Genomic DNA, 72,089 nt, shown 5'->3' with positions numbered 1-72,089 from the left:
TTCCTACTTGAATTAGCTCCTAATGGTAAACCAAGATATTTGAGATGGTGGCCATCATTTTTGCAATTGAGTTTAGATGCAGATTCAACCAGAGTATCCTCAGGCACACCCACCCCACATACTACACTCTTGTGATAACTAGTCTTGAGGCCAGCCAAAACTTCAAAACATCTTAAGATCCTTTTCAATTTCACCACTTCATCATGCTTTGCTTCACAAAACAATATAGAATAATCAACAAATTGCAAGTGTGTTATTCTAGTTCCATTCACCCTAATCTTCACTCCCTAGATAAGCCCCAACTCAAATGCTCTGGACAATAAGATATTGAGTCCTTCAGCAACTATATTGAACAAAAATGGTGATAAGGGATCACCTTGCCTAAGGCCTCTTTGTGGGTTGAACTCCTCAGTTGGGGATCCATTAACTAAGATAGACAATTTAGTTGTTGTAATATATTCTTCAATCCATGCACTCCACTTAGCACCAAAGCCAAAATTTGACATCATTGATAAAAGAAAATCCCAGTTAATGGAATCATAGACCTTTTCAAAAACCAGTTTAGTGATCACACCTTTCTTTTTGGCTTTCTTCCACCCATTAACAACCTCATTAGCTATTAGCACTCCATCAAGTATGTTCCTTCCTTCCAAAAATGCTGATTGGGCCTTACCAATAACTTCTGGTAACACACCTTTTAATCTTCCAGCCAAAACCTTAGTAACTATTTTATACAGTGATCCAACCAGACTAATTGGCCTATAATCAAACAATCCAAGTGGATTCAGCTTCTTTGGGATCAATGTATTGAAAGCACTATTAATCCCAATGACCAACCTGCAATTTCTATAGAACTCATTCATAAACTGAATCACCCCATATTTCATAATCTTCCAAAACTTCTGAAAATAGCCCATATTGAAGCCATCAGGTCCAGGAGCTTTGTTTCTATCACAATCAAACACTGCAACCCTAATCTCCTCTTCTGAGAATGCATTTTTAAGTTGGTTGAACACTAAACTACTCCTCACTAATTTGAAACTCCCACCCAACTTAGGTTTTAACTTCCATGATTTTGAGAAGTAATTTTTGAAATGATTATACACCCTAATCTTAACATCACTAGGCACCTCATGCACTATATCACCAATCTTAATTGAGTTAATCTCATTTATGCTTTGTCTACTTTGAACCATAACATGGAAGAACCTAGTATTCTTGTCCCCATTTAAAGACCAGTTTAGCCTGGATTTTTGCAACCAAACCCACTTAGTCATCCTATTTAGCCTCCACGCATCTCCCCTGACCTCTTTTCTTCTTTCTTTCTCAACATCATCAAGATCCCTTTCCTTAGCCAATAGATCAAAATTATGTACCTCCAGTTCAGCTTGTTTCAATTTATGAGTAATATTGCCAAAACCTCTCTATTCCACTTTTTTAGAGTAACTTTCAGAGCCTTCAATTTACTAAACCGCACAAATCCAACCCAAGCCTCCACTACTGACTTATTCCAGACTTTTTCTATGAAAGATAGGAACTTTGGGTGAAACATCCAAGCATTAAGAAACTTGAATAGTCTAGGACCCCAGTCTCTTTCATCCTCCATAAGTAATAAGGGGCAATAATCTGATATCATTCTAGGCAGACCCCACAACTTCAAATTAAACTTCTCCACCCATTCTGAATTCACCAAGAACCTATCAATTCTACTCCATTTCTCCTACTCCCTTGCATTGCACCAAGTAAATTTCTTGCCTAATAGTGGTACATCAATTATATCACACTTGTCAATAAACTTATTAAACTCCTTCATCCTTCTATCCCTTCTAAAACACCCTCTCATTTCCCTTATGTTCCTTATTTCATTAAAATCACCACCCAAACACCAACGTTTGGGAAACTCCTTCTTAAGATTAAATAAATAGTTCCAGAACTCACCACTTCTACCCACCTCATTAGGAGCATACACATTTAAAATCACACAATCAAATGAGTTAAAAATAGTACCTAATATCAATATGAACCTTTTATTGCAACAGCACTCTGATAATTATAGTACCACTGGATCCCAAATACACAATAGCCCACCAGCTGAGCCTTCAGCATCTACTGCTAGGAACTCCATTTTGCTCCTTGACCACATTGATCTTACTTCCTTTTCAAAAATAGAGGCTTTCTTAGTTTCCTGAAGCATAGCAATATCAAAATTTCTTTCCTTTAATACCTTTCTCACTTTACCTCTTTTTTCAAACCTCCCTAGTCCTCTAATATTCCACGATATCATCTTCATAAGAAACATTTTGACACCCTTAACCACCCAGCAATACCCTTCTATGCTGTTGCTCCAGACTCCCTCATAATTCTTTCCATGTCCTTCACCTCCATATCCATAATTTTATTAACAATCTCATCGTCCTTCCCATTAAACTTTATACCCAACATTTGCCCCACTTGCACTAATGCTTGTGCTTCATTAAGAATATATCTATCTCTACTGTGTCCACTTCATGTTTATATAGACAAAGAAATTGCTGCCACTGCTGCCCTAAAGATTGCACCTGTTGGACCTGGTTTGAGCATTGAAACTCCCTTATGACCATATCTTCTTGCTAACTTGGCATAACCTGTATCCAGTCCCTCTTGCTTCTTTCTCCTTTTCTTGCTCGACTTCATCTTTTCATTAATTTTCATTTTAGTAGAATCACTCAGTATCTTTTTTTTCTTTTTTTTTTACCTTATATTGGATGAACCTGGGGCTCCCTTTACTAGCCCAGACCCTTCAATCCCTTCAATCTCAAAAACATGTTGTGACAATCATTTTTGGTGGACCGCTCGAGTAGAAATTCGGTCACTCGAATGAAGATTCATAGCTCCCAGTAGTTTGCCATTTTGCAGGCGAGACCGCTCGAGCGATAAGGTGGTCACTCGAGCGCAGATTTCATGCTCCTTATATTTGTACTGTAGCTCTGCAAAACTGCTGGGACTTTACAATTACCACTCGAGCGGTGGAAGTATCGGTCTCAAGCGATCTCTTCAAAATTTGTTGGTCGCTCGAGCGAAGAAAAGTTCACTCACACGGTCTGTTGAGGCAACAGATTTAAAGGATCGATCAAACACATTTCTTTCTCACTTTTTACAAACACACACTCTGTCTGTCTGTCTGTCTCTCTCTCTCTCTCTCTCTCTCTCTCTCTCTCTCTCTCTCACATTCTGAAACCCTAAACCCCCAAAAACACTTGATTTCTCAACATTTTGCTGTAGATTCACCCAAGATCCATCAAGATAATTGACAAGCAAGTCAAGTTCAAGCTATTTACCGATTGTTTCATGATTTTGTTAAAGTTTCACATGGATCCTCAACTCTAGCTTCTATTTTTGAGGTAGGGGTGTCTTTAACTTGTTATAGCTTTAATTTGAAACTCACATGTGGTAATTTCATTAGATACTCCTTATATATATAACTATAGGTGAATATATGTAGAGAATGTTTTGTGTTAGTGAAAGGATTGGACAAAAGTAAACAAATGTTTCATGACTATGGAAGGATTGTGTTGAGTATTGATGAGTATTGTTGTTTGTAATGACCATTAGCTTGAATTTCATGAAAGGGAGGAAATCCCCAAATTTTATATAAAACCCTAGTTTTGGAAATTGTTCAATCAAAAGGGGTTTTGCTAATTGGTTTCAAAAACATGAAATTGAAGGCATTTGTTTAACTTTGAGGCTAAAATGTATCAATTGAAACATTTATATATATATATATATATATATACCTTGTGTTGGTGATTTTTGTTGAATGAGAAATCATTATGACTGAAGAGTGAAATATTGAATTGTTGTGAATTGGAATCATTTTAGGGAAAATTGAGAATTTACAAATTCATGCATCATATGCATTATTAAATTTCTTTTATGATACAATGATGGTGTGAGTAGTGAATAGTTGAAAGGGGGTAAATAGTCTATGAGTCCGGGCAGTGAGTCGGGTGATTTTGAGTTGTGTATTGTAATTGGTACTCGTGCAGAGAGTGAAGGTGCCCAATTGTCCTATCTGCGTATACCGCCGGAGAAATGTGGGAAAATGTTTTTAAGATGTCCACGAGCTCGCCGTTTCTGGATTTAGTAAATGTGAAAAAACATGATTTTTGGGTGTCCACATCCCCGCTGTTTTTGGAATCGACAAATGTGGAAAGGAAAAATATTTTTGGGTGCCCATCATCCCAGCGTTTCTAGATTCAGCAAATGTGGGACTATTTGAAGTATACAAAATCTATATCTATGTATGTATTTTGAATTTTAGCTCTTACTTGGAATGTCATAGTATATTTACCGCCCTGTCTGAACTCAGCGAATGCCAACTTAACATTTACATTACTTTTTTTATGCTCATGCATAAAGGTATTTATAAGCATACATGATACAATTTATCAAATGTTGCATTGCATGATCATATGTTTTTCAATTGATATTATAACCTGTTAAATGCCTTACCTGCTGAACTTTTGCTCACCCCAAATCTAACCATTTTCAAGAACTAAAGAAGAAGCACCTACTAAGTGATGTTTTGGGAAGGAGAAACCCTTTTGGAGCATGAATGCTTTTCTTTGAAACCATGTTGTGTCAAGCCTAAAGCAGTTTTGTAATTGTTTGTTGGATTACGTTAATGTAGCTGGGAACACCTTTCTAAGGACAGTTGACTGACAATTTGCCTTGTGGTATATTTTCATACTTTTTGAACTGTTTTGTTTCACACCTGGACGTAATGAGACGATATTCTAAGTTTTGGGTATAGTTCAAAAGGAAAGAAAAGTGTTTATGTTACCTCATTATTGTTGTCTCTACTCTTCATGTTTGTTGTATATTGGGAATGCCCGGATGACTGGGATTAGGGAGGTTCTTTGCATGGGCATTACAAATTTCTATCAGAGCAGACTGGGTTGAATACCTGGAGCTCGTGGAAAGCGGCTTTACCGCATAGGGCTATTATGTTAGCAAGGGGCGTTAGCTTGCCTTGTGTGCCTTACCTATTTGTGTGATTATGTGAGTATGGAGTTAACGTCTTAGGATGTGACTTGCATCCATTGCAGTCATCGAAATCCTTTTAGAAAGGCATCTAATCAATGCTTTTTCCACTAAGAGGTCCTTGAGTGCCATGGGACGAGTCGGAATCTTGAGGGAGTGACTCGTGTGTGCTCTATGTGTTTATTTGACACTGTGGCGTGCTTTATGTGATATAGGCATCTGTCTAACTCGTGTGTGACATGTGAGTTGACATATAGTGTATGGATTATGAGTAAAATCTTTCCTTTTTAGCTCTATATAGGATGTCTGGACGCGGTAGAGGTTGTGGCAGGCCATGCAGAGGTAGCCGAGATATGCCGGCTCGGCAAGATCTACCTTCCTAAGAAGAAAGAGTAGGGCAAAATGATGCGGTCGTTTCCCAACCCAGGATGCAATGGGGGCATTAGCCCGAGAAATGGCAAGGGCTCTTTGAGAGTGCATGGATATACTCTAAACCGAACAAGCACTGAGGACAATAGAGGGGAAAACTCGAACCGTCTTCTTGAAGAAAGAATTCTTTCGTTCTAACCCTACCGAGTTTAATGGCAGGCCTGATCCAATGAAGGTGGATGAATGGTTGGAGCAGATCCTTCTATCATTTAAGATTCTGAACATTCGTGATGGAGAGCTTCGGGTGGCATTAGCAACTTATCAATTAAAAAGGGAGGCTGGCCAATGGCGGAAGTCCATCAAACATAGAGTAAAGCATACTTAGGAGGCCTTCACCCTTGCCTTCCAAGAGAAGTTCTTACCTCCTACGATTAAGGAGAAGTTGAGAAAGCAATTTTGAGGAACCAAGGTAGTTAGACACTCCAGTGGTGGAATTCAAGGCCACATTTACTAGTCTAGCATGTTTCATGCCCGAGCTTGTAGCAATTGAGGAGTGTCGGTGTCTAGAATTTGAGAAGAGATTAAGACCTAAAATTTTAATGAAGGTGATAGGTAACATGTATTGGGAGTATGATAGACTGGTGGAGGCTGCAGCTCATGTAGAGAATATGTTAGAGGCTGAGGAAGCTTGGCAGAGGCATAAGAAGCCGAGTTATGCTGAATCTAGGGGTGATATCAGATCTTCTAAGAGGTCCAGGGGTTCTTCTTCTTTCTTCCAGTCTATGCACCAACAAGCTAAGTCATCGAGGTCCATTTCTGTGAAAAGTTCTGGAAGCATAGATCCTATCCATGTTACTTGTTTTAGATGTGGCCAGCAAGGTCACAAAGCAGTTGAGTGCAAACAAAATTCTAGTCATCAACAACAAACTAAGTCTCAAAGCTAAGCCTAGGGAAGGGGCCAATTGCCGGCATGTTACCATTGTGGGCAATCGAGGTATATAAAAAGGTCTAGTCCATAGCTGGTCAGAACAAGAAGTTATTTGAGATTCAAAAATTCTGGGAATCATCAGGCAGGCCATGTCAGAGACAAAATTACCAATCAGTTCAGTCGGGGCAGACATCAAGGGCAATATCAGGGGCTACATCAGCACAATCAACCAAACAGGCCAATGTTTTGAGAGGTGATCAGGGTGAACATAGGCCCCAAGGGCAAGTTTATGTGGTCACTACTTCTGAACAATCATCTAGACCATTAGTGATGAGAGGTACCTATCTTATCTACAATACTGGGGCCAACGTATTGATAGACACGGGGGCATCTCATTCATTTATCTCATTTGCATTTGCATCCACGTTGGGCTTAAAAGTAGAACAACTAGAGTCTTCACTCATGGTTACGTCACCAATCAAGGGTCAGGCTGTCTTAAATCTGGGGTGTCGCGAGTGTGTAATCGAGGTAGCAGAACGTCAACTCCCTTTTAATTTGGTGCTATTAGAGATGTCAGGTTTTGATGCCATTCTTGGAATAGAGTGGTTGTCCTCTCATCGTGCCATTATTGATTGCTACCGTGGACGGGTTATAGTGTGTATTGCAGGTGGGGATTATTTTTATTTTCTAGGGGATAGAGCTGATGAAAGGTTGTCACCCTTGTATGATCCACGAAGTCGAGGCAAACTTAGTTTTCTTCTTGCAACTATTGTCGATGACGAGGGTAGTACAGTTCGAGAGATATTTCCTAAGGTAGTTTGTGAGTATCTAGATGTTTTTCCTAAGGATCTCACTGAGTTACCGCCTCATCGTGAGGTAGAATTCTCTACAGATCTGGTGTCTGGTACGACACCCATCTCCACGTCACCATATAGATTTGCCCCAACAGAGCTACTTGTTCTAAAAGAGCAGTTACAAGAATTGTTAGACAAGTGTTTTATACGCCCTAGTACCTCGCCATGGGAAGCACATGCTCTTTTTGCCAAGAAGAAAGATGGTTCATTGTGACTATGCATCAACTATTGTTAGTTAAATAGAGCCACAATCAAAAACAAATATCCCTTGCCCCGGATAGATGATCTTTTTGACCAACTTAAGGGTTCTCACTGTTTCTCAAAAATAGATTTAAGACCAAGTTACTATCGGTTGCGAGTGAAGGATGAGGACATCCCTAAGACAGCCTTCCGTACGCGATATGGTCACTACAAATTCCTGGTGATGCCATTTGGTCCAACTAATGCTCCCGCCACCTTCATGGATCTCATGAATAGAGGTTTCCAAGATTATCTTAATAAGTTATGGTAGTCTTTGTAAATGATATCCTCATCTATTCACCTCTAAAGAGGAGCACGAAAAGCATCTTCACGTTGTTTTACAATTGCTTCGGGAACACTAACTGTATGCTAAACTTGAGAAGTGTGAGCTTTGGCTTTCGAAAATGAAGTTTTTGGGCCACGTTGTCTCAAGTGAGGGAGTCATAATAGAATCTTCAAAAATTGAAACAGTGTTGAAGTGGGAACAACCTAAGAACGTTTTCGAGATTTGTAGCTTTTTGGGTCTTGCCGGATATTATAGGCGGTTTGTGAAAGATTTTTTCTATCTTAGTGGCACCATTAACCAAGTTGACTAGAAAAGGGATGAAATTCATTTGGAATGAAGCATGTGAAAAGTCTTTCTTAGAATTGAAGCCTAGATTAACCTTAACACCCATCCTAATTATCCCGGAGAGAGGGTTAGGTTATACAGTTTACTGTGATGCTTCTAGAGAGAGTTTAGGGTGTGTTTTGATGCAAGAAGTTAAAGTTGTGGCATACCATTTCCCGCCAACTAAAAACTCATGAGAGAAACTACCCCACTCACGACCTTGAATTAGCTGCAATCATTTTTGCCTTGAAACTTTGGAGACACTACCTCTATGGAGAGAAATTTGATGTATTCTTAGACCATAAGAGCCTCAAGTATTTATTCTCTAAGAAATATTTGAATTTGCGCCAAAGAAGATGGATGAAATACCTGGAAGATTATGACTTCAAATTGCATTATCATCCTAGGAAGGCCAATGTAGTGGCTGATGCTTTGAGTAGAAAGTTGATAAGTTTGGTTGCTAGCCTTGCCATGAGGGAGTGGAAGATGTTTGGTGAACTAAGTGAGTTTGATGTGTAACTCGGAGAATCACCTAGTCAAGCCACCTTGTTTTCAATTCTAGCTCAGCCAGCGCTAGTTATGTGAGTTTTAGAAGCACATCAAAATGATCCATAGGTGTAGGCAATTAAAGAGAAAATCCTACAAGGGAAAGAAGAGAAAGGGTTGAGGGTGCATTCCGACTCAAGTATCCAATATGTAGATCGCCCTTTTGTACCAAAATCTTACAAAAATGATGTACTTCGAGAGTTTCATCACTCCTGTCTTGCGATCCATCTTGGAGGCACAAAAATGTATCGTGATTTGAATTGTCAATGTTGGTGGAGGAGCATAAAGAAGGATGTAGCCTTATTTGTGTCTAAATGCCTAACTTGTCAACAAGTGAAGACGGAGCATCAAAAGGCTAGTCGGGCTGTTACAACCCTTACCTGTAGCAGAATGGAAGTGGGAACACATCACAATGGATTTCGTTTCGGGCATTCCTATAACTCATAAGGGTAATGGCGTTGTTTGGGTCATAGTAGACCAACTAACTAAGTCGACACATTTCTTTGCGGCGTGCATGGGCAATTCAGTGGATTACCAAGCAGAACTCTATGTTAGGGAAATTTTTTGGCTTCATGGGGTTCCAGTGAGCATTGTGTCAGATAAAGATCCTCGCTTCACCACACGGTTATGGTTGATCTTACAAATCATTATGGCAACTCAATTAACCTTTAGTATTGCTTACCACCCTCAAACTGATGATCAGTGTGAACGTATTATTCAAATTTTAGAAGACATGTTGAGAGCCTGTGTACTAGACTTCAGAGTGTCATGGGAGAAATATTTGTTGTTAGCCCAGTTTGCCTACAACAATAGCTTTCAGGCGAGTATTAGGATGGCACCTTTTGAAGCCTTGTATGGGCGTCCCTATAGGTCACCAGTATGTTGGGCTGAGGTAGGAGATTCACCCATGCTTGGACCAGATTTGGTTCGTGACACCACAGAAAAAGTATCTCTCATCTAGAAAAGGTTAGTTACGGCACAAAGCCAACAAAAGAGCTATGCAAATAGGAGAAGACAACCATTGTCTTTCGAAGTGGGTGACCATGTGTTTTTGAAAATATTGCCTAGAAAAGGTTTGATGAGATTTGGCTAGAGGGGAAAGCTATCACCCAAGTTCATCGATCCCTTTGACATCATTGAGCGAGTTGGAGAAGTTGTCTATCACCTTGCCTTGCCCCCACAATTATCCAAGATATATGACGTGTTTCACATCTTAACGCTTCACAAGTATGAACCCAACCCATCTCATATCTTATACTGGACGAACCTTGAAACAGATGAAAATTTTTCCTACGAAGAAAAACCTATAAAGATTCTAGACTCCCAAGAACAAGTACTGAGAGGCAAAATTATACCTCTAGTCAAAGTGCTATGGCATCATAATGGGGTAGGAGAACCCACTTGGGAGAGGGAAGCTGAAATTTGTGAAATATACCCTGACTTGTTTGACGGTGTGTAATTTTGTTACCCTTTTTTATTGTAATAATGCTTTGTGATTTGATTAGTGAAGCAATGAATTTGCATTGATTGTCGAAAAAATTGAAATTATACGTGGTAATGTGAATTTTGGATTGATTCTATTTCCATTGGATGACAATTTACTGATTGGGATTTTTGTAAGAGTAGCATTCCTCTTTCTTGAGAGTTATTGGGATTTTTTTGCAGGGATTATAGAAATTTTGGGGATGAAATTCTTTAAGGAGGGTAGGTTGTAACAGTTATTTTTGGTGGACCGCTCGAATGGTCATTTGGTTGCTCAAGCGAAGATTCGTGGCTCTCGGTAGTTTGCCATTTTGCAGGCGAGACCACTCGAGCAATGAAATGGTCGCTCAAGCACAGATTTCATGCTCCCAATATTTCCACTGTAGCACTACAAAACTTCTGGGAACTCGCATTTACCACTCAAGCAATGAAAGTATCGCTCAAGCGGTCTCTTTGAAATTTGTTGGTCACTTGAGCGAAGAAAAGTTTGCTCGAGCAGTCTGTCGAGGCAGCAAATTTAAAGGGTCGATCTAACTCATTTCTTTCTCACTTTTTACAAACTCTCTCTCTCTCTATCACCCATTTCGAAACCCTAACCCCCCTCCCCAAAAAAAAAACACTTGGGTAGCATTTGGTAAAGTTTTTGTAATGCCCCAACCCTTTACACGTCATTGATATTGTCCACTTTGGGCCACGCCTGCATGGATTTGTTCTTCCTAGTGGGTCACCCATTGCAGAACTACTCCAGCCTAAGCACGCTTAACTGGGAGTTCAACTAGAAATCTCACCACTCGGAAAAGGTCTCGATGCTATATAAGGGTCTAGGTTTTACTTTTATAGCCCATGAACTTCCCATCCATTCCCGATGTGGGACACCGAGACCTTACAATCCACCCTCCTTAAGGCTGCACGTCCTCATGCAGTAGCCTACTAGCTCACAAGCCGCCCACATGCACCGAAAGACGCCAGGGGCCCACACTCGGTAGTCTGGAGAGTTGGCTCTGATACCATTTGTAATGCCCCAACCCTTCAAATGTCATCGATATTGTCCACTTTAGGCCACGCCAGCACGGATTTGTTATTCCCAGTAGGTCACCTATCCCTGAACTACTCCAGCCTAAGCATGCTTAACTGGGGAGTTCTACTAGGGATCTCACCACCCGAGAAATTGTCTCGATGCTATATAAAGATGTAAGTTTTTACTTTTATAGCTTAGGAACTCCCCCTCCATTCCTGATGTGGGATACCGGAACCTTACAATTTTAGAATTAGGATTTGAGAATAGAGTTATATTTTGAGTTTGTGAGTTTTGGAATTATAATTTGGAAAGAGAAAATTTGTTTGGTTATGAGTTTTGAAAAGAGTTTTGAATTAAGTTTGAATTTTTAATGTGACATGAAATGAGAAAAATTGTTTAGTTATGAGTTTTGGAAAGAGTTTTCAAAGCTTAATTCAAAACCTTCTAACTCATAACCAAACACGCAGCTCAAATCTCTATTGAAAATTCTATTCAATACACATAACCAAACTCTTTTTAACATTCAATTCAATAAAAAATAAAATAACAATTCGTCATTTTAGTCTTAAAAAATAATTTTTATATTTAAAAAATACCAAAAACAAATATAAAATTTTTTTTTTCCAAATAGCAGGTGGCGATTGGCAATTAGCAATTGCAAAAAAATAAAAATAAAAATAAAAATAAAAATAATTAATAAATAAAAGATTTACACTATTCCGATCAACTGGTCAGACGTTTGGAGGGACGTCCGAGAGGATGATCAGGTAGACCCAAAATTCAAAAATCCTTTGCTTTTCAGAATGGAGAAGATGAAAGAGAGAGAGTAGCCAAACGTGAAAAATAAGTATGTTTTGAAATGTGTGGTGGAATCATATTTCCAAAACTCCATCCAAGCAATGCATGCAAACAGAAAGATAGAATTATGATTACAAAGTTGTACCAAACACAGCCTTGATTTCTCAGCATTTTGCCCTAAATTCACTCAAGATCCATCAAGATAATTGAAGAGCAAGTCAAGTTCAAGCTATTTACCGATTGTTTCGCAATTTTGTTGAAGTTTCATGTAGACCCTCAACTCTAGCTTCTATTTTTAAGGTAGGGGTGCCTTTAACTTGTTATAGCTTTAATTTGAAACTCACATGTGGTAATTTTATTAGATACTCATTATATATAACTATAGGTGAATATATGTAGAGATTGTTTTGTGTTAGCAAAAGGACTGGACAAAAATGTTTCATGATTATGAAAGGATTGTGTTGAGTATTGATGACTATTATTGTTGTAATGAACATTAGCTTGAATTTCATGAAAGGGAGGAAATCCCCAAATTTTATATGAAACCCTAGTTTTGCAAATTGTTCAATAAAAAGGGGTTTTGCTAATTGGTTTCAAAAACATGAATTTGAAGGCATTTGTTTAACTTTGAGGCTGAAATGTATGAATTGAAACATTTATATATATACCTTGTGTTGGTATTTTTGTTGAATAAGAAATCCTTATGATTAAAGAGTGAAATAGTGAATTGTTGTGAATGAAAATCATTTTAGCCAAAATTGAGAATTTACAAATTCATGCATTATATGCATTATTCAATTTTTTTTATGACACAATGATGGTGTGAGTAGTGAATAATTGAAAGGGGGTAAATAGTCTATGAGTCCGGGTAATGAGTCGGGTGGTTTTGAGTTGTGTATTGTAATTGGTACCCACACGGGGAGTCAAGGTGCCCAATTGCCCTATCTGCGCATACCGCCTGACAAATGTAGGAAAATGTTTTTGGGTGTCCACGAACCCGCCATTTCTAGAGTCAGCAAATGTCGAAAAACATGGTTTTTGGGTGTCCACGTCCCCGCCGTTCCTGGAGTCAACAAATGTGGAAAGCAAAAATGTTTTTGGGTGCCCATTGCTCTGCCGTTTCTAGATTCGGCAAATGTGGGACTATGTTAAGTATACAAAATCAATATCTGTGTGTGTATTTTGAATGTCGGCTCTTACTTGGAATGTCATAGTATATTTACTGCCCCATATGAACTCAGGGAATGCTAACTTAACCTTTACATTAGTCTTTTCATGCTCATGTGTAGACACCCCATTTTTGACCGTCCTTAAGACTTGGACGTCATCGTTTGAACACTCGATGATCATCCATGCTCGTGTTCGTTTTGAGTTCTCGGGGGTCTCGGCTACACGCCTTGCCTCAAGATCTCTTAACTTATCTGTTTTGTGCTTGGTTGTGGACCAGGCACTTGGGTTTTTGCCTCTGAGGGCAGGGAATGGCTTGTTGGCCATCCCCACACCTCACCGGCCATGGCTTGAGGCCACCGGCCCTATTTTCTTTCTACTGGCCAAAGGTGTTGGCCGGTCGGCAATGTTTTTGGTCGGCCAGCCATTGTTTTGATCAATCAGCCACTTTTTCTGGCCGAGACCTTTTCTTGAGGAGGTTTCAACCTTTTGAACCCTTGTTTTAGCTTCTTGAGAAAGTTTGAACCTTTTGAACCCTTGGTTTTAGCTTCTTGAGAAAGCTTGAACCTTTTAAACCTTCTCAGCTTCTCCAAGAAGCATTGACCCTTTTGCTCTAGCTTCTCCAAGAAGCTTGACCCTTTTGTTTTGGCTTCTTAGAGAAGCTTGAACCCTTTGCTTAGCTTCTTGAGGAAGCTTGACCCCTTTGCTCTAGCTTCCTCAAGAAGCTTGGCCCTTTTGCTACAAGCTTCTAAGAGAAGCTTGGCCCCTTTGCTCCAAGCTTCTCCAAGAAGCTTGGACCTTTGTTCCTCTATAAAAGAAGAGCTCCTCTTCCATTGCAAGGGTTCCAAAAAAATGGTCTAAGGCACAAGAGTTGTATCTCTCTCTATCTCTATATTTTGAGCTCCAAAAGTGTTGGTTCTTGACCCCTTTGCACCACACCTCATAGCCACACACCTCCACCACTCATCTAAGGTCCTTGGAGGCCATTTTCAGAGGTTAAAGGTCAAATTTTTTGGTCTCAAAGCTGCTGGTTTTGCTGGAACTACAAAGGTAACACACTTTACCCTCTTTTGGTCTTTATTTTGCTTCCTCTTTTAGCCATACTTAGAAGCATTTTTTATCTTTTTCATAAACTGAAAAAGTCTTATTTTGAGCTCCTTTTGAATTTTGTTTAAGATCACTTTTGTGTTTGGGGTTGTTTACCCCCTCTTAGGCCTTGTTTGGCCTCTTTTTTGTGCCTTTTTTGTGAGCTTCGGGACCACCTTGTATTGGCCCTCTCACCACTAAAATCTAGAGGGATTTCAGTGGTGGGGATGGTGTTTTGAGGTCCTAAGAAGGAGAGGGCCATCCCCTCTCCTTTTTGTCTTGTTTACTTGCATTTTTGGCCTTACAAAGGAGCTCATATTTGCACACTTCTTGAGCTTGGTTTAGGCCTTTTTTAGTGAGTTTTAGGGCCTTCTTAAACCCTTTCCAAAGTTGTTTTTGTCATTTAAGGCTTGCCTCTTGCATGTGTAGAGCAACCCCCTTCATAGCTTTTCAAAGTAGCACCTCATTCTTGCATGTATTGGATACATTTCAGTGGGTATTTGGTCATATTTTGACATGTCATGAATCTATTTTGAGCTGGTTTAGTGACCCCTTGAATGGTTCATACACTTGTAGTGTAAATCCCCCAAACTAGCTTCACATGCTTCATGCTTTGTCATGTCTTGTTAGCTTGTTTGGTTTACATTTCAGCATGTTTTTGGTAATGTTTTGCCATATCATGACCCTATCCATAGTTGGTTTGGTCATCCTTTGCATGCTCCATATAGGTGTAGAACAAATCTTGTTTACTAGCCTCTTGTGCATGGTGTTTTGACTCATCATCCTAGCATATTTTGGCTTTACTCTAACATGATTTTATGCTTATTTTGGGCTATCCTAGGAATGTTTTGGGCTTCCATGGCCATATCACTCATGCTTTGTATAGTTATAGTATAAATGCTTAGGCTAGTCTTGGGTTTTGAGGCCCCTACCATGCATATCATGAGTGTTTGCATGCTTCGGAGTCATTTTGGAATCATTTAGTATGCCATTTCAGAGCTGGAATGTATGTCATTGTATGCCATGTTTCATCCTTGCATTGCTCTTGGAGAGTTGCATTTTGTGCCCTAGCCTTGGAGCCCTTGCATTGCGCATGTTTGCATGAATCTTGGTCCTTGTTCTCATCTCATATGGCCACTATTTTGGACCTATTAGAGAGATGTCCATCTTGGTGTAAGTCCATCCTTTGCATGTTCTTGCATGCTCGCCTTGCATGTTGTTACATACTTGGCTTATTAATATGTTGTTGCATGTTTAAGTGATATCGCATTTGGCATGCATCTTTGATTAAGTTGCTTAACATGTTGTTACATGTCTTGCATACTTGCATGTTTAAGGTGCACTTTGCATGCTTGTTACTGTAAACACCCCATTTTTGACCGCCCTTAAGACTTGGGCGTTACTGATGGTTTACTTGGTGGAGAAAGGTGTGCAGGGCAAAGGTTCAGTTTCTTCGGCAAGAAGAGAGACAAATCTCAACTTCACACCCCATTTTGGACCAAAGTTATTTTGGATGGTTTTTAGACCTTAAAACCCTCTCTTTCAAAACATTTTTGAAATAAAGTTTCTACAATGTTCTGAGACTCACATTTTGTCAAATGATGCGCTTTTCGATAAACCGAGTGAGGACAAAGTGGAAATGAATGAAAGAGAGATGAAATCTTTGAAAAATCTTTCAAAACACCTTGTTTAGGGGTTTAGATTTGAAGAAGAGAGGAAAGGAGAGGAGAAAATTAGTTTGGGAGAAGTTCGGCATGAATCCGGGTAGAAGCGAGTCGAGCAGCCCTCGCTGAATCGGGCTTATCTGTCTGTACACTTGGATTTTAGCTATGGTACCACCACCGTTGGAAATCTTACTTCTGGGGCTTCATTTTGCACTCAAGAATCTCTTAAAGCCAAGTCCGGGTGGGGGAGATATGCGCAGCTGAAGTTGGGCATCATCCTGGTTGGATCGAATCTGCGCGGCTTCACCAAAATGGGCATAACTTTTTCCACAGGAGGAATTTTAATGCAAGGTTTGCGCCATTGGAAAGCTAACTTCCGGGGCTTCAATCTGGACATCCACCGGCACTTTTTGACCTCATCGGCCACCCATCGGCACTCTATTTATCCGACCGGCCAGTATAAATTGCAGGTCGGCAATATATTGTGCCGACCGGCCATTTATTTTGCCGATGACCTCCTTTCATGGCTGATATGACCCTTTTGCACCCCTCAAGCATGGTGCATGCCAGCTGTGCCAGCTATTCTCCATTCGAACCCTCTGTCCGAGATTTTGCCTTTTGGGGGGAAACTTGATTTGTTTTCCCCCCCTTTTTTTCCCCCTCTTTCCCACCCCTTTTGCTTATATATACAGCCCCTCCCCTTCAGATTTTTGGGTTACAAAAATTTGTTTTGAGAGCCTTGCATCAATTCTCCCTCTCTCTCTACTCTAAGCCTCAAAACACCAAGTCCTACACCCTTTTCTTCATCACCACCTAGCACCACACTACCACTTCCATTCCAGCAGCTTGGAGGTCTTCTCAGAGGCTAGGAGGCAGCTTTTCTTGGTCCAAGAGGCAGCAAAGGATTGGTCTTCAAGGGTGAGTTGATTTCTCCCTCTTTCTAGCACATTTTTGCAAGTTTTCTTAGCCCCTTTTGCTTGCTGTTTTGAGCTCCGACCAAAACTGAAAGTGGAATCTTTTTGAGCTCTATTTCATCTTTCATTAAGGGTCTTACCCTGTTTGGGACCCCCATTTTGCACTTGCTTCATTACCCCTTTGTATGCCATAATCTTGCATAGTATTTTTGGCCTATGTGTAATCTGTTTCGGAGCATGATGTAAACTATAGATAGGCTTATTTTGAGCCCTTCTTCAACATTTAAGAATGGCTCATCACTGTTTGGGACCTCCATGTGCCACTTGTCATTATCCCCTTCTTTGGTCCTCATTTTTGCATGATTTATTAGCCTATTGAGCTTCTATTTTTGTACCTTGGTCCGAACTGAAAATGGCCCTATTTTGACCCTCTCTTCATGTTTCATTGAGGGTCTATGGCTGTTTTGGACATTCTTTTTATACTTCATGTTATAGCTCTCTTGGTGCCATTATTTTGCATAGCATTTTGAGCATACTTGTATCTGTTTTTGGGGTTTGTCATAAACTGTAATATATCATATTTTGGGTCCCTCTTAAACATTGTTGAAGGACCCTCAGCTGTTTGAGGTCTTCAGCTGTGACTTGCTTCATTAGCTTGCTTTCAGGGCCATTTTTGCATGCTAGTTTAGCCCCATTTTCATTTGCTGTTTGACCTTGCTTAGAACTGTAAACATGCTTTTTTTGGGGCTTCCTTGAATCTGTCTTCACATGTCATGATCAAATAATGCATGCTTTGTATAGCTATAGGTCATTGCGTATGCCTAATTTTGCATTTCGAGATCATTTCATGCATCGGGTGCTATATTGTCATGATTCGGGGCTGTTTCGGGTCATATTTTAGTGCTGAAATTTGCATGCTAGCATATCATCTTGCCATGTTTTGTTAAGAGTGGCATTCGGTGCCTTAAGATCGGTCCTCGGTTTACGTGCATGCGTGCACGTACTTCGAGAGTCTCATTTTCATCTCATGGCCACTGATGTGGGTGTGGCTGAGGTCCACTCACATTGGTATAAGTCCATCTTGCATTGTGTATGCCATGTTTCAATGCGTTGTGCATGTTATGTTGTTAGCATTGTGTGTGCCATGTAGTTGTATTGCATGTTTGTATGTTTGCTTGCATGCTTAGGTCGCATGTGCATTGTTGTGCATTGCCTCGCCTCTTGACCAACCATGATTGAGGTTGGGTCCCTTGTATATTTTGTGTGCATTGCATTTGACATTGAAATGCATACTTGACTCTTTGGCCATCATGCATCGAAATGCGTGATTGGTGGCCCGAGGGTCGAGGGCTATGCTCCCTTGAATCCATTACATGATAGGGAGTGTGTCCATGCATACATTTGCCTAAAAATTCTATGCCATACACTGCTTGCCCTCTGCTGCTGCCAATTGCAGGTTCTGCAGGAGGCTTTGGCCGGTCGGTTAAATACAGTGCCGACCGGCAATCCATCAATGGCCGATAACTTCATCAGCGGCCGGTGACCATTTACCATGGCCGGTGGCCATCCCTCCCAGCCGGTGGTATTCCCCAACATCCAGAGAGCATGCCCTTAGACTTTGGCAGTCCTTAGAGGAGCAGGGCAGTGAAAAACAGAGGCAACAGTGCTATGGCAACGAGTTTCCGGGCGATATGGGTCAAGCATGCATCATTCGCGCATCCCAAGGCGGGGGCCATGGCCACCTTCCCTTTGCCTTTAATTTGTTAATTAAATAGGAATTCTGTAATAATTAATTAAGTAGTTAGTTATTTATTCGGACTGTAATATTTATTCGGTCCCTCCGAGTGAGGGCGTATTTGTAATAAGTGTGGGTGCGTGTGTGCATGTCTTCCAATCCCCACTTCTTTCTCCCTTTTACTTACCTGCTTTGATGGTTAGTATTAGGACATGTTTAATTTAGCATACCTTATGCTATGCATGCGTGCATCCATACATTTGTCTTACATGCACCGGGCTCGGCACATCATGCTAACTACACTTGTATTCCAATTCCAAAGTTGAGTACTTGTTAATTGCAGCATTTCACATGCCACGTTTAGGATAGCCGAGCCTATCATAGTTGCATCCTGCATGTGTTGCATTAGTCATCTTAACATGAACTAGGATCATGCATATGATTACTAACTAGTTTCTGTTTTGGCTTGGAGTACTAGGTGAGCTTTTATGCTTTAGCATCCTTGCATGCGTGTGAGTGTTGCCATGACAGTATGATCACCATGAGGCTAGCTGCTTATGTGATATAGCTGCTTGAATGCCTGTGGATAGAGTTTGAATTACCTAAATTGGAATAATGCATTAAAACCGTGAGTTTTAAGCCCACTAGATAGTGGCAAAACCATCTTCTCTAAAAGCCCACTTGAGGGTGGCAAAACCTGCATTTTAGCCTACTTGCGAGTAACAAACCATTTTTCAAAACAAACATGCAATGTTTTGTTCCAATTTAGGCGATTTGGTCTATACTTGTTTGCTGTGCGCATAACATAGTAATTCTAGGCTAATAACCGGAATAAGAACACATAACGTTTTCAAAATTTGACATCATGGTTAGTAGAGGCCGATCTTCGGATCGGGCGAAAGGGGGTGCTCATAGCTGACCTTCCCCAATCGTACCCAAGTTCCCGAGCCGAGGCAACTTTGGCGATGACGGACACGTGGCCTTTGGCACCGAGTTAGGGTTTCCTAAATTCCCCCAAAATAAAATATTTAGGTGGCGACTCTGTATCTGGCAAAGCAGTCCATGTTTGGCACTTCTTTCAAAAATCTGTTTTCTCAAAATGATTTGCCGGATTTGGACTCTTTGGTTCAGATTAAGAACCGTGACACAAATCGAGTCCGAACTGTAGTGAGGCCCCACGCGGGCGCGTCTACAGTTACCTTGCATACTTGTTACATGCTTGCATGTTTGCATACTTGTTCACATGCTCATATTGCATGCTTTGTTTGTATGCTTAGGTTGCATATCATTGCATGCATCCCATCCCTCTTGATCAATCATGATAGAGATTGGGGACCTTATGTGTTTGTGTGCATTACATTTGACAATGAAATGCACACTTGGCCTATTGGGCCATCATGTATCGAAATGCGTGATTAGTGGCCCGAGGGTCGAGGACCATCCTTCCTTGAGTTCATAACATGATAGGGAGGTTGGTTGTGCAAATATTGCATCGTAAATGCTTTGCCATGCTCTGTTTGTCCTCTGTTGCTGTCAAGCAGGATTTTGGAGGAATGGATAGCCGACCGACCACATTGAGTGCCGGCCGACTACATATTTTTAGCCAAGATCCATACTTTTGGTCGATGACCAGTTTCCCATGGCCGGTGATGTTTCCTCTTGGTCGGTGACATCCCACAGTGTTCAGGGAGTGTTCCAAAACCAACCTTGGGACTTTTGCAATTTTCAGAGGCATAAAGCAGTGTAAACAGAGGCAACATGAGCATGGCGTTGGATTTCCGAGCGAAGCCAAGCATGTGTGCATTTCACCCTCTTCCCAAGGCTGTTTTATTACTTTCTTAAATTAATTAATTTTGTTTAATTAGTTAAGTGGTTGTGTAATATTTAATTAGCTTGTTAGTTAATTAATTTGTATTATTCTTTTGGTCCCTCCGAGAGAGGGCGAATTATGTAATAAGCGTATGTGTGTGTGTTGCATGTCTTCCAACCTCCACTTCTTTCTCCCTTTTATTTACCTGCTTTTGACGGTTAGTTCTAGGGCATATTTCAATTAGCATCCTTATGCTCACATGTTTGCATCATTCATCTGTATTGCATGCACCAGGCTCGGCGCATTATACTAACTGCATTGTATTTTTCATTCCAAAGTTGAATACATGCTATCTGTTGCATTTCATATGCCATCTTAGAATAGCCAAGCCTATTTCTAGTTGCATTTTGCATGCGTTGCATTAGCCATCTTAACATGAACTAGGATCATGCATATGATTACTAACTAGTTTTTGTTTTAGCTCGGAGTACTCGGTAAGCGTTTATGCTTTAGCATCCTTGCATGTGTGTGAATGTTGCCATGATAGCATGCTTACCATGAGGCTATGTGCTTATGTGATATAACTACCTGGTTGCCTGTGAGTGAAGGTTGGATTGCTTGAATTGGAACAATTCATCGAAATCCTGTTTTAGCCTACTTGCTAGTAGCGAACCTCAAACAATTTTCCAAGCAAACAAATATGCAATGCTTTGTCCCAAATTAGGCGATCTAGTCTATACTTGTGTGTTGTGCGCATCAAATAGTAAATTCTAGCTAATTAACCGGAATAAGAATGCATATGTTTTCAAAACAAGATATCATGTTTAGTAGAGGCCGATCTTTGATCGGGCGAGCGGGGGTACTCATAGCTGACCTTCCCCAATCGTACCCAAGTTCCCGAGCCGAGGCAACTTTGGTGATGACGGACACGTGGCCTTAGGCAAACGAGTCAGGGTTTCCTAAATTCCCCCATAAAAAATATTTAGGTGGCGACTCTGTATCTAGCAAAGCAGTCCATATTTGGCACTTCTTTACAAAAATCTGTTTTCAAAAACGATTTGCCGGATTTGGACTCTTTGGTTCAGATTTAGAACCATGACAATTTGAGTCCTGAACTGTAGTGAGCCCAAACGAACAAAACGGGATTCCCTCCCGGGGCGTTCAAGGGCGCGTCTACAGTTTCTGGCGACTCCGCTGGGGAGTTTAGAGAACTTGACTCGAACTCATGATATCTTGTTTTGACTACACTCATGTGTTTCTTTCCATTGCATGTGCATTGGTGCGCCTAGGACACCGTGTTTGCCATCTGCTATTCCTGAATGGTTTGCCGGAGGCTCGCTTTGAAAAGTGTGCCATATGGCTGACCGGTTACGGGCTCTGCCACGATGGGAACACAAACCCCGGTTGTCACCGGGCACCCTTTTGAGCATTCAACCTAGTGCATATTCGGAATCCATAGTGACCATTCCAAACTAGGACAGGTTGCTTACCCGATTATAGGTTATTTGAGACCGCTGCGTGCATAGTGAAACCCTAGCTCCTGACAAAATAGGACAGGGAAACCCTACCCCCACCATAGGGGTGTTTTGGCTCTCACTTGCTTGCTATGTGCTTTTAGAGTGTCTCTACAAGGAATGCATGTATCAGTTTGCAAGACTGGGTATCAGGCCTGCGGGCATCATGTATTTGGAAGAATCAGTTTTACCTGAGGGTATCAGTTTACAGGGCAGAATTTTGGGCAGAATTCTGTAGGGAGCGCAGTCATTCAGCTTCACTCGTGATGGTTCTGGTGAAATCAGGCTGAGATGCTGTCTGTTTTCTCTTTAGCTAAGTAGTCTTGGAACCATAGCTTCAGAAGGGTCTAATATCCCTCGGGTACTCTGGACCTGTGTTGTTATGTGATCAGGGGATGAACCACCTGCAAGCGGCACTCAATTTACTCCAGATGTGGTATATGGCACGCACTGTTTTGAGCATTTGTGAATGCTGGTTTTTGTACGTTCTGGCTTGGGTGTTGAGTCAGTTTTGTTGTTTTGTTTTGAGTCTGTCTCTTTGTTTTGAGTCAGTCTTTTCATACTAAGTCAGTTGAGGTCTGTCTTGTCATATCAAGTCAGTCCTGTTCTATAGGAGTCAGGTGATTCCGGGGGTGTTACCTCGGGCATCACTATTTTGTTTTGTGCTTATCGTTTCGCTTTCTTTTGAGTCTGTCTCTGCCATGGAGCCAGTTGCGCCAACAGATCTAATTGAAACAACAGTAGTTTTCGCACTCTTGTGTTTGCTTCTGTCGTATGCTAGTCGTGCCGGGATTTGAATGAAATGGCAGAGCACCTCACCTACTCTACTGCACCTCGAACTTATTGCATTGACCTAAGTTTTTCAAAACTTTTTGAACACTGCGGTGAAAACGAAGAGGAAGAAATCTCTCGGGTTTTGCAAAATTTGATCACTTGAGAGAAAGAGAGGCATGCTAAGCCCTTAATGAATGAAATCATGTTTGTTAATGTGAGTACTGAGAAGGATCCTGGCTTGATCCAGATTGGTTCTACACTATCTTCAGCACAAGCGATTTGTCATTTTCTTAAAAGATTTCAAAAAATATTTTTGCGCAGTCCTGCGAAGACCTGTGTGGAATCGCTCTTGAGATTGTGCAGCTTAGGATCGCTCTCAGCCTCGAGACCCAAATTCCCTGCTTTCAAACCATGAACCTTAATTCAGAATATTCAAAGGTCAATCACGATGTAAGGCCTATGTGGCCAGATTTGCAGCAGCCCGTGAATCAGGGGCAGGGAAGTCAGATCAAGAAGATCAGATGTCATCAAAAGAAGCTTGCAAAGCTAGATCAAAAGCACCCCTCGAACTAGGGGCAAAAGATGCCAGATTGTGCTCGAAGAGCCGAAGATGGATAATTCCACAAATCAATGAAGATCAGCAAGAATGCCAAACCCCAGAAGGGTGGAAAGAAGAAGACATTGCTGAAGGACAACCGAGTTCCTATCCACAACACTAGGGGCAAATTCAGCCCCCCATTGGATGAACTCCTACATCGTCAGCAAACAGCGGCCATTCTCTTGGATTCAGATGACTTCAGGATCTCAAAACCATTCGACATGGACAAAGCTACACTTTTACCCTTGAGAGGCTCGCTGGGCCAAAAACCCGAAAAGGCGACCCAGGCAAAAGTTAGAGCAAGGAAAAAAGAAGAAAAAGAACAAAAAAAAGAAAAGAAATAAAATGCAAAGAATGAAAAAGAAAAGATGAAAAAAATGAAAAAATGAAAAGAATTGAAAAAAAGAAAAAGAAAAACAAAGCTCGCAAGGTTGAAAACCCGGAAGGGCAGCCTTGGCAAAAGTTAGAGCGTAAAAGGTGAGGGTCAATACACGAGGGAACCTAAACCCCGAACTACGTAAGGCTTGATTCCCGTGGTTGGGATACGTAGGCAACTTCATTCTGAAGTCCAGCCACAAACACTTCTACAATTGATTGTGTCCATGTAATGGTTTTTGTTCGTCTTTGCCTTCTCTGTATTCGAGAGTTCGGTTGTGATCGTCACTCTGAGGACTGATTGTAGTGTGCTATAGCGCTATCCAAACAAGGGGCAACTTTTCGTTGCCATTCAATGCGTTGCGGTGCCATTCAAACAAGGGGCAACTTTCCGTTGCCATGCAGCTCCCTTCGAGTAAGGGGCAATTTTCCATTGTTATGGATCCAAGATTGCGCATCTCAAAAGTAGGTTCCGTGCTCGTTGAGCAGTGGCTGATTTGCAAAAACAGTTTTTGAGAATTTTTACTGAGGTTGACTAATTCTCTCGAAAATTATCCTATTTTTTCCAAAACTGGACCATTTCTTGGACCCAAAAAAGGGAAAATTTTCAGTATTCATAACCTAACTTGCATGATTTTAAATCAAAAAATCGAACAAGCATGTTAATCTAACTCTCATGTTGGTCAAAATTGTTTTAATAGAAAACCAAAAACAAAAAAAATGATCAAAATGATGAACTAGGGGCACAGTTGAGTCAGGTGTCCTGTCTTTTCCCCGTTGTCAACATACTTGCCCGAAAGGGCACTATACCTGCCAAAAAGGGCACTCTACCTGTCGGAAAAGGGCACCACTGAAGCTGACCGCAAAAAACTAAAAAGCTCTCACATCCTCTACGCAACGAGGTATCAAGCCAAGTGCGAAGCACGAACTGGAATGGAGCAAGGTATTCCACTCCCTCATTTGGACAGATCTGATCATGTCCAAACTCCCCAACAGAGCATCATCAACCGATATCAGCTGCAAATTTGCTACACACCCAGTTGTAGCACAGCCCCTCTGTGGGAGAAACTCACTGTTGTGAACAAGAAGAAGAATCTAGCGGAATGCTAGGGACAAGACCCCGTAACTTTCTATTTATCTATCAACCACCCAGGGGAGGGATTAAAAATGAGAGATTGAAGAATAGAGAGATGTACGACGAGAGAAAAAGTAAGAAAAGGGTTTTGAGAGAAAAGCCGAGCCTGAGGGTCGAGTGATATGAGAATCACAAATGAGAAAGGGTGGGAAACAATACCCGGAGAAACTGGCTCCTCGTGAACTGAGAAGTCTCTTGTCATTGGTAATATACAACTGAGTGTTGTGTATGTGTATTTTTGTTTGTCTCGATTCTTGTTTTGAGTCGTTTGAGTGTCAATAGATGTGTTTAGGTTATTTTACCTTGTTTTTCCTTTGTTGAGTGGTGTTTAGGTTGTTTACCTTTTCTTTTTCTTTGTTGAGTCGTGGTGTGCTGTGTTCAGTCGTAGGCCCAATACCCGGTCGAGAATTCATTTCTCAAATTCAAAATGAATCGTTTTGTGCTCAGAGTGTTGTGCCATTCTCTACATATGTGCAAAATAGGATTTGTTCTTTCACAAAGCCGCAGGGTTCAACCCAGGTCATGTGAAAACAATAAAACCAGGACCTATCTGAAGCTGTCCAGGTTCCAGACTGCAAAGCAAAAGAAAAGAAGGAAAATTTGGAGCATCTTAGTGTGTTTCAACTCCAGCAAAATCCGAGACTGCATTCCAGGTGCGCCTTCTCAGGCCCGCCGTTTCTCTGGAGTATGAGTGTATCTCGACCCCAAGTGTAAGCCTGCGTCAAGTCAGAATGGCAATTAAAGCAGCAGCAGATGTTATCTCTCGCCAATATAGACAGGGTGTCCCCTTTTCAAGCGGAGTGTGTTACAAACCCCTCCGAGAGGTAAATCGGAGGTCACGTTTGGATTTGGTCTTGTTAAGGCTTGTATTTCCTTATTCGACATTTTGTTTCAAACACGCTTTTAAAGTTGCACATTTGTCGCATCGTTATGCACACCATTTCTCGCATTGTTACGCACACCATTCGTTACATTGTTATGCACATCTATCTAGTATTGTTATGCTCATTACTTGCATTTTTATGCACATCTATCTTGCATTGTCATGCACCTCTTTAACTTGTGTTGTCACGCACACTTCACTTGCATTGTTATGCACCTATTCCTCCTGCATTGTCATGCACTGATTCGCTTGCATTGTTATGCATCGTTCCACCTGCATTGTTATGCACGTTTCACTCGCATTGTTATGCACCCTTTCAATTGCATCGTTTTGCACGATCTCTTCCTTTCCGAAACACCAGAATACGTCCCTATGTTTCTCCTTCCTTTTGAAACGCCAGGGATACGTCCCTATGTTTCTCTTCCTTTCCGAAACACCGGGATACGTCCCTATGTTTCTCCTTCCTTTTGAAACACCAAGGATACGTCCCTATGTTTCTCTTCCTTTCCGAAACACCGAGATACGTCCCTATGTTTCTCCTTCCTTCCGAAACACCGGGATACGTCCCTATGTTCCTCCTACCTTTCTGAAACACCGGGATACGTCCCTATGTTTTCTCTTCTCATTCCGAAACACCAGGATACGTCGTTATGTTTCTCTCCCTTTCCGAAACACCGGGATACGTCCCCATGTTTCTCCTTCCTTTCTAACCACTGGGATACATCCCTAACCACCGAGATACATCCCTAACTATTGGGATACATCCCTAAACACTGGGATACATCCCTAAACACCGGGATACGTCCCTATGTTTCTCCCTCTTTGGTTAAGAGCATTCGGAATACGTTCCAATGCTTATACCATTCTGAAACACTGGGATATGTCCCCATGGATACGTCCCTATGTTTCTCCCTCTTTGGTTAAGAGCATTCGGAATACGTTCCAATGCTTATACCATTCCGAAACACTGGGATATGTCCCCATGTTTCTTCCTCTTTGGATCAGAGCATTCGGAATACGTTCCAATGCTTATGCCATTCTGAACACCGGGATACGTCCCTGTTCTTCTCCTTCTTTGGTTAAGAGCATTTGGAATACGTTCCAATACTTATACCTTTCTGAAACACCGGGATATATCCATATGTTTCTCTCTCTTTCCGAAACACCGGATAACGTCTGTATGTTTCTCCCTCTTAGGTTAAGAGCATTTGGAATACGTTCCAATGCTTATACCTTTCTGAAACACCGGGATATGTCCCTATGTTTCTCCCTCTTTGGTTAAGAGCATTTGGAACATGTTCCAAGGCTTATGCCACTCTTTCTCCTTTCACGCGCAACGCGTCAGAATCTTGTTTGAGACCTTGGGTGTCCTTAATGGTTGCTCTTAGTCTTTCCTGCATGGCGCATGGTTAAGATTGTATAATTCTCATACATCCTTTCTACATTATGATGTAGTTTGGTTTTTGCTTGCTTAAAACTGTCGTATGTTATGCTTCGTTACAGCTTTCTTTGCATGATCATAAGTTATGCTCGGCCTTGTGCATTGTCTTACATTTTGCCCCTGCCCTCGGGCGCATATTTTTGTTTGTAGCTTGTATGCTTTGTCTAAGTCTTCAGCCTTGTCAAAAATAGGTCGTCTCTAGGCTTTGACATTCACTCCCGTCATTGTTATGACTTTCGAGTTCTGTCAAAGAGAGGCCACTGTAGACACCCCATTTTTTACCGTCCTCAAGACTTGGATGTCATCGTTTGAACACTCAATGATCATCCATGCTTGTGTTCATTTTGAGTTCTCGGGGGTCTCGGTTACGCGCCTTGCCTCAAGATCTCTTAACTTATCTGTTTTGTGCTTGGTTGTGGACCAAGCACTTGGGTTTTTGCCTCTGAGGACAGGGATCGGCTTGTTGGCCATCCCCACACCTCACCGGCCATGACTTGAGGCCACCGGTCCTGTTTTCTTTCTACCGGCCAAAGGTGTTGGCCGGTCGGCAATGTTTTTGGTCGGCCGGCCATTGTTTTGATCAATCGGCCACCTTTTCTGACCGAGACCTTTTCTTGAGGAGGTTTGAACCTTTTGAACCCTTGTTTTAGCTTCTTGAGGAAGTTTGAACCTTTTAAACCCTTGGTTTTAGCTTATTGAGAAATCTTGAACCTTTTGAACCCTTGGTTTTAGCTTCTTGAGGAAGCTTGAACCTTTTGAACCTTTGTTTTAGCTTCTCCAAGAAGCATTGACCCTTTTGCTCTAGCTTCTCCAAGAAGCTTGACCCTTTTGTTTTGGCTTCTTAGAGAAGCTTGAACCCTTTGCTTAGCTTCTTGGAGAAGCTTGAACCCTTTGCTTAGCTTCTTGAGGAAGCTTGACCCTTTTGCTCTAGCTTCCTCAAGAAGCTTGGCCCTTTTGCTACAAGCTTCTAAGAGAAGCTTGGCCCTTTGCTCCAAGCTTCTCCAAGAAGCTTGGACCTTTGTTCCTCTATAAAAGAAGAGCTCCTCTTCCATTGCAAGGGTTCCAAGAAAATGGTCTAAGGCACAAGAGTTGTATCTCTCTCTATCTTCATATTTTGAGCTCCAAAAGTGTTGGTTCTGGACCCCTTTGCACCACACCTCATAGCCACACACCTCCACCACTCATCTAAGGTCCTTGGAGGCCATTTTTAAAGGTTAAAGGTCTGATTTTTTGGTCTCAAAGCTGCTAGTTTTGCTGGAACTACAAAGGTAACACACTTTACCCTCTTTTGGTCTTTATTTTGCTTCCTCTTTTAGCCATACTTAAAAGCATTTTCGAGCTTTGTCATAAACTGAAAAAGTCTTATTTTGAGCTCCTTTTGAATTTTGCTTAAGATCACTTTTGTGTTTGGGATTTTTACCCCCTCTTAGGCCTTGTTTGGCCTCTTTTTTGTGCCTTTTTTGTGAGCTTCGGGACCACCTTGTATTGGCCCTCTCACCACTGAAATCCAAAGGGATTTCAGTGGTGGGGATAGTGTTTTGAGGTCCTAAGAAGGAGGGGGTCATCCCCTCTCCTTATTGTCTTATTTACTTGCATTTTTTGCCTTACAAAGGAGCCCATATTTCCATACTTCTTGAGCTCGGTTCAAGCCTTTTTTAGTGAGTTTTAGGGCCTGCTTGAACTCTTTCTTGAGCTGTTTTTGTCATTTAAGGCTTGTCTCTTATATGTGTAGAGCAACCCCCTTCATAGCTTTTCAAAGTAGCACCTCATTCTTGCATGTATTGGATATATTTCAGTGGGTATTTGGTCATATTTTGGCATGTCATGAATCTGTTTTGGGCTGGTTTAGTGACCCCTTGAATGCTTCATACACTTGTAGTGTAAATCCTCTAAACTAGCTTTACATGCTTCTTGGTTTGTCATGTCTTGTTAGCTTGTTTGGTTTACATTTCAGCATGTTTTTGGTAATGTTTTTCCATATCATGACCCTATCCATAGTTGGTTTGGTCATCCTTTGCATGCTCCATATAGGTGTAGAACAAATCTTGTTTACTAGCCTCTTGTGCATGGTGTTTTGACTCATCATCCTAGCATATTTTGGCTTTACTCTAACATGATTTTATGCTTATTTTGGGCTATCCTAGGACTGTTTTGGGCTTCCATGGCCATATCACTCATGCTTTGTATAGTTATAGTATAAATGTTTAGGCTAGTCTTGGGTTTTGAGGCCCCTACCATGCATATCATGAGTGTTTGCATGCTTCAGAGTCATTTTGGAATCATTTAGTATGCCATTTCAGAGCTGGAATGTATGCCATTGTATGTCATGTTTCATCCTTGCATTGCTCTTGGAGAGTTGCATTTTGTGCCCTAGGCTTGGAGCCCTTGCATTGCGCATGTTTGCATGAATCTTGGGCCTTGTTCTCATCTCATATTGCCACTGTTTTGGACCTATTAGAGAGCTTTTCATCTTGGTGTAAGTCCATCCTTTGCATGTTCTTGCATGCTCACCTTGCATGTTGTTACATACTTGGCTTATTAATATGTTGTTGCATGTTTAAGTGATATCGCATTTGGCATGCATCTTTGATTAAGTTGCTTAACATGTTGTTACATGTCTTGCATACTTGCATGTTTAAGTTGCACTTTGCGTGCTTGCTACCTTGCATACTTGTTACCTGCTTGCATGTTTGCATACTTGTTCATATGCTCATATTGAATGCTTAGTTTGCATGCTTAGTTTGCATGCTTAGGTTGCATATCATTGCATGCATCCCATCCCTCTTGATCAATCATGATAGAGATTGGGGGCCTTATGTGTTTGTGTGCATTACATTTGACATTGAAATGCACACTTGGCCTCTTGGGCCATCATGCATCGAAATTTGTGATTGGTGGCCCGAGGGTCCAGGACCATCCTTCCTTGAGTTCATAACATGATAGGGAGGTTGGTTGTGCAAATATTGCATCGTAAATGCTTTGTCATGCTCTGTTTGTCCTCTTCTGCTGTCAAACAGGATTCTAGAGGAATGGATAGCCGACCGACCACATTGAGTGCCGGCCGACTGCATATTTTTGGCTGAGAGCCATACTTTTGGTCGATGACCAGTTTCCCATGGCCGGTGATGTTTCCTCTTGGTCGGTGACATCCCACAGTGTTCAGGGAGTGTTCCAAAACCAACCTTGGGACTTTTGCAATTTTCAGAGGCATAAAGCAATGTAAACAGAGGCAACATGAGCATGGCGTTGGATTTCCGAGCGAAGCCAAGCATGTGTGCATTTGACCCTCTTCCCGAGGTTGTTTTATTGCTTTCTTAACTTAATTAATTTTTTTTAATTAGTTAAGTGGTTGTGTAATATTTAATTAGATTGTTAGTTAATTAATTTGTATTATTCTTTTGGTCCCTCCGAGAGAGGGCGAATTATGTAATAAGCGTATGTGTCTGTGATGCATGTCTTCCAACCTCCACTTCTTTCTCCCTTTTACTTACCTGCTTTTGATGGTTAGTACTCAGGAATATTTCAATTAGTATCCTTTTGCTCGCATATTTGCATCATTCATCTGTATTGCATGCACCGGGCTCGGCGCATCATATTAACTGCATTGTATTTTCCATTCCAAAGTTGAATACATGCTATCTGTTGCATTTCATATGTCATCTTAGAATAGCCGAGCCTATTTCTAGTTGCATTTTGCATGCGTTGCATTAGCCATCTTAATATGAACTAGGATCATGCATATGATTACTAACTAGTTTCTGTTTTGGCTAGGAGTACTCGGTAGGCGTTTATGCTTTAGCATCCTTGCATGTGTGTGAATGTTGCCACGATAGCATGCTTACCATGAGGCTATGTGCTTATGTGATATAAATGCCTGGTTGCCTGTGGGTGAAGGTTGGATTGCTTGAATTGGAACAATTCATCGAAACCCGTGTTTTAGCCTACTTGCGAGTAGCGAACCTCAAACTATTTTCTAAGCAAACGGATATGCAATGCTTTGTCCCAAATTAGGCGATCTAATTTATACTTGTGTGTTGTGCGCATCACATAGTAAATTCTAACTAATTAACCGGAATAAGAATGCATATGTTTTCAAAACAAGATATCATGTTTAGTAAAGGCCGATCTTTGATCGGGCGAGTGGGGGTACTCATAGCTGACCTTCCCAATCGTATCCAAGTTCCCGAGCCGAGGCAACTTTGGTGATGACGGACACGTGGCCTTAGGCAAACGAGTCAGGGTTTCCTAAATTCTCCCATAAAAAATATTTAGGTGGCGACTCTGTATCTGGCAAAGTAGTCCATGTTTGGCACTTCTTTACAAAAAATCTGTTTTCAAAAACGATTTGCCAGATTTGGACTCTTTGATTCAGATTTAGAACCGTGACAATTTGAGTCCTAAACTGTAGTGAGCCCAAACAAACGAAATGGGATTCCCTCCCGGGGCGTTCAAGGGCGCGTCTACATCATGCACGAAGGTATTTATAAGCATACATGAAACAATTTATCAAATGTTAAATTGCATGATCGTGTTTTTCAATTTATATTAGAACATGTTAAATGCATTACCTACTAAGCTTTTCCTCATCCCAAATCTAACCATTTTCAGGAATTGAATAAAAAACACCTACTAAGTGATGTTTTGAGAAAGAGAAACCCTTTCGGAGCATGAATGTTTTTCTTTGAAACCATGTTGTGTCAAGCCTAAGGCTGTTTTGTAACTGGATGTTGGATTTATGTTAATGAAGCTAAGAACAACTTTTAAGGACTACTGGCTAGCAATATGCCTTGTGGTATATTTTCATACTTTTTGAACTATTTTGTTTCGCACCTGGATACAATGAGACAATATTCTAAGTTTTGGGTATAGTTCAAAAGGAAAGAAAAGTGTTAATGTTACCTCATTATTATTATCTCTACTCTTCATGTTTGTTGTATATTGGGAATGCCCGGATGAACGGGATTAGGGAGGTTCTTTGCATGGGTGTTACACCCTTTGCACACTAGACCCATTTACCTCACTATTCAGGCCACCCAACTGGTTGTTTTCTTGAGTAAGGCCCAATAAAACTTCTAAATAAAGCCCCAACCTTTCTTGGCTAGAACCACTAACACTCTTAATAAAACCTGGAGTAAATATCTAATTATATACCTTCTGACACCCTTCCATCAAGCCATTATTTAGATTCCCCATCACCTTCCTTACCTTGCATGCACCCCCTCAACTATTTTTCCTACTCCACTCCTTGTCTTTTCAACTTTTGTGTTATTATCACAGCTCAATACATTCTCCCTTACCTCAACCACCCATTTCCTACATGGCTTATCCTCTGATGCCACCTCATTAATTTCCTCTACCTCGTTAGCTGATTCATCAGCTCTATCATCATCATCTTCCTCTCCACTACAATTATTCTCTTAATCTTGAGAATTTAGCGTGTTGGAACTACCTTCCTCATTCTTGCGATAATGTTTTAGGCAGCATCATTCCTCTTTTATCATTGCTGATACAACAATTTATTCTTCACACACTTGCACTGGGTGTACCTGACCTCTGCACACCAGATTAACAGTTTTGTTGCTATCTTTACTTTGCCCAATTGAAAGATAATAGTTGACACATGCCCCCTTCAAAACTTAGCACTTCCCCTCGCAAGTAGGAATGGGCATAGGGTTATCTGAACCGCACAACCTGCCCAACCTGAACCGATCCACATACAAATGGGCGGTTTCGTAGACATAATGCAGGCGGATGCGGTTTAGAAAATGGCATGATTGCGGGTTGCGGGTGGATTGCGAGTTTAACTCACACCCGCAAGAACCCGCCCGCACTTAGACACTTTTTTATTTTTTATTTTTTTAAACCTGGACCGTTGTTATTTTATTATTGCATTTTGGATAAATATAAAAGTTAATGGAGAATTACTTTTAGGTAAGCTTAGGATTTTGAATGATTTTACTTTAATTGTATTGTTGAGTAATAGATAATGAATGTGATTGATGATCTAGTTTAGGATTTTGCAATATGTGCTTGTGTTAGTTTATGATTTGATTTAAAAGTTTAGGATTTTGAATGATTTGTTTGTGTTAGGAATTGATTTTGTTATGTCTTTAATTTTATAAATTTTAATTCGTTAATTATTAATGTTTGGGCATTTTAGAAAATGGGAGGAAAAAATAAATATTTACAAAATGGGGGAAAAAATGCTCCAAAATATATTTTTAAAGAAAAAAGTTCAATCCACAAACCGCCTGTAAATCCACGAATCTTATCTGCACAAACCGCAACCGACACTATAGATAGTTGAGGGTTGAATTTTCTCCAAACCGCATATATGCGAGCAGGTCCAAACCAATTTGCAAACCGTCCAAAACCAAACCGTGATCACCCATACTCGCAAGTTTCCAATCTTAGTTATATTAGTTCTATTCCATAGATTTAATGGAATTTGATAACAGCTGATCCACACACATCGTTCTTGTTCAAGACTCAGTCCTACCTTCCACTATATGATGAACTCACACCAGTGATTTATCCACTCCTTTATCACCTTTAGTTTCATGACCAACTCCTCTTTGGATTGAAACTTAAGATAGCATCACGACCGCTACCATGTCTAACCATGATGTTAGACATTCCTCTTGCTTCCAATTCCACGACCGCTACCATGTCTAACCATGATGTTAGACATTCCTCTTGCTTCCAATTCCACCTTCAAATTAACACTAACATACTCAGCTTTAAACCTTATAATTGCACTTTCATTGAGCCAACCATTACCAATCCCATCCACCTTTACATAGATTATGCCTCCTCCAATCGAGCCTCTACCTTCCACAGAACCAGTACCTCTCACCATTTCCACATAATATATGTGCTTTGCTTGAGGTCTTCGCCCTCTCATATCCCCTATCATTTATAAGGTGGTTGAATCTTTTGTGCTGGTGGTACATTCATCTTTCCCCTATTGTTCCTTACATAGTCTGCCTTTTTTTACCTCAATTGCCTTATCATCCATCCAGAGACCATTGGCTTTTTGCACTGTTATGTCAGCTACAACTAGACAATCGAATCTTACAAACCCAAACCTTGTATTCGTCAGCTTCCTTCTTTTGAATAGTATGAAGACATCTTTTACTACTCCAAACTTCGTAAAAAGGTTAAACAAACCTTTAGAAGGCATCATATATGTTAGGTTGTCAACAAACACTATGTACAGACATACCTCCACCCCCTTGCTCCATGCTTGTCTCCCTCACTGCTTTCCTATGGGGATTCACCCTCCTTTGTTCCTTTCACCTTCACCTCTCCCCCTCTCTATCTCTATCTCTCTCTCTCTCTAAACATCATAAATTTTCAAAGTTAGTGGTTGTGGTTGTTGTGGTGATGGCATAAAAAATGGATGGTGGTGGTGGCCAACAAAGAGGAAAGCAACGCATATTGTTTTAAGATGATTTCATCATAGAATGAAATGTATGGTAGTTGGAAGAAAAAATAGATATTCTTACTTTTTGTTGTAATAATCATTCTAATAAAATAACTATTCTTACCTCAAACATACCTCAATAAGATAAGGATAATACAAAATTAGAATGGACATTTGATTTTAACCCATACCAAATTACAAAATATGTCATAGAGCTGACATATTGAATCAACTATGCTTCAAATACAGAAACAAATATTTATATATATATTAAAATTTATTGTATAATCTAAATTCATTTTGAATGTGGTCGCACTCACATTTAAAATCAATTTGTGTTGTACAATTTGAGTTATACATTTAGTTTTGAATCATTTTTTTATACACTTAATATTAACTGATATAATATGTGTGAAAAAATCTCACTCCAACATACATATATTAAGCAAAATCTATTTTACCTCTTTATAGTATGACTTGATACCCTTTCTTTTAAAAATAGCCATATGCTCTTATGTGATTTTGGACTAAATGTAACAATTAACACCGTTAATTGTAGACGTAAAATGACTATAATACCCTCGAACCTTTTCTTCTTTTTTTTTGTTATTTTCTTTCTCTCTTATCCCTCATACACATAATTTATAATATGCAGTATTCATTCAATTAAATCACAATTAATTATAAATTCTTAATTATTTATTGCAATTCTTAAATTTTATTCTAATTTTAATTTAATTATATTTTAGATGAAAATTAATCATAAATATTTAACTATTTATTGTAATTACAAACTTTTTAATCCAATTTTAATTTAATTATATTTTAGATCACAATTAATCCTAAATTATTAATTATTTATTATAATTTCTAACATGTTAATCTAATTTTAATTTAATTACATTTTAGATCAATTCTTAATTATTGTTTATTTTATATTTTATTCAATTATATTACAAATCAATTCTTAATTATATTTTAGATTTTAGATTAATTCTTGATTTTATTTTATTTTATTTTAAATAAAATATTAATCTAATTTTAGGTTTGAAGAAAATTTGTTTTGTTGTATTAATTTCATTTGAATTTTTCAGAAAAAAAAAAAAATCTTACTCTAAAAAATGGTGTATGCACCTTCCTTCTGTTAGTTTGGATGAAAAAATTAATGGTAACACTATAGTCCAACATCACATGAGATTTTCTGACTATATTTGAACGATAAGAAAGTAAAGTATTTCAGTCCCAAACCATAAGGGTAAAATAAATTTCACCCTTTATACTTTAGCTTGAAATTAGGGTTTTAAGATCTTAAAATAGAGCTGACATATAAATTTTTCGAAAAACATGTCATACTCATATTGGGTACTTACTAATATATGGTGTCTTGTATAATATTTCTGCATACATACCGGTACTCAAAACATGTACCTAAATTTTTTTCTTCTTAATTTTTGGCGTACTATGGCGTACCTAGTATATATCCAAGTCATACTATACCTTAGTTAAAATAATATTTTTTTCTACTACAGAGACAAAACTTTATTTACTAGATTTCTTTTTTATTTTTTGTTTTATGCCTGGAATGATTTTAAAATTAAATTATGATTTGTAAGTTATTTAATATATTGACATTTAATTTTAGTTTGTCTCTTTAGTTTTGACATTAAATGTTAATTGTTAATTGTACATTAGATCTTAACAAATTAATCATTTAATTAATTTTTGTATTACTTTAAATTTAAAATAAATATTTTTTTACAACTATACCAAACCATCCGTACTCTATTTTTTTTAATTTTTTTTTAATTTTAACATATCAATGTATCCGTATGGTATCAATACTCGTATCCACGCTCGAACTTCAAAAGTAATGGGTATGTTTCAATCATGCATGGCAATTAGGTCAAGGTTACTTGTCAGCTGGTGGAGACATCAAAGACTTTACACTGTTACTACACATACGTCTCTCTCTCTCTCTCTCCATATTAGTTTTCACACACAAAACATAACTGTTACACTGCATATGCAACAGACTTTCTTCACGTGCTAGAAGGCCTCCTAGAATGACCCAGAAAGCTTTTCTTAACACTCAAGTGGATGAAACCAAAGCCTTTTACTTTCCAAGAGACTGCCACTTTTGCTTACTCTCCCCACACAAACACACACACTCAAGTTTTGTATTTCAAAAAAACATAAACATACAAAGACTGTTCAAACTTACAGTGCAGTTGACAAAACCACCTTAACATTACGAACACAATTTGTTTTTAGAAAAGTACATAAAATAACAGTATTGCTACTTTCACGGCTGGAAAATCGATTTTTAACGGCGTTTTAAAAACGCCGCTATAGATATTGAAAACGTCGCTAATTCTTTTTGTGACGTTTAGTACCAAACGTCAACGACGCGGCCGTCGCTATAGCTTTATGGCGTTTAAAAAACATCGTTATAAAATGCCCTACCCTAATTGTACTGTGACGTAACTATGACATTTAGCGACGTTTTTGAAACGCCGTTAAAGACATTTATACATTTTAAAAATCTAACCGTTGGGGTAGGGATATAGTGACGTTCAAAAAACGCCGCCATAGCCTTTATTTTTATTTTTTTTATTTTTAAAGTTGTGCTAATTTTATATGGTTGAAAAAAATACCTATCATAAACAATTATTAAGAACTAATAATTGATGTTTATTAAAATAATAAATAAACTAAGTTTGAAAACAAAATTAAAAATAAAAAACAATGCAATAAGATGTGATACATGTACAATTACAGAATATATCTAGACACAAAATATATTAGAAATCCGTGAGGATTTATTTACAGAGTCAGGCTTGAGAACTCATACAGAAAGCAGAGAAGACATCCATACTCCTAATGACACAATACCGATAGTAACAAAAGCTTGGCCCAGTTCATAAACTAAATTTTCTTTATGAACGAGGCAAACTTTGCCAATCTGTCCTCCTGCAAAAAGTCACAGCCAAGACCAAATTAGAAAGGTTAATATCAGTACAATAGATTGACACATTAGATTAGAATGGCAAAAGCTTGACCTATTCAACTTGCTTAGTGCAGTTTGGTAAATATTTAGTGAGTGGAAATAATTAAATAACTTCAAAAAATTAGGTATTTAAAAGTTGAGAGCGGGGTGTTTAGCTTCTATTTTTTTATTATTAACTTTTTAACTGGAGAAAAAAATTTAACTCAGGAAACGCTATTACTAGCAACGGTCTTTAGACCAAGAAGACTTTTATTGAGCTTTACTAATAAGGACGTTTGGATTGTGGGCTAGTTGGTTTGGGTCAGTTTGAGGGAAAAATAAAAAATAAAAAGCATAAACTGAAAACTACCTTTGGCAGATTGAGAATTTTTCAACTTCTCTACAGTAAAAGAAAATCAAATAATTAAAAAAATTCACACAATGCTCCGAACACATAAATTTTTGCTACATAAAATTAAGGTATATATATAAAATCCTACTACCCAACTTTTTGGTACATAAAAATAATTGAGTTCACACCATGTCAGCCCTTGACATGATACGAAATCGAATAAGAATTTTACACCTCAGCAGGTATGATTTAGGGTATGATTCGGAGTGTCTATAGGCTTATTCTATATTTTCCTCGGCTTCTATTCTGTTTCTACTATCCTACCTACCAAACATAGCATACAAGACTTGCTTGGAGAGCAGCAGTTGCCAAAAATGTCATTTCCAAATGTTTCATCTGATCATCATTATTCAATCCTCTACCTAACAAACTTCAAAAAAAACTGGCTCACAAGTCACAACAATGCAAATTACTAAATAAATAAAGTGACCTAAACTCAGATATTTGTGATGAAGAAGATCAAAATTTCTCAACCCTGCCTAGAAATTAATTTGTTCAGTGAAGCAAAATTTAAAAATACTCTCATCCTAGCTAGCTAGAACCACAACAAAATAGTTATACTAAGAAGCCTCATGATAATCACTTTTCACATACCAATTTGAGATTGCACTGAACTTCCTTAGGAGCCTCGAAAAAGGTTTCTACTTTCAAACCCTCTTGAAATTAAGCCAGTTAAGCTTCAGAGTTACAAAATCGGAAGTTGGTCCGATTCAATTCAAAATAAAAGAAGAGAAAAGGCCACGAACAAAGTTCAATGAAAGACAATACTGGAATTTAGTGAACCTTCTCATTTCCAAGAACAGAAAATAAAAAATCAGATCATATACCCAATTCTCAAGACAGTCATCGGCTTACCTGATGGAAATGGCTTTCTTCGTGTTAACGAGTTCCAGATCAATACCGGACCAGCTTCTAAAGTGCTTAACTGCTCTAGTTGCATTTGTCAGTTCCTTCGGAAGTTTTCTAATGACCTTTACATCATTAGCCAAGGAACTAATAAAATGATCTTGATCGAATACATCAGAAAAATTGCTGCAGTTTGAACATGTAATATTAACAATAGCATCGAGCATGCAGATTTTAGACACAAATGCAAAATATAAATCTGAAAAATGGTACCTAGTGTCCTGCCAAAATGACCGTTTATCAAGTTCTGGAATTACAAGAGTAGCATTTATAATTCGGGCAACAGCAACCATGTCACATATCTGCAAGTCAAGAAAAATACAATTCTTCAGCTTCACGTAATAGATGTATCAATATTCAATAGTATTATGATAGTGATGAAATGTATACTAATGACTTGGCATGCATCGCTCTTGTGTCACATAATGTAATTATGGAAAACAACAGTAGTACAATTAGTTATTTATCAATTGCCAAGATATATAATGAACAACTAATAGAAAGAGGTACAGTGCCAAAATAACAAGTAAAATTAACATATTGCATGCATATCTGACAAATAAAAACTCATTCAGCACACATCAAAATAGCCAACTTAATTAGATGTCATGATTGATAAGACTCAAGCAGCAGCTCCTAGCTCAAGCAGCAGCTCAAGCAGCAGCTCCTACAGTAACTGTAACTCAGCCAGCTAAACAGAGCTTACAGCAGCAGCCAGCACAAGCTTCAGAATCACATGTGTATTGTTAGAGTCACATGTGTATTGTTAGAGCTAGGTAGTTAGTTTGTTAGCTAGGTAGTTAGTTTGTTAGAATTTAACTATAGTTTAGTTAAATAGTTATGGTCAGGTTAAGTGTATCCATTCTGTATAAATACTAGTTCTCTGTATAATGTTTCATTGATGGAATAAGAAAAAAGATATTTTCTCTGATTTTCTTCATGGTATCAGAGCATTAAGCTCTTACGAGCCTTGATCCTTCAGCAACAGTTTCTTCATGACTTCCCCAAACACCATTGCTGCTGTTCCATCTTCTTCAACCTCTATGTCTTCATCTATCCCACTGCCTTCAAATCTCACCTTGTTAATCTCCAATCTTAATGCCTTCGTCACTACCAAACTTGACTCCTCAAATTACATAGTTTGGAAAAATCAGTTGCAGAATATCTTGCGAGCCACAAAGCTTCTTGGTTATGTGGATGGATCTGAGGTATGTCCTCCATCAGTTGTATTAGATTCTAATCTTGAAGTTCTAAATCCAAACTATACTCTGTGGTGCACCATTGATGCACACTTACTAAGCTGCATCACTGCTACACTTTCTCCATCCATCTTTACCACTGTCATTCATTGTCAAACCAGTCAAGAAGTCTGGAGTGTTCTTGCCAAGAGATTTACTTCTCTTTCAAGGTCTCACATCTATCAATTGAAGAACAAACTAAATCGAATTGTTAAGAAAGGATCCACCATGGAAGAATATTTGAATCATTTCAAGATGATATCAGATCAGCTTGCCTTGGCTTCATCACCTGTTGATGATGAGGATTTAGTCCTCTTGATCTTGAATGGTCTTCCTGAAGAATACAATGCTTTAAAAACTACCATACGAGCTAGGTTTGAACCTATCTCATTGGATCAACTCAGTGCCTTACTCTGTTCTGAAAGTATACATGTGGAATCTGCTCTTAAGCACACACATGCTTCAGAAATTCCTGGTTCTTTTGCCTACACTGCTTACAAAAGTAATTACTCTCATAGAGGAGGTTCTAGAGGCTCCTATAGAGGCAGAGGTGTTTTCAGAGGCCGAGATGGGGGTAGATTTCGAGGCCAACCCAGTCATAGTTTTCAGCATCAGAAAGGAGGCAGCACTCCGTCTCAGAGAGGCAGAATAGCTACACATACCAACAGTCCTAATGTAGGCTACAGTCCACACACAAACAATCCTCATTCAAGCTCCAGTCCTATGATCTGTCAGATTTGTGGAAAAGGAAACCATACTGCTCTAGACTGCTGGTACAGACTAGATGCAACATTTCAGCCTCAATCTCAGAATTATTTTTCTGGTTCTTCAGCCTCTCCCAGCCATCCGCAAGCATATGTTGCAGCAAGCACAGGTTCACAATCTGACTCAAACAGTTGGTTTCTTGATTCTGGAGCAACAACTCACATGACACATGATTTGAACAATCTCTCTCTATATCAAACCTTTCGGGGCTCAGATCAGGTAGCAGTAGGAGATGGCAACACACTTCCTATAGCTCATACTGGTAAAGGATTGCTTCCAACTCCTTCATTTCCTTTCCAACTTACTAAACTTCTCCATGTCCCTACTCTTTCCTCCAATTTACTTTCAGTTCATCAATTAGCCATGGACAATCATTGTACTATTACTTTTGATGAGAATTCTTTTGTTATCCAGGACAAGAGTACTCAGAAAATTCTGTATAGAGGTTGCTACTCCAATGGACTGTATCCCTTCAGTTCTTCTTCCTCTGATTCTGCTGCTACCTTTTCTTCTCCAGCTTGTCTTGCTTGCTCTACCCCAACCACAGCATCTGCTTCAGCTTGGCATTTTCGTCTTGGCCATCCTTCCACCAAGAAGTTTCATCACATCATTTCTCATCATCACCTAGGCTTTTCTTCTTCTTCTTTGACTAATAAAGGCTCTAGTTTGTGTGAGCATTGTTGTGTGTCCAAGAGTCATAGGTTACCTTTTTGCTTGTCCAATGCTACTGTAAATAAACCTTTAGCCCTCATTCACACAGATGTTTGGGGCCCCTTTTCTTCATCTGTTTCAGGTTTTAAATACTATGTTTTGTTCATTGATGATTTTAGCAAATTTACTTGGCTCTTCCCTCTTCATTATAAGAGTGAAGTCTTTTCTAAATTTCTAGAGTTTAAAGCTTTTGTTGAGACACAATTCTCTACTAAACTTCAAGTCTTAAGAAGTGACAATGGGGGTGAATATCTAAGCACTCAATTTCAGGTGTTTCTTAAACAGAAAGGGATTGATCATCAGTTGACTTGCCCCCATACACCTTCTCAGAATGGTGTGGCTGAGAGAAAACATAGGCATCTCATTGAAACCACCATTACACTTATGCATCACTCTTCTCTTCCTTTAATCTACTGGTTTGATGCTCTTGCCACTGCAGTGTTCTTGATTAATAGGCATCCTACTCTCAAACTCAATAATCTTACTCCTTATGAGGTCCTGTTTAGACAAAAACCTGACTATCACTTCTTGAGGTCTTTTGGATGCAAGTGTTATCCTTGGCTCAAGCCCTATACTACTCATAAACTTCAGTCAAGATCCACACCTTGTGTTTTTATTGGTTATCAACCTTCTATTAAAGGATATAGGTGTCTTGATCCTCAATCTGGCAAAGTTTACATTTCCAGACATGTCATTTTTGATGAGTCTTGTTTTCCCTTCAAGGTTTCTTCTCCTTCTACTTCTTCTTCTTCTTCCACTACAGTCTCTCAATTGGTTAAATTTTTCTGGCCAGCTTACCCTACTGATCCATCTCAGTCTCCTTCCTCTAGTTCCTCTTCTGATTTACAAATGTCAGTCTCTTCTTCACAGCAGCCACAACCTTTTTTCTCAGCAGCAGCAGCTTCTCCTCCTGCTGCTACTACCTCTTCCCAGCAGCAACCTGTCTCTTCTTCACAGCAGAACCAACCAATTTCCTCTGCCGCAGTAGCTCCTCCTCCTGCAACTCCTACTCCTGCAGCTTCTCCTTGCCAGCAGCCAGTTCTTTCTTCAGTTGCTACTCCTCATCTGACTACGAATCATCTGACTACTGATTCTTCTCTTCCTATTCCTATCTCTTCAATTTCTATCAATCTTCCCTATGTTCCATCAACTACTCATCCCATGATTACTAGGTCTAAATCTAGACAACCTCCTTTCTCTTCTAATTCTGTTTCTCTTCTCACTTCCACTGTTTCTCTTGAACCTCAAACCTATTCAGAAGCTGCTTCTTCCTCTGCTTGGCAGGCTGCCATGCTTGATGAATATGCTGCTCTTCACAAGCAAGGTACTTGGACATTAGTTTCTTTACCACCTGGCAAAAAGGCCATTGGCTGTAAATGGGTTTATCGACTGAAAAAGAATTCTGATGGCACCATAGCTCGATATAAAGCTAGGCTAGTTGCCAAGGGTTTTCTTCAAACTGAGGGAGTGGATTATCATGAGACTTTTAGTCCTGTGGCTAAACAACCAACCATCAGAATTCTATTGTGTCTTGCACTACATTTTGATTGGCAAATCAAACAACTTGACATTTCCAATGCTTTCCTTCATGGTGTACTTGATGAAGAGGTCTACATGGTTCAACCACAGGGGTTTGTTAATGCTTCTCAATCTCATCTAGTTTGCAAATTAAACAAAGCTCTTTATGGTTTAAAACAAGCCCCTCGCGCTTGGTTCTCTACCTTCTCAACTTTTCTTCTTTCTCAGAATTTTGTTCCTAGTCAATGTGACTCCTCTTTGTTTGTTCTCAAGACCCCTACTTCTATTACCATTCTCCTCATATATGTGGATGATATCTTGCTTACAGGCAGTGATCCTCTTTATATTGCTTCTCTTATTCAACAAATGCATGTTACATTTTCTATGAAAGAGTTGGGCTTTATTAATTACTTTCTGGGCATCTCTGTCACCAAGACCTCTAGTGGGTATGTTCTGTCTCAACAGAAGTATGCTTCTGAAATTCTAGTTAAAGCAGGCATGAGCGGTTGCAAGTCCTACTCTTCTCCCATGGCTACCAAAACTCCTGGGCTTTCTTCTGATGTTGATTTACCCTTTAATCAGCCATCTCTATATCGAAGTTTAGTAGGCGCTCTTCAATATCTCACAATTACAAGACCAGATCTTGCCTTTGCGGTTAATTATGCCTGCCAATTCATGCAAGCCCCCTTGAATAGTCATTTTGCCTCTGTCAAAAGGTTACTCAGATATCTTAAAGGCACATTAGACCATGGCCTCCATTTCACCAGTGGTCCTCTCATTCTTAATGCTTACTCTGACTCAGACTGGGCTGGTAATGTGCTGGATCGAAGGTCCACTACTGGGTATTGTGTTTACCTTGGTCCCAACTTAATTTCATGGTCTGCCAAGAAGCAACCAACTGTGTCTAGGTCTTCCTCCGAAGCCGAATATAGAGCTTTAGCCCAAACCGCCGCTGAACTTAGTTGGCTTGGTATGTTGTTAGCAGAACTGCACTGTCCTGTACCTGTTCCTACCTTGTGGTGTGACAACTTGTCTGCTATTGCTATGTCCCACAATCCTGTGTTTCATGCTCGAACTAAGCATATTGAGGTCGACTACCATTTTGTTCGAGAACGAATTGCAGCCAAGAAGCTTCACATTTGTCACATTCCTACCACTGATCAAGTCGCAGATATTTTCACTAAACCTTTGTCTGTGGCTCGGTTTCAATATCTTCAACGCAAACTCTTAGTCCTTCCCCCTCCTATGAGTTTGACGGGGGATGATAAGACTCAAGCAGCAGCTCCTAGCTCAAGCAGCAGCTCAAGCAGCAGCTCCTACAGTAACTGTAACTCAGCCAGCTAAACAGAGCTTACAGCAGCAGCCAGCACAAGCTTCAGAATCACATGTGTATTGTTAGAGTCACATGTGTATTGTTAGAGCTAGGTAGTTAGTTTGTTAGCTAGGTAGTTAGTTTGTTAGAATTTAACTATAGTTTAGTTAAATAGTTATGGTCAGGTTAAGTGTATCCATTCTGTATAAATACTAGTTCTCTGTATAATGTTTCATTGATGGAATAAGAAAAAAGATATTTTCTCTGATTTTCTTCAATGATTACCATAAATACACTCTGGCAAATTTGGTATGGAATAGTCCAAAACCATCCAAAACCATGTGAGTCTAATTTGATTGACTACTAAGCAATAGTGGGATTAGAGTGGTCACTCACAAAAAGTTATGCATGTTTGGTTTAAGTAAAAATTTCCACCCCTAAAGCTCCAGAGTTTGTTAAATAGCACACTGAACATTCATGGAAGCTCTATGAATGTGCAAAATGAAGTCATTGACGCAATTAGATATCTTATTGTTCACATGAAAGAAGGATGCTCAATTCCAATGATTATAGAACACTTTGAGGGACTATTTCCCACTCAACTATAGGAAAAGGAAGCAAATCTGGATTACACCCAATTCACAAACCAACCATCACAAAACCGTTACAATATTATTTTATTGGAGTTTAGTATAGAGCACCCTCAATTACTTACTTCCAATCTTTTCCACAAGGAAGTCATGCATAAAGGTATATTTTTGTATCTTGAATACAATTAAATAATTTAAGCAGTAACTCATGAATTTTTTTTTATTCCTCCATTTCATAGTTGAGAAGGAAATTGTTCCATTATGTAATTATTTTGTCACCAAATTTTAAAAAAAATCCCATTTAAAAAGAAAAACCAGTAATAACGCTTTTGAATATGAACTACATTAAAGCTTTTTCACCATGATCATAATCTGGAGATTGGCAGGTATTGGCAAAGCATAATGGCTTTCAAACCTTAAAATCTCATAACAGGTTATGGCTGGAGTGGCTATTATGTTGTTTCAGGTTTACCAATTATCACACAACTTATCAACAATCCAATCCAGCATAGAATAAAATTAAAAAAAAAAAAAAAAAATCCCTAATTGCAGAAGCAATGATTAGGATGATAGGGGTCTTAACAAAAGGTAAAATAAGACTGACTTAATAAAGCTTATATATATATATATATAGAGAGAGAGAGAGAGAGAGAGGGAGGATGTAGACCCCAGCTCGCATCTAATTTAATCCACCATTTGTATGAACAAGAAGGTAACCTTGAGACCCTCCAGAAGCTGATGAAACAACAATGAATGAATAAACGAATGAACAGACAATAACAACTATAGATGAGTTTCATAAGTCCAAACTCAAGCCAAAACTACAACTTCCTTTCTTGTGTAGTTTGAACTTGGCTCGACACAGGGCACATAATCTCGATTTGGGGGCGGCTTCCATAGCTTGTCGAAATCCAAAATCCCACTTACAACATCCAACTGTCAAGTCTAAAGGAGTGAAAACATGAAAGATGCATGACTATTTTGTATCAATATGCATACACGTTTATACTATTATAGTATATGATACATAATATGGTATAGATGCCATCACAACACACATATACCATAACTAAAATAGCATTTTTCTTGATGAAAACCTTTCAAAAGGACTAGAAACTTAAGAATCAAATTGTTTAAATAGGTTAAAATGAACACAAAACTAATGAAATCACACCAAGAGAAGCATAACACCTTGCTAGGAGGTAGTGGAGCTCTTGGCAAATGGGGAGGCACCAATTCTATAATCCAGCTTTGCTCTTCTCCCACCATTCCGATTTCTTGTTGCTGCAAAAAATTGAATTATAACAATCTCATTTTACAATATCCCAAATCCAAAAAAAAATATAATAACATAGCATGAGAGGAATTTGTGACGTATTCAAAAGCCACATTTATGTGTAGTGTATGTGTGAATATATATAATTACCCTTTATTTCTTAGATTAGAAAAAACAGTAGTATTTCTTTAAATAGTGATATTACAAAAATGGATCAAAAACTGAATCAAATAGACTGTAAAAGCTTGACGGAAGTGTAGGGAAAACAGGGGATGATGAATTAAAATGAAATTGAGGGGGTTGAAGAACTTGAAACCCTAGAGTGAGAAAGTGTATGAAAGAGTAGGAGAGTTGATCGAAACAAATTTATAATTAAATATGAACTTCAAGATCAGAGAGCAAATTTACCGCCTGAAATCGCACGGGGCAAGTCAGGCAAGAGGAGAGTTGATCCAAACCCTAAGAGGAGGTTCAAGATTGTAAACCCTAGGAGAAGAATCAACGTAATGAAGATCTTGAGAGAAAGGGAGAGAACTTCGACACCGAAATCGAGATTGTAGACAGTAGTGCTCACCTTAGTAGATGATGCAGATGGTGGTGGTGGTGGTGGTGGTGGTGGAGCTTCGAAATAGAGAGAGAGAGAGAGAGAGAGAGCTTCGAAATCGAAATCACCTAGCTGAAGAAGGTTGAATCGTATCTTCCAAATCGAAACTGAAATTGATTCAGCTCTACGAAATCGATTTTGCTCTACGAAATTGAAATCAGCCTGAGATTGGATCACCGAACTTCGAAATCGAAATCACTTTAAGGGTTTAGAGAGAGTGAGCGAGTGAGATTCACTTTAAGGTTGAATCATAATCTCTGAAGGGTTTAGAGAGAGCGAGCGAGATTCATACATTTGTGTTTCTCAGATTTGAAAGAGTGGGAGTGAGAAGAAGGGTTTCTCAGATTTAGAATGAGGGTTTGAAGAGGGAGAGAGCGCGTGAGAAGGGGATAACATTTGAAGGCGCTTTTAAACGTCTTCTATCAGTTAAACGGTACCGTTTTATTTAAACCAAAATGCGACGTTTATAAGCGTCGTTAAATATTAAAAAACGTGACGTTTAACAAAACGCCGTTAAATCTCACATTTTCTGTAGTGTTTAGGAATTTTGTGGGATAAGGTCATTCAAGAATTTTGTTTCCACCAGGTAAATTAATTACATATAAAATGATTATTTATTTTTTTTTTTATCAACAAAAGAATAGAATCTTTATTGATGAAAATTCAGACTAAATAATAGAATATATCAATAAAGTATGCAGATAAGTGCACAACGTATCAAACCGAAACCCAATGATCCCAATAATTTGGTTGACACCGACCAACTCGCCCAATCATTTACATATAAAATGAATATCTATTCAATCAAATTATTTAGAAAAAATGTTTAATTTTCAACACAGATTATAATTTCCGAATTTTAAAAAACTCTCATCAATTTCCTCAGTTTCAAAATACTGAACCTATTTTTCTTTTAGATTGACTTCAAAGTAGTAAACAAAGAATTTAAAAATATCTAAATCGCAAACAAATAGTCAAGATTGATCGTAAGATTATATTTCTTCATACTTTTTCATTCTCCTCGACTGTGTCGCATGAGAAATCTCACTAAGATTTATAAATGCATTATATATATATATATATATATATTAAATTAGTCTTTTTCAATTTGATGGGAACAACTAACCCCCTACTCTCATAGTCGAGTTTTTTTTTAAGTTTAAATATAAATTTGAGAGAATTATTTGGGTTTATGGAGTGTATCATCTGTTCCATTTTGATAATTTGAACTAATTGTTTACTGTGTTTGTTGCTAAAAAAATAAATGACAAATGTGTTTTTAAAAAATAGAATATTTATTTTTTCATAAACATGCAAGAAAATTAAAAAAAAATTAAGATTATCAGATTGACTTAAATTTTTTCATGCATAATATACACGAAGGTCCTACAAACTAAACAGTTTAAATTATTAAAATGAGACTTATGGCAGATCTCGTGAATCCGAACAGTATTTTTTTGAGGATTTTTTTTTACCCTAGCTACACTACAAAAAATCAAGGTTTTAGAGGTCAAAATTTAAGGACAAAATTATTTTTTAGAAACCAAATATTTTTGTTGCGATAAGTGACGTCATTATACTTTTAGCAACAAAAATTGGACATTAGTGATGAATTATTATCCTATTAGGACCAAATTTTTTTGTCTAAAAAAATAAACAATTTTGAAATCAAATTATTTTGCTCCTAAAAGTGTATTTATTAGCAACATTTTTAAAATTTTATTACTAATAGCTTTGTTTTTGACTTTTCGACACGACTTTTTGGCGATTGTCTTCACAATGATAGAAATTAGTCCCTAAATATATTTTGTAACAAAATTTTTACTTTTAGAGATCAAAAAATTTATTTTTTTAAACTCTTATATGTTGTAGTGCTAACTGCTAAATTATTGTCAAATCACTAAAAAAATCGTCTGTGCCAAAAGTTCACCAAAGAAGTCGACAGTGGCGACAGGTGGTAGCCAACAGCAGCAGTGGTGGTGGTGAAAATAAGGACAAATAGGTAAATTTATGACAATGTTACGTAGCTCAAATTTTGTGGCTCAAAAGTGGCTCAAATGGCCAAAACGACGTCGTTTTGAGAGTCACTTTTGAGCCACAAAATTTGAGCTATAAGACATTTTCCGTAAATTTAATAGACAAATAGGTACAAATAGACAAATAGTAAAATGACACGTGAAGATGATGTGGTCAGTTGATAGATTAATAGACGGAAAGGAATAAAACAGTCTTTCAAATTATAATTATCATTTTAATCTCAAAAGAATAAAATTTGAATCTATTGACCCAAAAATTTTAGAAACCAACCTCTAACTATCTTATCATCTGTAGGACACGGTCGAGTTTGTTTTTCCAATAAGAATAGTGATACATGCATTAATTAGTACATCAATTAATATATTAATAGATGATATGATATAATTTTTAAATTTTTAAATTTTTATAATTTGTATAATAGATGGAATCATAATTTTGAAATAATAATATCATAATAGATATTATACTAATTGGTACATGTAACACTACTATTTTAATAAATTAAAATCAATTTCTTTGAGATCAAGGAAGTAGTTCTGCAGAAGTCGAGAATCATTGCCGCGAAATTTTCGGACCGCTTTGTTCGGCAATTTTGATGCGTCTATCCTTGAAATTTTCCTTTCCTGCTTCCAAAAAATATAAATATATTTTCTTGAGAAACGTGATTTCCCATCTAAATCTCTGAGTTTCTGTTTGCCAGTTCTTGCAATGATCATTTCCCATTCGAACAAGTTTGCTCTTTCGATTCTATTTGATGCCAAAACACAATTGTGTCCATCTTTAAAAATGTATATATTGTATGTATTTTATTACAATATACCTCATATAATTATAATGTTGGGTAACAAACACCACTACCGGTTATAATATTTTTTTAACGCGAAATTAGTGGTTTCACCTCGGAACATTTTATTCAGTTCAATTTAAATACCACCTGTTAGCACCATAAATCTGTAATTTTTATTATTATTTATTATTTATATAATTGCAGGACACGTGGCATCCTCTTATTCATTTGGAAGTTAAAAGAAGTTATAGAGATAATGGAGAATATGAAGGACAAAGTGGATGAGTGGGAAGACAAAGTGGATGAGTGGAAGGACACATGGCAAGACAAGAATGAAGATGGAAGAAATGGGTAGTTACTAAGTAGTTATTGCTGTATTTTTTCTTCTATAAATAGCCATTAATGGCTACATTGTAAAGGATCCAGAATTCATAATCAAAGACAATTGATTTCAATATTTCTTGTCATTTTCCTTATCTTAGGAGTAGTTTAACATAGATTTATATTTCGAAGCATTTATTTTCAGCATTTCCATTTCGAAGCATTTTATGCACTTTCTTTTCGAAGCATAGGAGTAGAGGTAAGTAATTATTACTTTGATTGTTCACTCAATCATCTTTCTCCGTCCCTTTTTCTTCTTTTACTTTTTCTTTTCGCTACACTTGGCAAATTTGAAGTCCTCTTCGTTGAGGCAACAGAACCGTCAACACAATCGTTTGATAATTGGCTTGAATTTAATCTGTAAGGATTTTTCAATCCTTGCTGGCACGCTCGCATGTATGATATTTTCCTTCGTAGGAAAAATAAGCCAACATTTTTTGGCACGCCCGGTGGGACGTCAAGTGTAATAAATGAAAAAAGAATTGGATTTGTCCATTTCAAATAGCCTAGATGAAATTTATTGGCGTAAACAAGAAATTTTGGATCTTCAAGAAGAGATCCATTTTCTTGATGAAATAAATTTTCATCCCTTACAATATTATTTGGTGGAAGAAAAAAGACACCATGTAATTGGAGAAATTCATCAACTTGATATGGAAATTCGCCAATGGAATGATAAGTTATCAACTCTCACTACCAAGTCTTTAACTGAGGCCTTAATGGCCGGAATTGGTGAATTTTTTCAAAATTTTTTCATGGTTAAAAATAGCAAAAGCAAATAGTTGATTTCATCAATGGCTCGGGGGGTTCAAGAATCCGTTTTTAAAGAGCCAAATTATGAAATTAACACAACGAAAGAGCATGTTCTTGAGCCAAATTTGGCTAAGAATGATGTTCCATGTATGACTCGGGGGGTCCAAAAACCAAATTTTAGAGAGTCAAGTCATGAAAATAACATATCTATGGGTGATTTTCATAAGCCATTAATGGCTAACATGGAAAAACAACCCACTTTGCCAAATAATTATGAAAACCTATTCGGCAAAAGTCATGTTTTTAAAACAAACATGGTCAAGAATAATGAACAAGCCACTGTTCATGAATTCAAAATTTTTGACATTTTTCAAAATGTCAAAAAGTATGAATTTTCATGGTCACACCATACCATGACTTTTGGTGTTCAAAATCCTTTTTGGGTTTGTGGTTCACATCAAAATATAATTATGATGATGTGGCTAATAAAATTAACAAATTGTTCTTATGAGTTTGAAGCACTAAGAACAAAGGATGACCATTTAAAATGCATGAACTTGGCTAGAAAAAGCCTGTGCATTTAAATAAATGGTTGAGAATGGCTTATCTTTTCAAATTGATGGCCAGTTGTTTGTATGTACACAATCAAAGCATCGAAGATACATTCAAAGCATCAAGAGTTGTTCCGAAGGTTGATTACTTCACCTTCGAAGCTGTATAAAGCTTTGAAGATACATTCGAAACATCAAGAGTTGTTTCGAAGGTTGATTACTTCACCTTCGAAACTGTATAAAGCTTTGAAAACTTTCGAAATGTGTACATCTCTTCAAATATATGTAAAATGACAATTAATTAGTTGTCGAATAATGCCTGTTTTTGGCATGATAAGTTGGCTCGAAGAACAACAGTTTTGGTATCTTTGAAGAATTAATAATTGGTTCGAAGCACAAAATTAATATTTTCATTAATTATGTGTGAACCAGAACATATAAGTTCTGAATAACCACAATGTTGGCCAAAAACAGCTTCGAAAGCCGTTTTGCCATAAGTTGCTTCGAAAGCCGTTTTGCCATAATTTTGTAAGCTTCGAAGCACTCTATCTTGCATCAACAACAGCTTCGAAGAAATAATAATGGTGGTTGTGATCTCTTCAAATATATGTAAAATGACAATTAATTAGTTGTCGAATAATGCCTGTTTTTGGCATGATAAGTTGGCTCGAAGAACAACAATTTTGGTATCTTCGAAGAATTAATAATTGGTTCGAAGCACAAAATTAATATTTTCATTAATTATGTGTGAACCAGAACATATAAGTTTTGAATAACCACAATGTTGGCCAAAAACAGCTTCGAAAGCCGTTTTGCCATAAGTTGCTTCGAAAGCCATTTTGCCATAATTTTGTAAGCTTCGAAGCACTCTATTTTGCATCAACAACAGCTTCGAAGAAATAATAATGGTGGTTGTGAACCTTCGAAGCTTTGTCAAGTTTTTTTTTGAGGATGTAATTCGTCTTTTGTCGGTTCCATCGACCTTCGAAGAATGATTTTGGTCCTTTATATCACTTTCGAAGCTTGTTACTAGTAATAATTCGAGTCATCTAGTCATAATTTCATACTCATTCGAAGCACTTTATTGGTGTTGTTACATCATTCGAAGCACTTTGCTGCTTAGGTTAGTCATGTGCTTGGTTCGGCCCTTCAAAAATTCAAATAAACATCATTTTTAAGGGGCCGCGGGGGGTAATGTTAGCACCATAAAATTTTTATTATTATTTATTATTTACATAATTGCAGGACACGTGGCATCCTCTTATTCATTTGGAAGTTAAAAGAAGTTATAGAGATAATGGAGAATATGAAGGACAAAGTGGATGAGTGGGAAGACAAAGTGGATGAGTGGAAGGACACATGGCAAGACAAGAATGAAGATGGAAGAAATGGGTAGTTACTAAGTAGTTATTGCTGTATTTTTTCTTCTATAAATAGCCATTAATGGCTACATTGTAAAGGATCCAGAATTCATAATCAAAGACAATTGATTTCAATATTTCTTGTCATTTTCCTTATCTTAGGAGTAGTTTAACATAGATTTATATTTCGAAGCATTTATTTTTAGCATTTCCATTTCGAAGCATTTTATGCACTTTCTTTTCAAAGCATAGGAGTAGAGGTAAGTAATTATTACTTTGATTGTTCACTCAATCATCTTTCTCCGTCCCTTTTTCTTCTTTTACTTTTTCTTTTCGCTACACTTGGCAAATTTGAAGTCCTCTTCGTTGAGGCAACAGAACCGTCAACACAATCGTTTGATAATTGGCTTGAATTTAATCTGTAAGGATTTTTCAATCCTTGCTGGCACGCTCGCATGTATGATATTTTCCTTCGTAGGAAAAATAAGCCAACACCACCATATCCATTTGTGTTATGTATGGGATTGGATTCAAAAAAATTATTTATGGTTATGTCAAACATATTTTTAAATTAGTATAAAATATACGTAATTTTAAAAGAAAATGTTTACATTTCATAATTAAAGTAATAAAAATAAAAAGTTATTATATTTGTTCGAAATTCACTAAGTAAATATAAAATGTATTATAACTAAAATCTAAATTATTGTAAGTCTTCTATCAGCATTACTGCGTTATCAACATGATAGTTAGTATTATAATTGATGAACAACACATATTATGTATTTATAAAATGTTATAATGTAAAAATGTTATACTTACGTATTATATATATATTTTTTATTTTCTGAAAGATATATACATTCTTCAGACTAATTTATATTTAAAACAAAAGTCACGCACAGTGTACAATCTAGTTGACATAGCATTGTTGGTACAAATATAATAAATGCATAGATACGGTCTTGGCACGACGAAATATAATATTTAATCATTCTACCTCCATTATCGTGTAAAATTTTAAAATTATAATATTGTGCTTGAAAAGGTAGGAATAAGTTATTTATAATAAATTGTGTAGTTTTCTACCTTTAATCTCATATTCTTCAAATATGATGGTTGACATCGCAAGATAAACTCTGCCCATTTATCTTAAACAATGTGATTTATTGAACCAGTATTATCTCTGGCCACAATGTTAACATTATATCTAATAAATAATTTTTTTTTTAAAATTGTTAAAAGAAAATATTGTACCTAATAAAAAATTAAAATACTTGTTAAGTTTGTATTATTATTGTACACAACAATTATTTACGTAAAGGAAATTATCTCGTTATAATATCAATATCATCATGTATGCAGTGACGATAAACAATGTGACGATAATGATATTCAAAAATTTTATAGCAATTTTTGCACATATCAATTCAAAAGTTGTCAACATCAATTTGTTTGATGTACCCAAGTATTCGAAAATATGAAACCTACAAAATATTTAGAAAAATATAAATTAATCTCTCTCTATAAACGAATATATATACATATTGTTTAACTTTCACTACTTGGAATGATAACAATTATTACCTTCATTACTTGGAATGATAACAATTATTACCTTTGGCATAGGTGTAAAATCACGTATTCGAATTCTTTTAGCATTTGATATTATCAATGATTATGAAATTGAGAATCAATTTTTTCAATTCCAAGATACCAACTTTTGTGATATAAGATTCATAGCAAATCTAGAAAGACATGTTAATAGATATATATAACTGTGAGAATTATATTGTCATATGTAATTAGCTAATATCATACAATCATAACATACCACACTCAAATATGATTTGCATAACGGAATGAATGATTAGTATATAACTTGATGTATTTGCATGTAGCGAAACATAGACCTAGAAGTTGAGAAAAGATAATTTATCAATATCAATATATGTGTATACATATAGATATTATAAAAGTTAATGAAAAATAACCTGACCATGATAATCTTTAATTGTTAATCTAATGGCAGATAAAATATTATCATTCGCTAAAGTATGATATAATTGTATGCCATCAGTTGTTGTAAACACATCTCATATAGTTAATCTTACTAATGTGAAATTGTTTTTACAATAAATAAATATCAAAAAAGTTGAGATTAGGAAATATAATATAATTCGCAGAGTATTTCAAATTTGGTAAAGACACAAATTTGTTATCGTATCATACCTTGTATCAAGCTCTTTTGCAATTATCACAATTTGCAATATCTTGACATTCAATTACACTAACAACCAAGCCAATCACATCTACATATTTTAGCGTTGACATGTTTATTATTTTGATAGTTTAAATTTTTTCTATTAGTAATAAATTATGTAAGTATGTAATCTAGATAAGTATCATTAGGTAAAAGTAACGTACCTATTAATTGAACATCTTGATGAAGAAAGTGGCCATTGATTGATAATTTCTTAATGAAATAGCTCTGAAGTGGTATATTATCATCATGATCAATTAGGTGCACAATTGTTGTATCATCAGTAAAACATATCTTATAATGATATGGTATCAACTTGAATTTCTCATCAGCCAATGTAATAAGAACTTCTCCAAAACAATATTTTTTTTTTTTCAATTAAATGTTCTTTAAAGTAATCATATTCATCAAAGCATACAATTCCTTCAATGGCATCACCCTTTGAAAAAAGGTAATAAGTATACATTTTTAACATAATATAAAATAAAATATTTAACAATTATCTCATGGTAAAAGTTGTGAATACCTGTCCATCAACAAAAATCATTATGAATGTCATATTCCTCCCAGGACGATTAGTCATAGATAACACTCCAACTAACTATGCTTTAACAGTCCAATTACTTGCATATGAATGTAAATCAACAAAATATGAATATTTGATAATGCTATCACCTACTAACAATGTAGACGCATATGAGCAAAATACGAATTTATAATTTTTATACGATGTATCTATAGATCTCAAGAAATTTGAAAATGAAAATATTAAGAATTTTTAATAGAAAAATAGAAAACAGTTAAGTTGACATTATGATAAAATAGAAAAAATAAGTAATCAATTACGATACAACAAATATTATACAAACATTTTTGTAAGGGTAGATTTTTTAATTATCTTTATTAAAAATGAAAATGAAAAAAGAGATTAGATCACTCAACTTTTTGTATACTAAATGCAATATCTTGGATAAGATTTAGAATTTAGAGTAGCAAGTATTGTATAATTAAACAAATTGAATAAAAAAAACGTAGTCATTGAAATTTTTTTAAAAAAATAAAATTATATCAATCTTCAAATGCCATCATGGACATCACAATACACAACATTTTTTTGGGTAATTTGACGGTGGTCAACTTTATTAACAAGCAATATCTTCAAGTTTAGTGGTGTAGTAACATGCGATAAAGCAACATATAACTGACCATGGGAGAATATTGGATTAGGAAGGTATATGCCAACTTTTTTTTAAACTCTGACCCTGGCTTTTGTTTAGGATCATTACAAATGCTAATTTTATGAAAAATTGTCTTCTTTTAATTGGGACAAGCGAATATGTGGTAGATGGTGATAAAATGATACGTGGAATGAAGACTCATTCCCCAATATTCAAACCCATAATCACTCATGCCTCAATCACTTTATCTCTCATTTTCTCAACAATAAGACGGGTTCCATTACATAGACCTTGAGATTGATTGAAGTTTCTCAATAGCATTATAGGTGCTCCCTTTTTGAGTTCAAGGCAATGACTTGGAATTCTTGGAAAATTTAATGAGTGCAACAACTCTAGTAGATGCATGCCTTCATCAATGTTCTCACCCTCAACTGGACATATCGTATCTACACTTAGGTATTTTCGAGATTCTCCAGGAAACATTGATAGCATTATGACATTTAATTCATCAATATCACCATTTTTTTGTGCTAAGATGTCACATTCTTTCAAGTAAGAACTGTCACTGTATCTACTACTTAATTCTAGATAGATTGCATGGATCAATTCATGTAAAGCATGTGATCTATTTCTAATTAAGAATTGTTCTGGAATTTCAATCCAATTAGTCTCCTCGTCTTCAGTGAAAGAAATTCTAGGTATTTTTCTATCACCAATCATCAATATCCAATTAGCAAAATCCCTTAGTTGTTGATGCATTTGAATAGAAGTATCATGGGCTATAATATGCATATTGGTCCTCAAATGCAACACACAATAATGATTCCAAGTCATCGATTCTTTCAACGATGCTGCAATTGTGGCTTCCCATCTACCTTTTGGTACTATAGGTAAAATTTGTCTGAAGTCACCACCAAGTATTAATAGTTTTTCACCAAATACAGAATCACTTGAACAAAATTCTGTACCCTTTAGCATATCTTTGAAAGTACGATCAACTGCCTCAAATCCATAACAATGGTGCATTGGAGCTTCATCCTATTTGATCAATGATGCCTCTTGAATTAATTTTGCCAATTCAATTTGTTGATTAATACTACAACTTGAGAATTCATCCAAATTAATTGGAATTTTAAAGCATGAATATGCAGTTCTGCCTCCTAGTAATAGCAAAGCCACAATTGCAGATGATGCAACTAAAAGGACAAATTTTTTTTTTTAACCTAAACTTTGCTATCAATGTTTTCCACATATATGTTTTTCTTGTTCGCCCACTTCTATAAAGGAAAAATAAACCCTTTTGTTTACAATTGTATGTATTGATTATTATGTCATAAACTTCTAACTGATCACTATTTAAACCAGAATGTAATTCATTGAACAATTGTTTTTTCGAAACACTATAATACTCAATCTCTTCTCTGATAAGCCTATTTGTCACAAATTAAGCATCTTGTGAAGATGGCAATGGCATGGGAGGGAAATCTTTGAGAGATTTTTCATTTCTATTTAATATATGCTCAATTTTGGAAAGTCCTACTTTTTTATATCTTCATCGTCAAGATGTAGATCACTTTCTCTCATATCTCATATGATTCTATATTGTATATCATCGGTGAATCTTTTCCAATGACATTCCCATAATTCGACTAGATTGGTTATATCATAAAACATGAGCATTGTACAATACATATGTCGAAGTTTTATTGCTGATACCTAATTTGATGCTTCAGCCAATGCCTCGTGCCATTCGTTATCATCATCGAGTAGACCAAGTACAATACATGCAGATTTAAATGTTGTACACTCGACCCCATTTACAATTCTGATATGCTCAAAACTTTTTGCACCACGAACTTTATTCAATAACATTCTCAAATAATATCTCTCACTTGATTTTGGATATGCATATGGCAATCTACAAATACATTTATGAGATTTTCGAACATCCCATTATTATTATTATTATTATTATTATTATTATTATTATTATTATTATTATTATTATTATTATCTCTTTTCCATACCCATTTTGTTGAAAATTCAACATAAGTCAACTCCTTTGCACATTGATGGGTTCTCTTTGCTTTAAACCATTTGGTTAACATTGTGTCATGAACACGTTATTGGTCAATAATTTCATGTAGATGATCATTATTATTAAGTATAACAAATTGTTGACCTAGAAGATGATATCGTAAACGCTCAATAGAAAGAGTTTGTTTCGAAAGTTCAAACTCAAATATCCTCCAACATGCTTCAATCGCATACACGTATAGAGCATCCAAATATTGTTTGATCTCATTAACTTGTTTGTAATGTTGTTGCTCATTATTGTTTGGATTGATAACATTATCCTCAATCATGGTTATCACATGATCATGCCCTTTGTTAACATATTTGTACAAATATTTCATCAACTTTGGGTATGCACATCATTCAATATTAGTGTGGCAATCATATCACACTAAAAGATCATGATTATATGGAATGATCCATCTATTATCAACTGTAAATCCATTTATGTTTGTTGGGTTGCCTTCATCACATCTATGCCTGTATGAGACAAATCCATTATCATCAATTATTGTTTCATTACAAAATTTCTTTAGATAATGTTTTGTTTACTTTGCATCTACCATGCATGGAGCATTGTGATTAGCAGCACCACAAGGTCCGTGTATCATGCATCTGACAATAGTCTCATATGCCAATGGGTCTACATTTTTGTCACGCGATTCAGCATATATAAACTCATCAATTTGTTCCGAAGTGATTGGTTTATTCTCCGATGCTAATGTGATTGTAATGTAAGACTGCGGCAATTGTAATGCCCCAAATTTCTAGTCCAAATGATAAAACAACAATCATGGCTCTTTCGAGGAAAACCGAATATAAATCTCCAAGCTTACATTACATGATACAATAGTTCTTCATGCAACAATACATTAATCCAACAACAAGTAAATAAATAAATAAATACCCCTAAGGGTTTACAAGTTTCCAAGGCTTGAGCCTGGTTACACAAAACGGTTATTCAAACCCACACAAACACAACCCTTGGCTTACACACAGAGTCACAGCAAAATGAGAGCATTGTGCTCCCAACACACATACTTCCATGCCCCTAGTTGGGTGGGATCACCACATCTTTTCCTACACAAAAATCCCGTAGGGTGAGCATAAAGCCCAGTAGAAAATTCTTAACAAAGTATATACATTTTATACAAGTCTCAAGAGATGAAATACACATGCCATGCTATGCCCTTTTTGAAGATAAATCACATTTTCATCTTTTAAAAACCACCATGCTCAATAATAGCATGTAATTTCAATTGTTCAAAACTTAATAATTTATTTCAAGGGCAATAAATACGACTCTAGTAATCCCTAGGTCTGTGTCTGCAAGTAGACTATACAAGTACTACCAAATTATCATTTTTACCGGTATTAACCGGAAGGCTCGACACTTGTCCTCGCGGGTTTTCAGTCTTTCACCCTGGACTCTCAGGCCAACTTATTCAATATCATCTATACCACCTATCAAGACTTACCAATGTATTTACCCCAAAACCATTCCATGAAAACTTGTTTCTCAACTTTCTTTTCTCAATGCAAGTGTTCAAATCAACTTTCATAGTTTAATATAATCAAATGAATTGATATGCCAATTTCACAAGATGAATATAAATACTTTTATTCCAATTCATCATCCAAGGAATAACACAATTCCCTCTTCTCAAGTATCCTCGGCAGTTAGTTATTTCAAGACTATTTCAACGTTTTGAACAATAATTTCCAAAATAAACAACAATTCTCATATTCTCTGAAATTCATCATTTATATAAATATAAATAAGAAATTTTCCGAATATCCATTTATTTTGACACACAAAATAAATATAACAATATCATTCATGGATTTTCAGTCTCCTTAAAAAAAATCCCCAAATTCTAGGTTTTCTCATCAAAACTATACAACTCAAATCTTTTGAAAGATAACTTTCTAAAATCATCTTTTCTCTAATCAACGAAGATCAAAACCCATAAGATCATTTTAAAACAACAAGAGACAAACCCACTTTCAAAATCGCTCAATTTCTTGAATCAACAATCAATTTTCAAAACTATCAAAAGATAATTTCGAAAATCATATAGATCTTGCAAATATATATATATATAATTCTAAAAAACTCCCTACCTCAAGTTTTGAAGAAGAAATAAGATGAAACCCCAAAAGTCAATGGTGTCGAAACTCGATCTTCACCACACACAACGAAGCCCTTGAGAAGTTAACCAACTTTGATGAAGAACTTACGGCAGAACTCTAATGGATCTTGAGAAATCAAGGTTTTGATCCAATTTGGCGTAGGGAAATGTAGAGAGAAGGGAGAGGAAAGGGTTTTTAGAGAGAGAGAGATATATATACAAAAGTGATCTAAAATTCAGATTCACGAACTGATATAACATGGTTAGCTCAAGCGTGGAAAGCCCCGCTCGAGCATCAAATACACTTTCCTAGTACTTTTGCAGACAGGTCAAACTTCTGGAACCAAACATTCTTCGCTTGAGCACATAAACGGCCGCTTGAGCAGACAAGCAACTTCTAGTGCATTTTGCATTTTTGCTTCGAGGGTGCTACCTCTCAACCCTGCCAGGGCGCTCCCTAGGACCCACCAAGGGGCGCTACCCCCTGGACCCCACGAGCTGATCGAGCAGCTCGATCCCCGCCAGGGTGCTGCCCTTGGACCCGCCAAGGGGCGCTGCCCCCTGGACCCTCGCGAGCTAACCAGGCAGGTCGATCCCTGACATACTCAGCGAAGTGGCAAAACTAGGATCGCTACAATAATCCTCATTTTTGAAACTCGATGATGTAAATAACTGTTCGTAAAAAATAATTATTGATACATTAGACATTTAAGAGTATTTGTTATATCACAAATGCATAGGTGTTAGAATAATAATACCTAAAAGTACTTGTCCAAATATTTTATTTTTCTTCAAGTCAGTTAGTAGTTGTTTAAAGTTAATCTGAAAAGCTCTAGCAACAATATCAGGTCTATCTTCTGCACGTTGATTTGATAGTCTTAGAAGATCATCTTTTATTTATAGCCATATAGGATTGCATGTGAACCTAATAAACAAATTAGGAACTCCAATAGTTCTACAAATTGCAATAGAGTCTTGATAACATTGGATCATACTACGTGACCCCTACAGAATGACAAAGGCAACACAAATCTTCTCCCTACTACTGATGGATCTATATCTACAACAACTACAGCATCTTCTATTCCTTGATATAGATTTGCATGCAACCCAGCTTGATGGGTCTTGATGTAATTCAATATAGTTTGCTCAATAACAACATAACAGTCTAACGACATATTGTTGAAACAAACGCCCTCCTCTTAAAAGTGTTTTTCAAATTCTCTAATTGACACATTGTTTTGAAATCTGCTTGAGGATGTATTAAAAAAGATGGCGCACCTCCATCCATCTATACCATATGGAAACAGTAATGGGTACTGTAATGATACATATGATGGATGTACTTCACTGATTCTTCTTAATATACCATAATTTTTCTGAACAATGATGTCACAATGCGTTTTAGTTCCAGTATCATCACCAATGATTATTGTTACAACTACATTTGCAGTTGGCCTAATATATTGTCATTCACCTCCATAGTCTAAATACGCACATGTAGATTCAATACAGTACAATCCCACAACAAATCTCTGATACTTTAGAATATTTTCACATAGAGATTAATTGCATTTAACATTTATCATAAACCTTCCAATATTAACAAATTAATGCCTGAAATATTTGTACCGGTTTGGCCCATCACATCAAGATGATTTTGTAATTCATGCTCTGTATCATATATATACAATTGGGCAAACTTAGGTTTCTGACCAGGAAAACAGTGACCCTATTCTATGATAATTTTCCCTGCTAATCCCAAATGCATATGGACGATTTCTATCTGCAACTAAATGATCTATGTAACGCCCTACTCTTTCATACCCCAAATACACCACGACAAGCATAGCAAAATACCAAAATCATCTTTCTCATTGAACTAAGGTTTAAGAAATTACAATTTCAAGTTTCCATTTCCAAGGTACTTTGTACTCATCTTCAAGTTCACTAAACTAGATGACATTGCAAAACAAAAGCCCAAAAGGCATACAAGACAACAACAAAATAAATTTACAAGTCTTGATACAAATCTCTAAGCATTGGCAACAACAGATCCTTGAGCTATCAATCCAAGCTGTGCGGCCACTGACTTCAAGTCATCACTGTGGTGGTACATCATCATATCCTAAAAATTTTAATAGGGTTGAGCTATATGCCCAGTAGGAATACATTTACCTAAGTATCTAATCATTTGAATAAGTCCATGGCACCATTATAACCAAAAACTAAATTGGTAGTTAATAGGAAAGCAAAGCTAATTAGGTAATTAAATTCAAAATAATTTGGAAGTCACATTGCCATCTCGCAGTAAACCACTATCCATATCAGAAAGACAAACACACCATGAGTACCTTGTAAGAGTCCAAAATTACATACACAAATCATTTTCGTTCAAAACCATCCCCACATCTACTGACTATTATACGGCAGGACGTGAGCACCCAAAAACATCCGTTTTTCCACTTTTACCGACTACAATACAGTAGGACCAGTGGACACCCAAAAATATTTTCCCACATTCGTCTAGGGATAAGCTCAAATAGGGCAATTGGGCATCTTGACTCCCCGTGCGGGTACCAACACAATACAACAACATTAAGACCAACTCTTACATGGACTCATGCACAATTTACCAAACTTTCATTCAATCACAAGTATTCAACACTGTACAAAAGGAAATACTATCACAACATTCAAGATGAATCAATCCCCAAAGCCATAATTTCGTTGTCATTACAATATCCACATCTTTCACCTTCTAGTGGTCACAATATTCCAAGACTTTAAGTAAATTCCAATCTGAATACCATTTTCTACTCAATTATAAATTAGGGCTTTGGTCAAATTTAGGGCTTTCTCTTTATCTTTATATAGATATAAATTCCCAGCAAAAATGTTCCTCGTTTATGTAAAATTAGATCAAAATGTAATAAAAATCAAGTAAGTGGTCCCTTTTTATTTAATATAAAGTTTAACCCATCTCAATCATTTTTTCAAACCTTAAAGTCATATGATACCATATAAACTTCTCCAAAACAAAGAAATACTAGGTTAAAAGTAACCCTACCTCAAGCTATGAGCACAAGAACCAAGCTTCTTGATGAGCTCTTCACCAAACAAAAATCCAATATGTAGAAAGGATGTTCTTCACATGTACTTTGCCCCTTGCAAATGATTTAAGATAGATCTTAGAGGAATGAGAGGTATTTTGGCCAAGAAATCTAGGGTTTTTTGAGCTAGAGGCAAGAAGGAGGAAGAGAGAAAAGAAAAGTGAAAAAAATGATCTAGAATGTCCTTTTTAAACTACTGAATTCACATAGACTGCTCGAGCAAGCAACACAATTACGAAGGGATCGCTCGAGCAACAATTCCACTGCTCAAGTGAAAAATGAAAAGTCACAGAAGCTTTGCAGAGCAACAGTAAAACTACTAGGAGCTCACATTCTACGCTCGAGCGATAATTCCTTCGCTCAAGTGGCCCCGCCTGTAAACCTGCGAGATACTAGGAGCAGCAATTCTCTGCTCGAGCGACACTTTCTTCGCTCAAGCGGTCACTTGGAACAAGATGTGACAATCTCTCCCCCTTAAGAAATTTCACCCTCGAAATAGCATTCACTCCTAATCCAATAATAAAGTATGGCAACGACAATGTACTTATCAATCCGTAATAACACCCAATTAAACAATATATCAATTTAAAACCAAAGACAAGGGAGAATTAGAAGATTATGATTCATCTCCAACTTATCATACACAAGTAAAGAGCAAAAAAGCAATTACATCACAAATTGGAAAACAAGTTCAGGTATTTTTCGTACACCTCCGCTTCACATTCCCATGTCACTTCTTCAATACCATGGTAATGCCACAAAACCTTGACCAATGGAATTGTCTTATCCCTTAACACTTGTTCCCGTGTATCAATAATTTGGATTGGTCTTTCTTCATAAGACACATCTTCACCCACTTCTCTATCCAATCTAACACGTGGGAGGGATCTAGTTCGTACTTGCGAAGAATAGACACATGAAATACATTATGGACTCTGGAGAGTTGCGTCGATAAAGCAAGATGACATGAAACTTATTCAACCCGTTCAATAATGTCAAATGGGGCAATGAATCGAGGAGATAACTTTCTACTCTTGCCAAATCTCATTAATCCCTTTCTCAAGGAGATCTTCAAGAACACATGATCTCCAACTTCCAAAGACAAGGGTCTTCGCCAACGGTCGACGTAGCTTTTCTGTCGACTTTGAGCCATGATCAATCTTTGTCGAATAAGAGCTACCTTTTCAGCTGTCTCACGAACTAACTCGAGCCCAAGCATAGGTGAGTCTCTAACTTCTATCCAACACACTGGTGATCTACAAGGACGTCCATAAAGAGCTTCAAAAGGTGCCATTTCAATACTGGCCCGGTAGCTATTGTTTTAAGCAAATTCAATTAAAGGTAGGTGTTTCTCCCACGACCCTTTAAAATCTAGTATACATGCCCTCAACATATCTTCTAAAATTTGAATGATGCATTCGGACTGCCCTTTGGTCTATGGGTGATAAACGGTATTGAAATTCAATTGAGTACCCAGACCACTCTGAAGACTCTGCCATAGTTTGGCGGTAAAGCGAGGGTCTTTATCAGACACTATACTCGCTGGAACCCTATTGAGGCGAACAATCTCCCGGATGTAAAGTTCATCTAGAAATGCTATAGAATCTCCCATGCTCATAGCAAGGAAGTGGGCTGATTTAGTGAGCCTGTTGACTACCACCCATATTGTATCATTACTTTTTTTGCATTCTAGGAAGGCCCGTGACAAAGTCCATGTCAACATGCTTCCATTTCCATTCTGCAACTGGAAGAGATTATAGCAATCCCAACGGATTTTGGTGTTCTGCCTTGACTTATTGACAGGTTAAACACTTAGACACAAATAAGGCTACATCCTTTTTCATACCTCTCCACCAAAATTGTCGGCAAAGGTCATGATACATTTTGGTGCCTCTCAGATACATGGCAAAGCGCGAGTGATGGAAATCCTGCAAAACTTCATCTCTCATTTATTTAGGCACAACCAATCAGTCAAGGTAACGAATACTAGAATCAGTATAAATGTTCAGGCCCCTTTCTTCTTTCTCTTGGAAGATTCTCTCTCTAATTGCATCCACTTCCGAATCACCCAATTGTGCTTCAGCGACTCCCGTAACTAGGGTGGGTTGTGCGACGGTGGTAAATAAGACAGCTGGTACCAAAGATTCATGAAGTTGCAAGTCAAATTCACTAACAACCCTCATCATCTTCCATTCCCTTTCCCTTATCGCTAAGCTAGCTAGAGTTCTTGTAGATTTTTTACTCAAGGCATCCGCTACAACGTTTGTCTTACCAAGATAGTAGTGTATTTCGAAGTCATAGTCCTCCAAGTATTCCATCCATCTCCGTTAACGCAGGTTTAGATCTTTCTGGGAGAACAGATACTTAAGGCTCTTGTGGTCAGAGAAAACTTCAAATTTCTCACCATACAAATAATGTCTCCAAAGTTTCAAGGTGAAGACAACAATGGCAAGTTCTAAATCATGCGTCGGGTAGTTTCTCTCATGAGTCTTCAATTGATGCGAGCCATATGCCACCACCTTGCCCTCTTGTATCAAAATACACCCTAACCCTTCTGTAGAGGCATCACAATACATGGTATATCCCAGGCCACATTCTGGAATGATAAGAATAGGGGCAGTAGTCAACCTAAGCTTTAGTTCTCGGAAAGAGTTCTCACAAGCTTCATTTCAAATAAATTTCACTCCCTTGTGGGTTAATCGAGTCAATGGTGATGCTAGGGAAGATAAGGTCTTTACAAACCGGCAATAGTAGCTGGCTAAACCCAGGAAACTACGAATCTCTACAGCCTTTTTAGGTTGTTCCCAATTTTGTACCGCCTCTACCTTTGAGGAATCCACCACGTGACCTAAAAACTTCACTTCCAAAAGCCAAAACTCACATTTTTTGTACTTCGCATACAGACGGTGCTCTCTAAGAAGTTGTAAGATGGTGCGAAGGTGCCCTTCATGCTCCTCTTCTGAAGGCGAGTAAATAAGAATGTCATATACGAAGACGACCACAAATTTATCAAGAAACTCCCTGAAAATCCGGTTCATTAGGTCCATGAATGTAGTTGGTGCATTAGTTAAGCCTAATAGCATGACCAAGAACTCGTAATGACCATATTGGGTATGGAAAGCAGTCTTAGAGATATCTTCCTCCCTAACTCGAATCTAATGGTAACCCGATCTTAAATCTATCTTTGAAAAACGACGTGAACCTTTGAGTTGGTCAAAAAGGGCATCTATCCTAGGCACGGGGTATTTATTCTTAACTATAACGTGATTCAATTTACGATAATCTATGCATAGTCTTAATGATCCATCTTTCTTCTTCGCAAACAAGGCTGAAGCTTCCCATAGTGAGGTGCTAAGGCGTATAAAGCCCTTACTTAACAACTCTTGCAATTGTTCTTTCAGGACAACCAATTCAACTGGGGCATACCTATATGGCAACAAGAAAATGGGCGTTGTACCCCGTATTAGATCCATAGTGAACTTATCTTCCCAGTGTGGATGTAATTCAGTGAGATCTTCAGGAAAAACGTCATGATACTCACATACTACCCTTGGAAACCCCTCCCTGAACCATACCACCTCCATCATCTATAATGGCTGCTAAAAGAGAAACAAATTCACTTTGGCCACGTGGACAAGATAATGGAAATAAGGATATATCATTCCTATCCCCCAGAAATATGAAACAATCACCACCCGATATGCATACCGTAACTCTCTCGCGATAACTCCACCATTGACCCGTATCTCCCTTTAGCTAGAATGATGCCAAAGTCACTCTCAAACCATCGTCCTCAATGCCAAGTATTTTAAACGTCTTCACCAGAATTCGACATGAAAAACTTCCTCTTCATAAAGGATGGCCCTATCTCGACAACATGGGTCTGGACTTGATTCTCAGCCCTAAAAATGTCTGTAGACTCCTGCAAAGCAGTAACCATTTCTCAGGCCAAAGCACCTATAGCTTGCTGACCCACTGGCTCGGCCATGGCCTGAACAACTTCCTCCACCTGCTCGAAATTTTATTTGGTAACGGCACCTCCTGCTACCTAGGGCTACTATGCTTACCACCACCACGTCCATGTCCTGACATCCTAATAAATGTAACACAACAAATTAGCACATTTACAAATGTGTCGAAGCTAATTAACTCATATCCTAATGCGGTGGACAACAATTAATCCACTCCACTTAAGCATTTATTCACATAAACACAAACAAATTTCCTTTCCAGATAGTGACCGTCCCACAATATTGCTAAAGTTTCAGTTAGAAATAGCAGTGATCACATGCTCTTCTAACAAGACTTCTAGAAACTTGTAGACTAAATCAATATCTGAGAAATTAAATTCCATATCCATGTAGTCACATAAGTATGTTATCACATACAAAATTGATTTTTTACGGTGCCACATTAACAACATACAATGAATGCAAGCTGTGGTTTCTGACTTTTACGACTTGCTTTTTTTGCATGTCATAAATAATATCCTAACCACGGCGTGTCTATTGTGTTGGCCGTTAATGGTAAAAATGATAATTTTTTTATAGCTTGCAATTTTAGCCGTAAATAATAAAACTTTCTATGACATACATATGGCATGCCGTTAATACATCAATTATATACAACACACATATGCTAGTCATTAAAAATATGTCACTTTTCACGGCTCACCATGTATGCCGTGAATGGTATGACAAAAAAATTAAGGTGCCAAAACCCAATAATTTGTGGCGCCACTTAGCAAAAAAATATATTTAATTTATTTTTTTTATTATCAAAGACACTGATAATTTCTAAGAAAGAGAAGGAGTAGACGGCAGTCCATTTTCTTCAAACCCTTGTTCTTCAAAGTTCTACAATCAATTGAATCGGTGGAGATCGAGAGGCAAACATGGTAGTCCATTTTGTTCTTCAAAGTTGTACAATCAATTGAATCGGTAGAGGTCGAGAGGCAAACACGGTAGTCCATTGACTTATCTGCTTCCTTCCTCAACAAAGCAATCGTGTTTTCCTTTGTTTCTCTATGTTCTTCCTCTTTCTATGACACCAGCAGTCAACCCTCCTGGGCAAAAGAAGAGGCAAAGACGATTTCTTTCTTCTCCATTCTCTCTCTCTCTCTCTCTCTCTCTCTCTCTCTCTCTCTCTCTCTCTCTCTCTCTCACATCCCCTTGTCTACTAAAACCTTTCCCTAAACCTACCATTGAACCCCTCTCGCTGAACCTGCGGCATCCCCACTGCCCCTTTTCCTTTCTCAACAAATCCCCCTAAAAACATAACACCCGTTTATCAAACATTATACAATACATATTGTTGTCCCCTCTCACTACATATACAATATATATATATATACATATATATGTATGTATGTATGCATGTATAACCAGATTTGGTCAAGTAGTGGAGTTATTGATAATAGATTTTGTTGTGGGAATTCATTTTCCCCGAATTTAATTTTTTGAAACTTCTAATTTCATGAAATTTGATTCATTGATTCTCTCAAATGCATATATATATATATATATATATCTAGTTCGAGCAGAAGAGTTCATCTTCGGAGATTTTAAAGAGTTTCAAGAACAGTGGATTTGTGGAGAAAATGAAGTCAAGCTTGGTATGTTTATTTATTTATTTTTATTGTTTTGTGGGTTTATCTTCTTGGTTTGGCTCTTATATTGCACATGTTTGTTTACTGAATGTTAGTTTTTAACATTGAATCACTGCCTTGTTTATTATTTGTTTGAAATATGTTGTTGAAAAGTTTTTATATTTCTCATGTTTCATGAGTAAATTATTAGGGAAATTATGCTTCAGGGGAAGTTTGGAAAAAAAATTCAGATGAGTGGTAAAGGTTACAAATTTTAAGAAGGTGGCCATTGTTAGCAAGATCAAGGACATGGTCAAATACAGGGTGCTATCTATCAAGAATTTCAAATCTAACTTATCTAATGACTGGTTCCTGAAAGAATGGTCTTTGCCTGTTTCTGTAATCAAAGCTGTTACTGTGTGTAGTGTAGGTTCTTGTATGGCCTGTATATTTGATGAGAGTTGAGTGATGTGAGTCACATATTGAAAATCCTGCTTTTTAACTCATTTTTAATGCAGGTTGTGCTTCAGCTCAGCTGGTCCCTATGTAAAGAGGAGAGTTGAGTGATGTGAGCTCTTAAAGTAGGTTTGTGTGAGTGATGTAAGCTGCTGAGGGTTGAGTGAACTAGATATAAATATCTAACAGTTTGCTCATTGTAGGTTCTAGCTAGCACGGTGAGTGAGGGAGAAGAGTTGAGTAAATGAGTTCTCAAAATAGGACATAAGTTTCTGATGAGGATTGAGTGGTGGTGAGAATCCTATATTGTCTTGTTATTATGTGTTTCTAATTGTTTGCTTATTGCAGGTTCTAGCTGGTACAGAGGTTAGGGAGGAGGGTTAAGTAAGTGAGTTTCTCATAATAGGATGTGGGTTTTTTTGATGAGGGTTGTGGTGAGATTCCTATATTGTCTCTGAGCTGGTATCTCTATAATTTTCTCTTATCTGTTGAGTATCTATGTGAGTTTAATGGGAGGTCTTTATGAGAATTGGTTTGCTTCTTGACTTCTATGAGCTATCCAGTATATCCATTAGTTGATTTTGATCATTGTTGCTCAGGCTCTTGTGTCCGAGAGCTTGGTGTCCACCTCTGTTTAATGGATTGCTAGCTTGATTAAGTTGAATGGTTACTGGTTTTTTATATTCTTTCCCATCTACATTCCTGTGATTCTTTTCTGTTTGTGAGATTGATGGTGCTAGCTGTTTGTCTGCTATTGCTGTTGCATGTGCTAGTTGTCTGCTTGCTGCCTGTTAGTGCTATAGGTTGGAGCTATTTTTGTTGATTGTTGTCTGCCTGGTGTTGTCTGCCTGCTTGCTGCTTGTTGCCTATATAGATTGTTGGTTTTGTATAGGTCTTGTGTGGTCTTGTGTGCTTTATTTGGTTGTTGTCATTTGTGTGGTTATATGGCTCAATTTTGTTTCTGTTCAATTCCCTCATTTTTCATATGCGGTAATTGAACAGATTGGGCTTTTTTAATAGCCTCTTTTCATTGTCTTTTGGGTGTCTTTTTGGCTATTGGTTGTTTAGACTTTTTTAGGCTTTATTTCTAGTGTAGTTGCTTAGGCTGTTAGGCATATTTCTATTGTAGTTGCTTAGACTTTTTCCTTTTGGGGGATGGTTCTATTTTTTGTTTAGTAGCCTGGGGATTGCCCCTTGTATTCCTGTATCTTTTTGTCTTTTTTTATGACTTAATTACCCCCCCAAAAAAAATTCGATGTCTTTTTCCATCATAACATTTTTTTTCATTAAAAGGAAGGTCATAAGCATAAGATTAGTGCAAATGTTGCTGCTAACTGTAACATGCATTTGGATTCATTCCAATATATAAGTGAATGCTCCGTAATAACGTATAAACTTGTTTCTAGATGATGCAATTTCTTGATCATTATCTTTGTTAGTAATTGATGCTTATCTACTTATTTTTTTTCATTTTATGTTAGAATTGCAAGCTGGATTCAAATGTTCATTATTGATCCATTACCTAATTATTTATTTGCAAAAGCAATCTGCAAAGATCCTACTGATTCAAAGGTTAGTGTTGAACTACTCCTTTTCATGTATTATTCGTTATTGTGTTAATTTTTTTAGAACTTTTTTTTTTTTTGAGTCTATAATCTATATTTTCTTTCTAAAGGCACTAGGTGAAGAAAAGGAGATAAAATATTGAATTTTATTTAATATATATATATATAAATTTATTTATGTTTTAAAAAATGGAGAGTTGTTTCAACAATGATGTAATAGGTTGTATAAGCACTATTGACTGGAAGTTGTTTTTCTCAGCCATCAATAATATGAATGTTATGATTCAAACGTTTATTGTAATCCTTTTCCTACATCCTATGTTTGAGTTGTTCGTTGGATGATATGTGATTTGTTCTCTTTAATTGGGAGGGTCATGTCCCAAGTGTATTTGAATTCATCGGGATATTATTAAACAAAGGAAACGTACACATAATTTGTATAAAAACATAAAACTATGCCACCTTGAATTTTCTACAATATCAAGGAAGACATATTCTTGGTTTAATCTTTCAGTTACACTTGACTTACATATTCAATGAGAATAGAGCAGAAATTCAATCCACGGAGAATGAATTGGTTATAAAAGGATCTTTTTTGTACTATAAGACAATTATTAATGCAATCCTTCCATATCCAATATGAAAACTCTATGCATACACAAATATTTTAATGCATGTGTGTTTTTATATGAAATTTGTATTTGTTCAATTCATTTCTTAATCGGGTTTTTTTTTTTAAATAAATCTTTGGGTTAATTATTTGATTAAAAAAAAAGGGTCAATTAATAGTGTTTGATTACAATTCTAGATTGTAGATTATTTGAAACTCTAAAATACCATCTTAATGTATTTGCTAATCATTTTGAGCATTGATGCATTTAACTAATTTTGGTAGTTTTTATGGATGCAATTTGCTAGCAAGTGGAAAGTTCAAGATGGACAAAACATGGGTACATTTTTCAAGGTTTATTTCTATACACAACTATAAATATGCTTTCAAATGTTAAGTTACTCATTTTGTTTGGATGGAATTAATAATAATTTAAAGTTTTCAAAATATCGAATGAGTATGTGGACGAAGCAAGAAAATTTGTCAACATGGCTAAGGCAAATTCAGGGAATCCTGATATGATCATATGCCC

The 72,089-nt window shown here is 37.3% G+C and overlaps 3 protein-coding genes across 5 annotated transcripts in view; all 3 read right to left on the bottom strand.

Annotated features, from left to right (window-relative positions):
- Positions 1 to 2,284, bottom strand: part of LOC145805709 (uncharacterized) — a 2,954-nt gene extending 670 nt beyond the window's left edge. The window contains exons 1-3 of the mRNA XM_082900892.1: positions 2,060 to 2,284; positions 377 to 1,424; positions 1 to 211 (exon numbers count right to left, since the gene is read on the bottom strand). The exon at positions 1 to 211 is cut by the window's left edge and continues 35 nt beyond it. Coding sequence (XP_082757018.1) covers positions 1 to 211; positions 377 to 1,424; positions 2,060 to 2,284 — 1,484 coding nt within the window. The remainder of the gene's footprint in view (positions 212 to 376; positions 1,425 to 2,059) is intronic.
- A 34,834-nt stretch (positions 2,285 to 37,118) lies between these two features.
- LOC114302249 (O-fucosyltransferase 7) lies at positions 37,119 to 47,110 on the bottom strand. 3 transcript variants are annotated; one of them, XM_082901631.1, is made up of 7 exons: positions 46,678 to 47,110; positions 46,512 to 46,589; positions 46,019 to 46,111; positions 38,907 to 38,995; positions 38,643 to 38,819; positions 37,746 to 37,775; positions 37,119 to 37,359 (listed from the first exon to the last, which is right to left on the bottom strand). In XM_082901631.1, the coding sequence occupies exons 3-7, from the start codon at positions 46,094 to 46,096 to the stop codon at positions 37,326 to 37,328; spliced, it is 408 nt and encodes a 135-aa protein (XP_082757757.1). In that variant the 5' UTR covers positions 46,097 to 46,111; positions 46,512 to 46,589; positions 46,678 to 47,110; the 3' UTR covers positions 37,119 to 37,325. The 3 variants fall into 3 exon arrangements, with proteins under 3 accessions (XP_082757757.1, XP_082757759.1, XP_082757758.1); XM_082901633.1 differs by lacking the exon at positions 37,746 to 37,775; XM_082901632.1 differs by lacking the exon at positions 46,512 to 46,589.
- Positions 47,111 to 56,246: 9,136 nt separating this feature from the next.
- LOC145805708 (uncharacterized) lies at positions 56,247 to 57,044 on the bottom strand. Its single transcript, XM_082900891.1, has one exon. It carries the CDS (start codon positions 57,042 to 57,044, stop codon positions 56,247 to 56,249), a length of 798 nt encoding a protein of 265 aa, XP_082757017.1.
- Between the last annotated feature and the right edge of the window lie 15,045 nt (positions 57,045 to 72,089).

Source organism: Camellia sinensis, chromosome 13 (assembly GCF_055761805.1).
Source record: "Camellia sinensis isolate YWXY chromosome 13, ASM5576180v1, whole genome shotgun sequence".
Lineage (NCBI taxonomy): Eukaryota > Viridiplantae > Streptophyta > Magnoliopsida > Ericales > Theaceae > Camellia > Camellia sinensis.
Note: the sequence above shows the minus strand (reverse complement) of the source record. Positions and strands in the feature narration are given on the sequence as shown.

Coding starts and splice junctions, on each gene's coding strand:
- LOC114302249 (XM_082901631.1), bottom strand. CDS start 46,096: ATGGTGGGAGAAGAGCAAAGCTGGATTATAGAATTGGTGCCTCCCCAT. Junction 38,820..38,906: donor TCATTTTGGCAGGACACTAG/GTACCATTTTTC, acceptor TTCAAACTGCAG/CAATTTTTCTGATGTATTCG. Junction 37,776..38,642: donor AAGAAAGCCATTTCCATCAG/GTAAGCCGATGA, acceptor CTTTTACTGTAG/AGAAGTTGAAAAATTCTCAA.
- LOC145805708 (XM_082900891.1), bottom strand. CDS start 57,044: ATGCACCATTGTTATGGATTTGAGGCAGTTGATCGTACTTTCAAAGAT.